General features: G+C 38.4%; 10 protein-coding genes and 1 non-coding gene across 13 annotated transcripts; 5 read left to right on the plus strand and 6 right to left on the minus strand.

Moving 5' to 3' along the window:
- The first annotated feature begins 15,194 nt into the window (after positions 1-15,194).
- On the plus strand, positions 15,195-18,374 carry LOC104222274 (protein AUXIN SIGNALING F-BOX 2-like). Its single transcript, XM_009773487.2, has 3 exons — positions 15,195-16,175; positions 16,902-17,397; positions 17,484-18,374. The coding sequence occupies exons 1-3, from the start codon at positions 15,703-15,705 to the stop codon at positions 18,252-18,254; spliced, it is 1,740 nt and encodes a 579-aa protein (XP_009771789.1). The 5' UTR covers positions 15,195-15,702; the 3' UTR covers positions 18,255-18,374.
- Positions 18,375-19,014: 640 nt separating this feature from the next.
- Positions 19,015-22,591, minus strand: LOC104222272 (uncharacterized). The gene is made up of 6 exons (XM_009773486.2): positions 22,437-22,591; positions 20,494-20,592; positions 20,294-20,402; positions 20,136-20,207; positions 19,993-19,998; positions 19,015-19,415 (listed from the first exon to the last, which is right to left on the minus strand). The coding sequence occupies exons 1-6, from the start codon at positions 22,589-22,591 to the stop codon at positions 19,296-19,298; spliced, it is 561 nt and encodes a 186-aa protein (XP_009771788.1). The 3' UTR covers positions 19,015-19,295.
- A 1,687-nt stretch (positions 22,592-24,278) lies between these two features.
- On the plus strand, positions 24,279-29,083 carry LOC104222271 (cation/H(+) antiporter 15-like). Its single transcript, XM_009773485.2, has 3 exons — positions 24,279-24,706; positions 26,150-27,151; positions 27,498-29,083. Exons 1-3 carry the CDS (start codon positions 24,446-24,448, stop codon positions 28,623-28,625), a joined length of 2,391 nt encoding a protein of 796 aa, XP_009771787.1. The 5' UTR covers positions 24,279-24,445; the 3' UTR covers positions 28,626-29,083.
- A 4,133-nt stretch (positions 29,084-33,216) lies between these two features.
- LOC104222269 (protein LAZY 1-like) lies at positions 33,217-35,453 on the plus strand. Of its 3 annotated transcripts, XM_009773484.2 has the most exons (5): positions 33,217-33,301; positions 33,381-33,447; positions 33,586-34,304; positions 34,812-35,064; positions 35,161-35,453. In XM_009773484.2, the coding sequence occupies exons 1-5, from the start codon at positions 33,296-33,298 to the stop codon at positions 35,178-35,180; spliced, it is 1,065 nt and encodes a 354-aa protein (XP_009771786.1). In that variant the 5' UTR covers positions 33,217-33,295; the 3' UTR covers positions 35,181-35,453. The 3 variants fall into 3 exon arrangements, with proteins under 3 accessions (XP_009771786.1, XP_009771785.1, XP_070012421.1); XM_009773483.2 differs by having other exon boundaries at positions 33,268-33,447; XM_070156320.1 differs by having other exon boundaries at positions 33,268-33,447; positions 33,610-34,304.
- Positions 35,454-38,110: 2,657 nt separating this feature from the next.
- On the minus strand, positions 38,111-40,188 carry LOC104222270 (uncharacterized). The gene is made up of 2 exons (XM_070156321.1): positions 39,918-40,188; positions 38,111-38,447 (listed from the first exon to the last, which is right to left on the minus strand). The coding sequence occupies exons 1-2, from the start codon at positions 40,067-40,069 to the stop codon at positions 38,381-38,383; spliced, it is 219 nt and encodes a 72-aa protein (XP_070012422.1). The 5' UTR covers positions 40,070-40,188; the 3' UTR covers positions 38,111-38,380.
- A 3,605-nt stretch (positions 40,189-43,793) lies between these two features.
- LOC104222275 (uncharacterized) lies at positions 43,794-45,536 on the plus strand. Its single transcript, XM_009773488.1, has one exon. The coding sequence runs from the start codon at positions 43,794-43,796 to the stop codon at positions 45,534-45,536; it is 1,743 nt and encodes a 580-aa protein (XP_009771790.1).
- On the minus strand, positions 44,304-44,408 carry LOC138878867 (small nucleolar RNA R71). The gene has a single exon (XR_011402639.1). It is a non-coding gene; the product is annotated as a small nucleolar RNA R71 (small nucleolar RNA).
- A 5,999-nt stretch (positions 45,537-51,535) lies between the features above and the next one.
- LOC104222267 (uncharacterized) lies at positions 51,536-51,972 on the minus strand. Its single transcript, XM_009773481.2, has one exon. The coding sequence runs from the start codon at positions 51,822-51,824 to the stop codon at positions 51,615-51,617; it is 210 nt and encodes a 69-aa protein (XP_009771783.1). The 5' UTR covers positions 51,825-51,972; the 3' UTR covers positions 51,536-51,614.
- A 699-nt stretch (positions 51,973-52,671) lies between these two features.
- Positions 52,672-53,188, plus strand: LOC104222268 (uncharacterized). The gene has a single exon (XM_009773482.2). It carries the CDS (start codon positions 52,784-52,786, stop codon positions 52,994-52,996), a length of 213 nt encoding a protein of 70 aa, XP_009771784.1. The 5' UTR covers positions 52,672-52,783; the 3' UTR covers positions 52,997-53,188.
- Positions 53,189-55,169: 1,981 nt separating this feature from the next.
- LOC104222265 (uncharacterized) lies at positions 55,170-55,687 on the minus strand. The gene has a single exon (XM_009773478.2). It carries the CDS (start codon positions 55,596-55,598, stop codon positions 55,386-55,388), a length of 213 nt encoding a protein of 70 aa, XP_009771780.1. The 5' UTR covers positions 55,599-55,687; the 3' UTR covers positions 55,170-55,385.
- An 875-nt stretch (positions 55,688-56,562) lies between these two features.
- On the minus strand, positions 56,563-59,946 carry LOC104222264 (nuclear transport factor 2A-like). Its single transcript, XM_009773477.2, has 2 exons — positions 59,539-59,946; positions 56,563-56,860 (listed from the first exon to the last, which is right to left on the minus strand). Exons 1-2 carry the CDS (start codon positions 59,833-59,835, stop codon positions 56,786-56,788), a joined length of 372 nt encoding a protein of 123 aa, XP_009771779.1. The 5' UTR covers positions 59,836-59,946; the 3' UTR covers positions 56,563-56,785.
- Positions 59,947-60,948: the final 1,002 nt, after the last annotated feature.

Consider the following 60,948-nt stretch of genomic DNA (forward strand, 5'->3'; position numbering starts at 1 on the left):
TTCACATGTAGCTGGATTGCTCATCCTCTACAACTATAAAATAAAGGGGTTACATAACTCTCAGGGAACATTCAAAGTTGAAGAAGAACACTCCGCAATTGGTGAAGGCATCCACAAACAGAGAGATTAATCATCAAGTGCATAGTTCTTCGACAAATGAGTGATCAACGGAGTTCTTCCCGGAGATCAACCCGTAACAACAAAGTGCTGCTCGATGTTCTTGGCTATTAAATATATCACAAGGAGGTCTGCATCATCCTACATTCGAGAAAGATGCTTTTCAAGCCCTCGAATCATGGAGAATTTTAGAGAGGAGAATCAAGGGATACATAGAATTGTACTCACAAATATTTATCAATAAAATCTCTTTTTCTTCATATTATTTTTGTTGCAGTTTATTTTTCGTCTTACGAAAATTTATTGCGAACAAATTTTGGCACGCCCAGTGGGACAAATTCTGCCCTTCATCTCTCCTTCTTGCAAGTTGAAATTACAAACTTTAGATCTACTACTACAATGGCCTTCCACATGTGTGATGTTCCATGCAAAGATGTTACTGTTGCTGCATCCACTGAGCTCAGTCATGTTGGCCCAATCACTCGAAGCAAGTTCAAGGCTAGTGGCTTGGATGGATCCGAATACTTCGCCTCCTTGGAGATGTCAAAGAAAAGCAGATCTCATATGACGTTCGCAACCGCAATCTCTGGGGGCAACACCCCATTCTCGATGTTTGACGAACTTTCTCAAACAACCTCAAACCTTGGCGGATTTGAGAATTTGGTGGATTCTTCAGTTTCAACGAAAGTCAATGCCTTGTGACTGACGCAACTAACGTGGACGAAAAGTTTGCCATGATGGAACAAACTATAGAGTCTTGAAGAAATCTGTTGAAGACAAAGACCTTCATATCGCTCAACTCATGAACAAATTGGAGGCCTATGCACCTGGAGAGTCGAGCCATGTCCCTCTTCGTTCACCTATCTTCAACTCCCAGAAAATGGTTGTTAAGGAATCACTTGCAAAGTTAAACATTCAAAAGGAAAATCAATCTACTTCAGTTGCGGCGTTATCTGTCCAACAATTGCAAGACATGATAACAAACACCATCAGAGCTCAATATGGCGGACCATCGCAAAGTTCGTTGTACTACTCCAAGCCTTATACTAAGAGTATTGATTATTTAACCATGCCACCAATTATCAACCACCAAAGCTGCATCAATTTGATGGTAAAGGGAACCTAAGGCAACATATTGCCCACTTTGTCGAGACTTGTAGAAATGCTGGAACGCATGGTGACCTTTTGGTAAAACAATTTGTTCGTTCTCTGAAAGGGAACGCATTTGACTGGTATTTTGACTTGGAGCCCGAGTCCATTGATAGTTGGGAGCAACTTGAGAAGGAATTCCTCAATCGTTTTACAGTACCGAGAAGAACTGTAAGCATAATAGATTTGACATGCGCCAAGCAAAGGAAGGACGAACCCGTGGTGGATTACATTAATCGTTGGAGGGTGTTAAGTTTGGACTGCAAAGATCGCCTTTGAGAGATATCTGTTATGGATATGTGCATTAAAGGAATGCACTGGGGCCTTTTGTACATTCTACACGGGATCAAACCGTGAACTTTTGAAGAACTTACAACACGAGCGCACGATATGGAGTTAAGAATCGCAAGTCATGGAAAGGCATCTCCATTTGCTGATCAAAAGGAGTTCAAGAAAAATGTTGCATCAAAGAACCAAACCAAAGAAGCAATGGCGGTGAAAGCAACTTCCGTGAAGGTCACTACTAAGCAAAAGTGAAGGAGGATAAGACCCCGAGTCAATATCCCAAAGAGGAGAAGCGTCGTCCCACCTTGAAGGAATTAGAGGAGAAGGTTTATCCATTTCTAGATTCAGACGTACCCACAATCATGCCAAAGATGGTGCTAAAAAAGCTTGGGATCTCTATCGATGAGCTATCCAAACGTAACCTAACAATCCAAGGTTTCAACCAAGGAGGACAACGAGCCATAGGTATGGCCCGCGTAGGATTATCCATTGGCGAGATGAATTCAAACACCCTGATTCACGTCATAGATGTTAAAACATCATACAACTTGTTGCTTGGACGTCCTTGGATTCATGAGAATGGGGTGGTATCATCTACTTTGCATCAATGTCTGAAGTACAAAAGAGATGGTGAGATAGTCAAAATTGATGCAGACATCAAGCCTTTCACTAAGGCGGAGTCATACTTTTTAGACGCAAAATTCTACCTAGATTCTTGTGAGCCGAAAATGGAGAAACCATCATCAGATGACGAAGCTGATGTTAAGTCAGAAGAGGAAAATGAGGCTCAATGGACTATCACCAAGCTACCTAAGAAGGGAACAGAAGAAGTCTCCATTAAGATATCATCATTTGAAGGTGACATACAGACAAAGACTGGGGAGCATCTGGTTTTTCGCTATGTTCCACGTGAGCGTCGAAATAAAGGGCAACCTTTGCTACATGAATGTAATCCAAAAAAGCAAATGAGTCACAAAGATATCCAACATTTGTAGGAGCATATGACTGCCCCAGTTGCACAAATCCCATCCGCGACTTGTGAGTCTGCTAAAGGCAATCTCTAAGCTGATAAAATAAAAGGGCACTATGATCCTAAGGCCTTCATACTACTGGAAAAGTCTGGTTATGACTTATCCAATCCATCATAACTAGGAGAATTCAAATACGAAGTCACTGGTGAAAATATACATGGGCTCAATGAGTCCCAAATGAAGTTAAGAAAGCAAGGGCACTACGTCGCCACTCTAAAGTTTGGGTTGGGGTTCAGTTTGGCAGAGCCTCTTCGAATTTCATCAAAGAGAAGCAAAGAGATAGCTTCATCACAATACACCTCGGTAGAGGAGAAGAAGGAAGTTAAGGGCAAGAAAATAAAACAACGGGCTTCAGTATTTGATAGCATTAGAGGCTCAACCCCTCCAGTCTTAGTGTTTGAAAGGCTAAGCCACAAAGGTGAATATGTAGCTTCCAAACATCTAAAAGAAGTTTTCACTACCTCAAATACCTCTATCTTTTGTCGCCCAGGGACCACAATGAAGTCTTTATCTAGAAAGATACTGTCAAAATACAAGGAGCAATCCATGAGGAGCGGGATCATTTTGAAGTTGTTGCTGACAAAGAAATTTGTAGTGCTTTCCCATCACACATGAAGAGGAAGTCTATTTTGTCAATAGCCACAGATGGTCCACTGAAGGTGCAAAAGAGAACCATTGTTTACACTTTCCAGCCTCATAAAAAAGCAAAGAAAGAGAAAGAAGCCATGCCGACCATCTAAGGAAGTCAAAGAGAAAAGTCAGACTTTGTGGAAACATCCTATCACATAACTATGGAAGATAGTCCATGCCTTAACGTCGGTGATGAAGCATATGAGGCTCCCCCTCAACTAGAAGATGGTGGGCAATCAACTGTGGATGACTTAAGGAACTCAATTTAGGTAATCCGAAAGATCCACGCCTCACCTTCATTAGTGCACTGCTTACGCCTCAAGAGGAGGAGGAATACTCCAAGTTGTTGACCGAGTACAAAGATGTCTTCGCTTGGTCATATAAAGAAATGCCTGGTCTTAGTCCTAAGGTAATTGTTCATCATTTAGGGATCAAACGTGGAGCACGCCCTGTGAAGCAGTCACAACTCATGTTTCGACCCGAGCTTGTATCACAAATTGAAGTCGAAGTCAAGAAGCTCATCGAGGCAGCATTTATTCAAGAGGTGAAGTACCCATCATGGATATCGAATATTGTACCTGTCAAGAAGAAGAATGGTCAAATACGTGTTTGTGTTGACTTTCGAGAGCTAAACAAGGCATGTCCAAAAGATGACTTCTTGCTACCAATTATTGAACTCATGGTTGATGCTACAACAGGGCATGAAGCTATGGCATTCATAGATGGGTCCTTCGGATACAATCAAATCAAAATGTCTCCAAAAGATGAAGAGTGTACTGCTTTCCAAACTCCAAAAGGGATATATTGCTACAAAGTGATGCCCTTTGGTCTGAAGAATGCTAGTGCCACCTACCAACGCGCGATGCAAAACATCTTTGACGACATGCTTTATAATAGGGTTGAATGCTACGTCGATGAATTAGTGGTGAATATGAAGAGTAGGCATTACCTCCTTGAAGACCTTCGAATTGTTTTTGAAAGGTTAAGAAAATTTGACCTGAAGATGAATCCACTCAAGTGTGCATTTGGAGTTACCTCAGGAAAGTTTCTTGGCTTCATTGTGCGTCATCGTAGAATTGAAGTTGATCCTGCAAAGATTGACGCCATTCAGAAAATGCCCGATCCAAAGAACTTGAGGGAGCTTCGAAGTCTCCAAGGAAACTTAGCATTCATCTGGAGGTTCATCTTTAATCTAGTTGGACGGTGTCAACCCTTCAATCATCTATTGAGGAAGGATATCCCTTTCATTGGGATCAATCATGTCAAAATGCTTTTGAAAGCATTAAAATATACCTACTGAATCCACCCGTGTTAGGGGCACCAATGCTTGGGAACCCATTGATACTCTACATCGTGGCACATGAACGTTCACTTAGAGCACTATTTGCTCAAGAGAATAAGGAAGGAAAGGAACAAACCTTGTACTACCTTAGTCGAACTATGATAGGAGATTAGTTGAATTATACGTCTGTTGAGAAATATGCTTAGCGTTACTTTATGCAATAAAGAAGCAAAGGCATTATTTTGAAGCATACACCATCAAATTCATCTCTCGAGCAGATCCCGTGAAGTTTGTGATGACTCGACCTGTTCTTTCTGAACGCCTAGCAAGATGGTCCATATTATTTAACCAATATGAGATCATATACACACCTCAAAAAGCTATGAAAGGACAATCACCAGCCAATTTTCTGGCTGATCACCCTCTTCCGGCAGAATGGGAGCTTTCGGATGAGTTTCCAGATGAAGACGTTTTGTTCATCGAAGAATTACCACCATGGACAATGTTCTTTGATGGATTTGCACATCGTAATAGTGTGGGGGCAAGTGTTGTGTTGATCTCTCCAGAAAGACAAGTCTTGTCATTCTCCTTTATTTTAGGTGAAACATGCTCCAACAATGCCGCAGAGTACCAAGCTTTGATCATCGGTCTCTAAATGGCATTAGAAATGAAGATTCTACAGTTGGAGATCTACGGAAACTCTAAGTTGATCATCAACCAACTTTTGGGGAGTTACGAGGTAAAGAAGGAAGATCTATTTCCATACCATCAATATGCTTCTGGTTTACTTGAAAAATTCGACCAAGCGTTCTTAAACCACGTCCCAAGAGAAGAAAATCGCAAGGCTGATGCTTTGGCTAACTTGGCTACGATGATGGCACTTGGAGAGAATGAGTTGACAAAGGTATACGTGTGTCATCAATGGGTTATTCCTAGACTTCTAGATCTTCAAATCAATGAAAGCCATCACACGTCTGTTCAAGTGATTGAAGAAGAAGATTGGAGGCAACCACTGATAGAGTACCTTGAACATGGAAAGTTACCTAAAGATCCGTGACAAAGAACAGACATCAAACAAAGAGCACCACGATTCATCTTCTATAAGGGGACATTGTTTCGCCGCTCTTTTGAAAGACTATTCTTGCGATGTCTTGACAAAGAAGAAGCCTGCCAAGTGATAGAGGAAGCACATTCTGGCTCATGTGTAGCACACCAATCTGGTCCCAAGCTCCATTTTTGCATCAAGATGATGGGCTACTATTGGGCGACAATAGTGAAGGATTGCATGGATCATGCCAAAAGATGTCAAGCGTGTCAATTTCATGCCAACTACATCCACCAACCTCCAAAGCCTCTTCACCCAACTGGAGCTTCATGACTTTTTGATGCATTGGGATTTGACGTTGTTGGACCACTTCCAAGGTCATCAAAGGGACAGATGTACATATTGGCCGCTACGGACTACTTCTCTAAATAGGCTGAGCTAATCCACTCAAAGAGGTGAAAAAGGAAACTATTGTCGATTTTGTCAAGTCATATATAATTTTTAGGTACGGCATACCAAGATACATAATCACTTATATTGGAACGCCATTTGACAACAAGCTCGTGAAGAGTCTATGCGAGAAGTTCAGTTTCAAACAACATAAGTCTTCAATTTATAATACACCCACCAACGGCCTTGCTGAAGCTTTTAACAAGACGCTTGGTAACCTTTTGAAGAAAGTTGTTGCAAAGAACAAGAGAGATTGGCATGAGAAAATTGGTGAAGCTTTTTGGGCAAACAGGACAACCTTCAGAACTACTACACAAGCAACTCCTTACTCTTTGGTATATGGCGTAAAAGCAGTCCGTCCGTTGGAGCAACAAATTCCATCATTGCGGATTGCAATCCAAGAAGGACTCACGTCTGAGGAGAATGCTCAACTTCGCGTAGCAGAGTTAGAGGCATTGGATGAGAAAAGATTGGAAGCGCAACAAAAATTGGAGTGCTATCAAGCTTGACTAGCTAGAGCTTTCAACAAGAAAGTGCGGCCACGATCATTCCAAGTGGGAGACTTAGTCCTAGCTATTCAATGACCCATAATCCTCAACAAATGCATAGGCGACAAGTTTACCTCAAAATGGGATGAGACATATGTTGTGAAGGAAGCCTTTCAAGTGGCACATACAAAATTGTCGATAAGGATGGTCTTAGAGTTGGTCCGATCAACGGAAAATTTCTGAAGCAGTACTTCCCATGAAAGTCACCAACACTCCTCGACGTACGAGCCTAAATTGTAAGTCATGATGCTCCTTGATGCATGAGCCTAAACTGCACGTTGCCACGCTCCTGGCCTGCATGAGTCTAAACTGTGTACGACAAAAAAATTGATAGGTTGAAAACCTTGAAAGAGGCGGCCTAGGCAAAAGTGACCAAAAAAAAAACTCATCCCTCTAAACTACGTTATGACTTGATCCTCTTTACCGAGGTAAGTAGGCATCTTAGACTTCCATTCTAAGTTCAGTAGCATGAGTTTTAAAAAAATAAAAGTTTGGCGTCATCAGATCATTACATTAATTCTTCCAAGTGTATAGACACATATCTATGAGGAAAAGAAGACGATTTGCATTGAAATATAAAAGATGTTTTATTGCTTCAATAGTACAAAAGTTGATACATTCAAAAATGTAGAGACAAAAGGAACAAGACATTTTTCTATATAAAAGCCTAAATCATGAAGAAGATCATAAACTAGGCTTTGTTGCTGACGCGTCTCAAATGCTTTTCCGTATGACGTCTCTACATTTGATGCCATTCCCGATGTATGTCTCTCGTGTTTAGTAGTTGTAATAATCTCTTGATCATATATCTTGTTGTTAGGCCTCGATCATGATAGTTTGCTTCTCTTGTGCAAGTGTTGGTTGAAGGTCCCATATATGAGAAGTCGTCTCTCTTGAAAAACCTTTAATCAGCATGGGAGCCGCCATTGATGAACTTCAAGACTATCAACAAATCAAGTGCAACAGATGTTGGAAGGTTGACTCTGTATCTTGTATGACACCTCAGTGTGACATCTGGACCCTTTGAGCTCCTTCGCGACTCTACAAAAGGAATAAACAAGAGATAAGATTTGTGAAGCATGGTACTTGAAGTTACTATATGCAATAATGTAGAGTCAATCTCAAAATAGGACAACTCAGAGAGAATGAAGCCTTGATCTTTGGCATGGTTATATTTCTTCACATCTAAATGTCGTAGAATCAAGATGTTTATGGTCCAGACACCCATAGCCCAAGCTAGGAATTTTTCCGCATGAGTGCGCAAAGTTGGAAATCGAGCTCAAATGACATATCAATCAAATTCGAAAAGTCACTGCAGTCCATCTAAAATCTGTTCTACCTCTAACTTTTCACATGTTGTAGCTGCGTATACCTAGTGTCAAACAACACAAACCATTTGTGATTTGGAGGCTCCTAGCTCAAAATATGATTTTATTTCTGCCGGAACTACACGAATCTGAAAGTTTACTGCTGCTAGATGGATTTGAGAATTTTTCTGTTTTCATATCGAAACGAGTTATTCCATGAAATTAACATGTTTGTAGGTATCTGCGTTTAACTTTTAACGGTTCAAACGGATCGCAATTTGGAGATTCGTAGCTCGAGATATGAATTTTTTTGACGAAAGTGCACAAAGCTACAAAGCAGCAAAACAAACATCAGGAGCGACTTCAAAGTAATATCGCGACCAATCTAAAAGGAGTTCTGCCACAATATTTTCAGGTGTTGTAGGTATCAAACTTATCTTTCCGATGGTGCAGATCTCGGGATTCCGACACCCGTAGCTTGATATATGAAGTTTTCTATAAAAGTGCGCAAAGCTGAATTGCAAGTGCAGCAAATGTTGGGAGCAATTTCAAACTACTGTTGCAGGCAATTCAAAAGGAGTTCGTCCATGATATCTTCAAGTATTAAAGACACTCTTGTTCATTCCAATGGAATAGATGGCTTGCAATTCTGACTCTGGTAGATCGAGATATGAATTTTTCAACGAGTGCGCACAAAGCTAAATAGCGAGTTCGGCAGACAGGTGGGTCGCTTTCAAAATATTGTTGAGGCTAATCTGCTAGGAATCCTTCCATAATATTTTGGGTATTTTCTTATTTCTGAGTCTTCTTTCCAATGGAATAGACGGATAGTGATTTGGACATTCCTAGCTTGAGATGTATGCATTCCAATGATAGCATGCAAGGCTGTGAAGCCGAAATGACAGACTTGTGCATCGCCTTCAAAAGTTCATTCGATTTGTCCTGATGGAATTTGGCCCTAAATTTTGGATATGTCGTTGTGGTGCAAGTTTTAATTCAGCAGAACCAAGCAGATTGCAGTTTGGACACTGCTAGGTCGAGATACGATTTTTTTTAATGCGAGCATGAAATTCTATGAAGTCAAAACAGCAGAGACGCGCCAAGTGCTTGCTCGCCGAAGTTGGAAAAGCCTACTCCAGTTGACTTCCTCGTCAACCTGCAATGGTGCGATGTGGTACATGTTGTCTTGCCAATAATGAAATATGGTATCATCGAACCTCAAAGAGTAGGTATTTCATCACCAAGTTTGGAAAGACACTTCATGCGTCTCTCTTGCCAGGCCGCAACAAAGAGACAAGTGTTTCACTGCAAATCATATAGGCATCTCGTGCATCTCCTTAGTGATATCAAAGACCGTTGGTACTCTTGCAAAAGCCTACAAAAGAAAAATATTTTGGAAATCCTCGATGCCAACAACACGAAATTCTGTGGATATGGTGCTAATAGCACGACGATTCAGCATCATGGCGCTTCAGTTTGACATAAAAAAGATATCGAAAGCAGCACAACAGTCTAGTTCAGAATGACAGATATCGGTGCCCATAGCACGAAGCTTTAAATTGCGGCAAATATTTTTTTTGGTCTTGAACAGTGATCTCCATTGCTCAGAGTTTGCAAATTTGGCTTCTCATGCTAGTGGAGTCCTTCAACATGGATTAATTTTGAATAAAGAAGTAATACGGGAAGCACAACTTCATCCCCAAATTATTGCATGGAGCGCGCTTGGTTGCTTCTAGTTCTCTTTTCTACCTATTTAAATTGAATGATCTGCTGCATAAAAAAGGGGAGAGAAAGCAAGTCATGATTCAACAAAAAAAATTAAGGAGATAACAAAAAAAAGAGGAATGAAAGAAAGGGAGAGTGCAAACAGTTCGTGAAAGCAATTGGTTAGATAGAAGAAGCTCTAATATCAGTTTTGGTGCTTCGACCTAGTTAGACAGAGGAGCTTGATATTCAATTGTGACGGAAAACTAGTTGGCTTGGTCCTCCTTTTATAGGTATTGCAAGAAGAGTTCGTCTTTTAAACAGAAAAGAAGAGAAAAGAAGAGAGTTATCCGATTGAAGTTAATTATCCCGTGGACAAATTGGACCGAAGTTGAATAAAAAAGATTCTATGTGCTAGTGAAACACAAATTGATTACTCGTCATGTGTAAATTGCAATTAATATCCAAACACAAATTGAGGTAAGTGAGTTATGTGGCTTTGCTTAATGTTTGGACTTAGCCATTCTTTCCAAAAAAGAATTAGATTAAAATAGTAATTCAAGCCAAAGATGGAATTACTTTGTTCTGCCGTCCTTAAGAAGATCTTAAATTGGACTGCTAACCGGAGAAGGAAAATATTAAAAGCAGCTCCTTCCTTAATTAAGCAGGCTTACTTAAGTGATTATTTTGGAAAATTTTACATGGAAGAAATTTCAGTTTTGATATTTCCGTGCTTCACTTTGAAGGAGATATGTGCAATTAAGTTTAAAAGAGGCTTTTGTTAAAAAAATAATAGTTGTCTCACGGGTACTTCAAGCCTCGTCATCAAATCTCGATAAGACACATTAGGACGAACCTTGAAGTAGGGGGCATCTGTAGACATATAAAATTTATTGGGTCTGATCCATGCAAAATTTGGATTAAATTCAATTGGGTTAAATAATTAATTTTGACTTTACAAGTTAAATTAGTCCATTTTATTATTTTCAAGCCCAAGGTCCATTTCATCTTAAGGCCCAGACTCATGCCAGGTGTCAAGTGACATGGCATATTCAGTCAAACTGCAAGCCAAAAATATGACGCCACGTGTTAAATGATGTGGCAATCCAAGTCAAAAAGCAAGAACCAACCACATGTCGCCAAGTGGCTAAAATAACATGGCCAATCAGAATCAAGTAAGAGAGTTCACATGTAGCTGGACTGCTCATCCTCTACAACTATAAATAGAGGGGTTACATAACTCTCATGGGACATTCAGAGTTGGAGAAGAACACTCCGCAATTGGTGAAGGCATCCACAAACAGAGAGATCAATCATCAAGTGCTTAGTTCTTCGACAAAGGAGTGATCAATGGAGTTCTTCCCGGGGATCAACCCGTAACAACAAAGTGTTGCTCGATGTTCTTGGCGATTAAATACATCACAAGGAGGTCTGCATCATCCTACATTCGAGAAAGGCGCTTCTCAAGCCCTCGAATCACGGAGAATTTTAGAGAGGAGAATCAAGGGATACATAGAATTGTACTCACAAATATTTATCAATAAAATCACCTTTTCTTCATATTATTTTTGTTGCAATTTATTTTTCATCTTACGAAAATTTGTTGCGAACACCTGGATAGCCTAAAATTTTATTGGACCATCAAAATCCACCTAAGGGCAATAGTCACCGCCTCGCCATGACTGTTCCTCATTTTTTGACGTTTTAGGGCCATAAAACTGAAATTTCACCTGATTCTCAGATTTTCGTGTCCTATAGCCCACGCCTTATTCATGGTCCTGGGCCACCGGACCCAGATCGTCTAAAATTTTTCGGACCATAAAAATGATCTAAAGAACAATATGCATTGGCTCTCTATGACCGTTCCTCATTTTTACTATTTTAAGGCTATAAAACTGAAATTCCGCATGATTCCTAAATTTTCATATCCTATAGCCCACGCCTTCTTCATGGGCCAGGGCCACCGAATCCATATCCTCTAAAAAAAATTTAGACCATAAAAAATGACCTAAGGAACAATAGCCAATGGCTCGCCATGATCGTTCCTCATTTTTTACCGTTTTAGGGCCATAAAACTTGAATTCCGTTTGATTATCTTATTTTTGTGTGCTATAATCTTTGCCTTCTGCATGTGCCCGGGCAGCCAGACACGTATCACCAAGAATTTTGCTGGATAATAAAAAACAACCTAAGGAACAAGAGTCATTACCTCGTCATGACTGTTACTCATTTTTTGGCGTTTTAGGGCCGTGAAACTGGAATTCCGCACAATTCCCAAATTTTCGTATCCTATAGCCCACACCTTTTGCATGGGCCAGCACCACTGGACCTGGATCGCCTAAAATTTTATCGAACCATCAAAAATGACCTAAGGAACAATAGTCATCGCCTCGCCATGACCATTCCTCATTTTTTGGCATTTTAGAGACATTAAGCTGGAATTCCGCCTAATTCTCAAATTTTCATACGCTATTGCCCACGCCCTCTGCATGGGCTCGGGCCACCGGACCCGGATCGCCTAATATTTTGTTGAACCATAAAAAATGACCTAAGGAACAATAGTCACCGCCTTAGCGTGATTGTTCCTCCTTTTTTGACGTTTTAGGGTCATAACACTAGAATTCCTTCCCGATTTCCTGAATTTCGTATACTATAGTCTATGCCTTCTTCATAGGCTAGGGACAACAGACTTGGATCGCTTATAATGTTTCTAGACCGTCAAAATGACCTAACGAACAATAGCCACTGGCTCGCCAAGATCGTTCCTCATTTTTTGTCATTTTAGAGCCATAAAATTGGAATTCCACCCGATTTCAAGATTTTCGTGTGTTATAGCCAACTCCTTCCGCATGGGCCCGGGTCACCGGACCCCAATCGATTAAAATTTTGCCGTTACCATGAAAATGACCTACGGAATAATAGTCAACGTCTCTCCATGACCGTTCATCATTTTTTGGCATTTTAGTGCCATAAAATTGGAATTTCGCCAATTCACAAATTTTTGTGTTCTATAGCCCACGTCTTCTGCATGAGCCCGCGCCATCGGACCTGAATCGCCTAAAATTTTGCCGGACTTGCAAAAATGACCTCAGAAACAATAAGCATTGCCTCTACATGATTGTTCCTCAATTTTTGGAGTTTTAGGGCACTAGAATTCGGATCAATTTCCAAATTTTCGTGTGCAATAGCCAACGCCTACTGCCCGGGCTCGGGCCACCGGACCTTGATCTCGTAAAATATTGCCGAACTACTAAAAAAAATCCAAGGAACAATAGTCACTATCGCGCCATGACCAATCCTCATTTTTGGCTTTTTAGGGACATAAAACTTGAATTCCGCCTAATTCCTAGATTTTCGTGTGCTATTGCCTATGCCTTCTGCATGGGCCCTGGCATTCTGAATCGAATCACCTAAATTTTTTTCAGTCTATCAAAAACGACCTAAGAAACAAGAGTCACTCCCTCGCCATGATAGTTCCTCATTTTTTGGCATTTTAGAGCCATAAAACTGAAATTTTACTTAATTCTCAGATTTTCGTGTGCTATTGCCCACGCCTTCTGCATGGGGCCTAACCACCGGACCCGTATTACTATAAATTTTTCCGGGCCATCAAAAAAGATCTAAGGAATAATAGTCATCGCCTTGCCGTGAAACTTTCTAGTTTTTTTGGCGTTTTAGGGCCATGGAACTGGAATTCCGCCATATTCCTAGATTTTCGTGTGCTATAGCCCACATCTTCTACATGGGACCGGGACACCGCACCAGGATCGCCTTAAAACATTTTGGACCATCAAAAACTACCTAAGGAACAATAGTAACTGCCTCGCCATGACCGTTTATCATTTTTTGGCGTTTTAGGGCCATAAAACTTGAATTCCGTCCGATTCCTAGATTTTCGTGTGCTATAGCTCATGCCTTCTGCATGGGCCCGGGTTACCAAACCCGGATCGCCTAAACTAATATCGCACCATAAAAAATAACTTAAGGAACAAGAGTCACCACCTCGTTATGACCGTTCTCGTTTTATGGGGTTTTAGGGCCACAAAACTGGAACTCCGCCCAATTCCTCGATTTTCGTGTGCTATAGCCATGCCTTCCGCATGGTCCCGGGCCACTAGACCTGGATCATCTAAAATTTTGCCGGACCATCAATAACAACCTAAGAAATAATAGTCACCGCCTCGTCGTGACCGTTACTCGTTTTTGGCGTTTTAGGGCCATAATACTGGAATTCCATCCGATTCCTAGATTTTCGTGTGCTATAGCCCACACCTTCTACATGATCCCAGATTACCGAGTTCGGATCGCCTAAAATTTTTTCGAACCATTGAAAACGATCTAAACCAGTCTCGCCATGACCGTTTCTTGTTTTTTGGCGTTTTAGTGCCATAAATCTTGAATTCCGCTCGGTTCCTAGATTTTCGTATGCCGTAGCCCACGCCTTTTGCATGGGCCCGGGCCACCGGACTCGAATCGCCTAAAATTTTGTTGGTCCATAAAAAATGAGCTAAGGAGCAATGGTCATCGTCCAAAATCTCGATTACTCTCGGAGTGCTCTAAATCACTTAGTATAGTGTTCATGTCCCATTCTTTGTTTAAGAGTCCATATACGTATACCACCCATCTTCGTGTAATATGTACTTCTTCCACCGGTACTTTTTCTTTCTCATCTTTGATATACTTTACTTGGTACATGTCAAATATCTTCCTTTTTTCTCATATTGGCTAGTCTGTATAACTTTTTGTCCCTTTGGCCCCAAGTTCTTTATATAAACATTCGATGTTGCAGTCTTAGCCGCCGTAACCATTCACTTCGTCTCCTTCCTGGTATTCTTATACCAGTCCTTACTCGTCCTTTTCTCCTTTGTCTTTACTCTCCACTAGCTTTAATGCACTGCTTTCTTTGCTTTAATTTTATCTTGGACCTCTCTATTCCACCACCGGTCCTCTTTGTGTCCATCTAAGTAGCTCTTCAAGACCCTTAACACCTTTCACGTTGCTTCCCTAATGCAATTCCCAGTCGTGATCCACACACTTCTTGCGTCGTCACTACTCCCTCATGCCCCCACTGCTAGCAACTTCTTCTCCGCTCCTGCGCTCTATCCCTAGTCAAGGCTCCCCACTTAATCTTTGGTTGACTATACACAACTCTCTATTTCCTTTTCCTTTTAATCTTTAGTAGCTTGTTTGACCGAGCTTCTAAAATCAACTTCTTTTGAGAAATGTTTTTTAAAAAAATACTTTTGGTACAAAACAGTTTGTGTTTGACTACTTAATTTAAAAAATACTTTCGAAGAGCAATTAGTGTTTGACTAAGTCTTTAAAAAGTACTTCTAAGTATATTTTTCTCAAAATTATTTTCTAAAAAGACACTTGGAAAAACTACTTTTTCTGTATTTAAGTCCATTACCAAGAACAACAAACATGTGGTAAGAGAAGCTTATCAACAAAATGGCATTTCGTGTAAATAGATGGTGAAAGGAATGGCCAATTTTGTGAAACTGGCATTGCTTTTGAGATAAAGACACATGCATGTTACTCTGCTCTCAAGGACATATATCTACCGTCCGATCATTACTTTTAACTCAACCAGAGTCAAGATTTAGCTTACTACTTTGGTTAGTCAATAGAAGATGAGGAGAGAAACACTTCTCTCTCTTTCTTCCTTTTTTTCCTGAAGACTGATGAGTGGTGATGATGTGAAACACTTTGCTTAGATATCTTATCATCATATTGAGATGGGTAGAGAGAGAGAGAGAGAGAAGAACAGTTTCGTCTCTGATGAATGAGTGATAATAATAATAATAATAATAATAAGAGATTTACTGCCCACGGAGGGAGCTCTGTCTCTCTGTCTGAATAGGTTCTTCACTTCAGATCTGCTCATCTTCATAAAGTTGTTCTCTAATCATCGTTTCTTGATATTATTATTATTTTATATATGATGGTGATGATGACTATATTCCTTATCTGATTAATTAATATCGTATTTCTTGAATTTCATTGTTTTTTCCTTTCAGATCTATCTAAATGTTCTACTTGTAGTACCATAAAGGTCAAGTCTTTAGATCTATTCTCTCTCTGTTGTTAGATCTAGTTTTTGTTCAAAAATGTGAAGTTGTTGTATTTAGTAGGGTAGTTGTACCATCAAATAATGTGTTTGTGTCAGTGTATGATGAATTACTTCCCAGAGGAAGTGTTGGAGCATGTCTTCAATTTCTTGACTTCCCACAGGGACCGAAATGCGGTCTCTTTGGTCTGTAATTCTTGGTATAGAGTTGAGAGGTTCAGTAGAGAGAAGGTGTTTGTAGGGAATTGTTACGCGGTAAGCCCCGAGAGAGTGATTGCTAGGTTTCCGAGGCTTAGGTCGCTTACCTTGAAAGGGAAACCCCATTTTGCGGATTTCAATTTGGTCCCTCATGATTGGGGAGGTTATGTTGACCCTTGGATTGAGGCGATGGCTGCGAGTGGTGTGAACTTGGAGGAGCTTCGTTTGAAGAGGATGGTGGTTTCGGATGAGAGCCTTGAACTACTCTCGCGATCCTTTCCTAATTTCAAGTCTTTGATTTTGGTTAGCTGTGAAGGTTTCTCCACTGATGGTCTTGCTGCTATTGCTTCCAATTGCAGGTATATATTCCTTTGCTGCAGCGAATCTTTCAGCCTAATATAATATATATGCATTATTATTTCTTGTCTAATCGTTGGTTATGTGTGTTTGCTTTTCGTGAGTTGCATTAATGTAGTAGTAGTGCTTTCCTACATTGATGCAGTTCTTCATCCTTGTGGCTTCTCTGGGTATTCATTCTTAACCAAGCAATATACAAAATTGTGCTGTTGGGATATTTCTCTGTTTTGCAATGTTAGTTTAGTTCTGCACGTTTGTTTAGTATTGGGTGTTAAACTCAGTCTACAGTTTACACAAGTTCTGTTCGTCGGTCTACTTTAATAAGTTCTAATAGAATAAATCTTTCTCTTTTTGGTGGCTCATGGTAGTTCATGTTGAAATGTCATGTTCTTTCGCAATCAAACTGTCTCTTAAAGATGCAAGCTTCTTTATAGCTCACTCTGCGTATGAAGTAAGATATGTCAGGTTCTCTACAAATTTTCATACCCGTGATGTCTCGGTGAAGAACATCTGTCTCTTAAAGATGCAAGCTTCTTTATAGCTCACTCTGCGTATGAAGTAAGATATGTCAGGTTCTCTACAAATTTTCATACCCGTGATGTCTCGGTGAAGAACATCTGTGAGGAGCTGCAAGGATGGTTTGAGCTTGTGTAAAGGCAAATCTATGATGCATTTGAATGATACATAGGGCAGATAATTAACTGAAATTGGTCGTCTGATTCTTGCAGGTTTTTAAGGGAGTTGGACTTGCAGGAAAACGAAGTCGAAGATCGCAGAGGACAGTGGCTTAGTTGTTTTTCAGACAACTGCACTACTCTTGTCTCTTTGAATTTTGCTTGCCTCAAAGGAGAAGTTAACTTGGCAGCTCTTGAGAGGCTAGTGGCTAGATGTCCAAACCTAAGAAGTCTGAGATTAAATCATACTGTGCCTCTTGATGCTCTTCAAAGGATTTTAATTAAAGCTCCTCACTTAGTGGACTTGGGGACAGGGAGTTTTATCAGTGATCCAGTTTCTGAGACTTACAACAAACTAAAGAATGCTCTGAAGAGGTGTACTTCTATTAGGAGCTTGTCGGGGTTCTTGGAGATTGCTCCTCGCTGCCTGCCTGCTATTTATCCAATTTGCCTGAATTTGTCGTCCCTGAACTTGAGCTATGCACCTGGAATCTACAGTGCTGAACTTATAAAGCTGATTCGTTTCTGCGGAAAACTAGAGCGCCTATGGGTTGATATTTTTGCCCCCCTTTTAATTATTTCCTTGTTGCTTTATTTTCCTACAATTGTTTGACGCGTTAAATATTGATTTCACAGATTCTGGATACTATTGGAGATAAAGGGCTAGGTGTTGTGGCTTCTACTTGTAAAGAATTGCAGGAATTAAGGGTCTTCCCATCTGACCTTCATGGATTTGGCCATGCTGCTGTAACTGAAGAGGGCTTGGTTGCAATATCAGCCGGTTGTCCAAAGCTCAACTCATTGTTGTATTTCTGCCAGCAGATGACTAATGCTGCACTTATAACTGTTGCCAAAAACTGCCCAAACTTTATTCGTTTCAGATTGTGCACTCTTAACCCAACTGTGCCAGATGCAGTTACCATGCAGCCACTAGACGAAGGTTTTGGGGCAATTGTACAGTCGTGCAAAGGCCTCAAGCGGCTGTCAGTCTCTGGTCTTCTAACTGATCAGGTTTTCCTTTACATAGGAATGTATGCTGAGCAGCTTGAGATGCTCTCCATAGCCTTTGCTGGAGATAGTGACAAGGGGATGCTATATGTGTTGAACGGGTGCAAGAAAATGAAAAAGCTTGAGATCAGGGATAGCCCTTTTGGTAATGTGGCACTTCTGGCGGACGTGGGGAAGTATGAGACAATGCGATCCCTTTGGATGTCGTCCTGCCAAGTGACTCTTGGAGCATGCAAGGCTGTTGCTCAGAAGATGCCGAGGCTCAATGTGGAGATCATCAGCGAGAACGATCAGATAGACACTTGCTCTGATGACAGGCAAAAGGTCGAGAAGATTTACTTGTATCGAACATTGGTTGGTCCCAGGAAGGACTCCCCAGATTTCGTCCGGACGTTGTAGAGGACATGTGTGCATCTGCTTCCCTCTGCCTCTTGTAACTTTAATTTGTTCAAATGAACTGTTATGTATTCTTAGTTCAACTACCTACTTATTGGAATGGAGACTATTCACTTTTCTGAATCTGGTGATCCACAATTTAAGGGGCATTTCGTATCTTGCTGTATGGATCTCTGTGTGTATTTCCCGGCTTCTTTCACTCCAAAGCCAGGAAAATGAGGATGGATTTATGCGTTTTATATTTAACTTTCTACACAATTCTCTCATCCCGACTATATGATTTATAATCATTTTCAGATTGACTACTCTTTTAACTTGATAAGACTAGGATATGAATTATATAAATGAGATTCTGAGGCACAAAAGTTTTAACTTTTCTACGTTGACTTAAAGGTACTTTTTAATTAGAGAAAGGTTCTGTAACACATCTACATTAGATCTTTAAGTAGAGCAATCAAATGCAATAAGCATATGAATAAGCTCGCATCTCCTGCGATTACCTTGCAGGTCAAAAAAGACTAACCTTACTTAAACCTAATCTGCTCTATCAGATAAATGATTTTTAAAGAACCCACCATTTGGGAAAGCAAAACTCTTTGCACCTCAACGACAACGGCAACCTAGTGAAATCCCACAAGTGGGTAAGTGGGTTTGGGGAGGGCAGTGTGTACGCAGACCTTATCCCTACCCTGATGGGGCAGAGAGACTGTTTTCGATAGACCCTCGGCTCAAGAAGACGGAAAAGATGAGAAGACAAGAGCACTGGAAGAAACCATAAAAAAATTAATCGTTGTGGCTCAAGAAACAAGCGACTGATCTATTGTTCAAGGACTAAGACCATGTTCCATATTCTCTTACAGTGAATCTGAAACCTAGAAATCTGCGGAGGAAAACAATTCAGTTTACTGATCAGTTCCTCAGACGTTACAGTGTAAATCTAAACTGGTAACCTGTGATACCTACGACGCGAAAGAACTAAAACTGAAGGTGTCCAACTTGATATGCATCCTTGCTTGAATAAAGGCCAAGTTGTGGAACCAACATTCAACGTTTCTTTTTGTTTCCCTTTGCAACATTGGATTTTGATGGGGTTGCCACCAGGTATACAAACATAACCACAATTGAGACCACAGATATCAAGGATCCATATTTTGCCAATAAACTCTGCAAAAAAGAAAAGAAAAGACAGATAAAAGTTAGGACCTAATTCTTAAAACTTTCCATCGAAGCCATCACAAGTTCAAGAGAAACCCCACATTACTTTTGGGGAGGGCTAGGGGATATCAAATGAGACTCTGTACTCCATATCTCACATTGTCCTCAAATTTTCTACACCATGTAGTTTACTTTTAACATTTGCAGTCAAATACATTGGCTGTCTCAAACTTGGCTCCAATTTTCATCTTATCTTAGGATTCGACCTATTCAACACCTAAAGTTGGCAGATATGAACCTATTAAACCCTTCACTAGCAAATTGTAAATGAAACAAAATGCATGGAGTTGAGTCGTGGTGACTAGTCGAAAAAAAAATATGACATGTGGTTTTGGAGCCAAAAAATGCAACAAAAGAAGGAAAATAAAAAGTCTTTGATGCCCAAAAATGGAAAAAACTTTGTTTCCAGATAAGTATTTCTTCTCCCCGCTCCCTCTCGTCTTCTTCATCTTCTTTCTTTCTTGCCCAAATCGATGTCTAGTTTTACATGATTGTAATCATTCTCAAAACCAATAAGAAATCATACCTTAGCCTGTGAATTTTCACCAGCAGTGTAAGACATCCATGCAAGAAAAATAAAATAAATTAAAGGAAGTCATTATAAGAAACAACGACCAGTTAACCATATTTAGGTGGCCGTGTGCAGCTGCAACTAGTATCTAAGCTTACCCGATCAAATTTTTTTTCAGGAGGTCTATCAGCTAGTATGTCAAGAGGAAGGATTGGAGTTGAGTATGCCTCCTAGAACAAAAACATTTAAGATCCAACACCATCCATATAAACCAAACAGGTAGAAGCATGTCAAGAAACAGATGAGAATGTCAAACCTGCAGAGCAGCCTTTGTGGGGATGCGGAATTTTATAACTGCTGGTGCACCATAAAACACTGTTTTGGTCTTAGCCTCCAACTCAAAGGAATGCGAGAGAACAGTTCCTCTGACATCAGATAAACAAGTATGATAAAGAGATAAATTTAAAGATACTTAATTGTCAATACCATCATACCACAAATAATATGAGAACTCACGCATCCAGCCTTTCCCATGACATGGATGTGTTGCCAGCGACAATGTCAAACACATTTTGAGACCAGCTATCATCATTAAGGTTTAAATCATATGCCGTCCTGAAAAAATAAGAGCTATTCGTGTCAAAAGATCAGCAACACATTGTTTTTTTACAAAAAAGAAAGAAAGAACACAAAGAATCCATTTCATTGAAATAGCATCACCAAATCTCCGAGATCTAATGGTGGATAGACAGAAGAAAGCGAAGATTCAGAAAATCGACTGCCCTAAAGCAGTATTAAATTCTAAGGCAGGTAAAAGCATGCACACACAAGTTTGAGATAAGGAATGTTAACAAGGTAGGAAAGATTTAATTGACCAAATATCATTATTGGTTAATTTTCAGAGAATTAACAATGTTTTCACTAATAAAAGATCTTATGCTTGCAACTACTCAAGGGGCTTAAACAGCTGGCTTGGATCCCTCAACTCCTCCTTTCCTCATCTACCTCTTACAAACGGCAAAAAAAAAAACCCTTTCCTCTGCAATCAGTTTCCTTTATCCTCCTATGTTATGTCAATTTGGCTATAGTGATTAGGTTGAGGAATACTATTCGAAAAAAATTTAGACAGTTTTTTTGGATGGGCCGTGGACTTGTCTCGTGCCACTATTTTCATGTACGTTCTTGGAGGTTTCATTGACACATTGCGGGAGGTTTAGCTATGTACTTGAGAATTCTCATTTTACTTCTCATGTATATGTCTTGAGTTATGATTTCTGCACTATGATTATGAGTCTTCGGTGAAGTTATGATTTTGATATATGATGGATATGCGAGCCAAATGCTTTATGTTAAAGATTTAAGTTTGTTTAAAGAGTTCATATGCACGTATGTCATGATTATGATTAAAGAGTTCACAGCATCAGGTGCCAGTCATGCTCCGCCTAATTTGGGGCGTGATACTCGCAGGAAAGCACAGAAACCACAACTAATGACATTTGACTGATCAAAAGAAGGAAAACGGCGATGAGTAGGGAGCAAATAAACCAATTCTATTAGAAATAAGAGGAAAAAAAGAAAATGATAGAAAGCATGATATGGATAGGGCTGAGATCTTTTACAATAAATTATACTTGATCCAACAAATGAAGACATACACAAGCGACAGGGAACCATTTAAAATTGTAATATCATGTCAGGAAAGGGAGGAAAAAGGAAAAAGTACGAAAAGAAAGAAAAATTTCAATTAATCACATTAGCCACCCATCGGAACAGATGGATTAGATGAAGTATTAAATGAGACAAAAAAAAAAGCACTAACAATGCTTCCATGTAGTAACACTCACGCGACTAATAAGTAGTAGTAATAATAGCAACACACGGATTAAAAGCAATTAATGCTAATTACTTCAACTACACACGAACTAACAGGGGCAGAGCTAGACTGCCAGGAACATGTTCGACCAGTAGTAGTAATAATAGCAAGCAATTAATGCTAATTACTTCAACTACACACAAACTAACAGGGGCGGAGCTAGACTGCCTGGAACAGGTTCGACCAGTAGTAGTAATAATAGCAAGCGATTAATGCTAATTACTTCAACTACACACGAACTAACAGGGGCGGAGCTATATTGCCAGGAACAAGTTTGGCCGAACCCAGTAGTTTTGATTCAAACTCTATATCTATCTTTTAAAAGATCATTGAATATGTACAAACTATCAATTTAGAATCTAGTAGCTAAAATGATTAGAATCCCAAACCGATAAGCTTGAAATCCTAGCCTTTTGCAACTACTACTTTCATATCCTTCACCGTAACAAAATGAAAACAAAGAAGCACAATAACTGCATATCATGCATAAATTACAAAGCAAAGCACCGCGAGATACCAGTAGTAATAAAAGTAGTAACCAGCGGAGAAACAAGTGGGATCTGGGGGAAAAGAGATGAAAACGTACGCAGATCCTTGATTATAGATGTCAATGGAGACAGAGAGTCGTTCGGCACCAGATTTGAGGCGGGTAAGAGTGGCCTTCTTGTGTGCTACGATGAATGGTCCCTCCGAGCTGGCGATCGTCGATAATAGAGCTAAAACTACAGCTATGAGGATCATGTAGTAATAATCATGTAAAAATAGCATCGGTATAGCCAGTTTTCGGACTGTCATTCAAAAATAGCCGGCGTTTACGAAGTCAATGAAAAATAACCACTATTTTGCTGCAACAAAGAACGGTCCAACATAATATACTGGAGTTCGGTGCACCTGTGTATGAACTCCAACATATTATGCTGGACCGGTATACTTTGCTGACTCCAGTATAATATACTGGAAACTGGAGCACCGGTGCTCCAAAATTCATTATATTATACTGGACAATTATATTTGCTGGAACTCCCGTATATTATGCTGGAGTTCTAGTGTATTTATGCTGGAACTCCATCATATTATGCTGGAGTTCCAACATAGTTATCCTGGAACTCCAATATAATATGCTGGAGTTCAAGCATACTTATGCCGTGCTTGAACTCCAGTATAATATACTGACGTATTTTTCGGGTTTTGAACAGCGTTTTCGCTCAAATTTATCTTTACATGAAAAGTGGCTAAATTTCGATTACTTTTGAAACTGAGCTATTTTTAAACGACCAGTTGTAATTCTGACTAATTTTGAATTTCTCCCAATAATCATGGATGGATGAACAGTTTGGACGCCAATTTCATCTCAACTCACTACTTATAAATTTATATATAAAAAATTATTAAAATTACAACAAATGGTAAATCTGAATCTATAACTTTAAAAATATAACGAGTTCAATGTTAAATATCTTAAAAATTGTCTCTAAAGATGAAAATGTATAAAAGCTCTATTTGTCTCTAAAGAAGAGAAATAGAGAATGCAGCAAACAACGGTTATTTAATCCCAGAATAATTAGGAGTAGTTCGTATATTGCTTATTGATATTTTGCTAGAAAAATGATATCTTTTGCTTAATTTATAAAGATAATTAAAGCTTTTGTAAACTACAATTATGTAAGAATAACATTGTTAGAGACTAATTATACGATGAGGTGTCATGCAAAACTATTAGTAAAACATAAATTTCTCGTTCAAGCATACATTTTGGGTGTGTTCGGTGAAAATACTTTTTAATTTTTTTTATGTTTGTTTGGTTTAAATATTTTGAAAAATATTTTCTTCGTAAATTCAATTGGAGAAAAATGATTATAAAAAAAAAGAGAAAATATTTTTCAAAATTCTTTCTCGATCTTCCTCGTCCTATTCTCCACCCCACCTCTCCCCTCACGTCCCACTGTCCCACCCCCCGTGCCCCATCCCCGCCACCCACCCTCTTAACATATCCATTGCCACTCCGACCCCAGACCTAGACCTACTACCCTCCCCTCAGAGACGGACCCAGGATTTGAAGATCGTGAGTGCATTTTTGGAATCAACCAAAATCTGTTTTGTATATAGGGTGTCCACTACTAATATGTATCTATTTTATAAAGACATATTCGTGTATATATGAAATTTTTGCTGAACTTTACGGGTGCCAGTGACCCCTCTTTGTATAGAATAGGTCCGCTTCTATTCCTCCTTACCCATTTCGTCTCATATAGTATTTGCCTTAATTATATATTTTCAAAAATATTTATGCTATCTAACCAAACACACACACACAAAAAACCCACTTTTTTTCCAAAAAAAATTATTTTCCTTAGTACCAAACACACCCTTTATATATTTAATTTTCGTCTATCTTTTTACAAGTCTTTAATTTGGCGAAAAAATAGGAACCGTATTGGATTTTGACCATAGCTTTAAACTGTCAAAAACTTGCTATTCTTGGTCATCAACATTTGTTGTTCCTCTCCTTCGTTCAAATTGCTGTCAAGGATGATGCAGAAGGGGAGGCCACCGTAAAGAAGACAATTCAATTACACATAATTTGGGGTATTTGAAATGGGTTCGCACGTAATGGAGCCGGATGACATAGCGACGTATGCTGAAATATTTAAAGCTGGTGGAGAAAATCATTCCTCCATTTGCATGTCAATCGGCAAGATTCAATCCAAAGGTTCAATCTTTTCCCATCATGCAAACCCATTAGATTACTCAGTTCCTCTCCTTCTGGCTCAGCTTTCCCTGGCCTCCCTTTTCGTTCTTTTGACTTCTACCCTCCTCAAACCCCTTGGCCAACCTACCAATGTCATCCAAATATTTGTAAGTTCTTTTTTTCTTTTCTATTATTTGACCTTTTCATATTCTTTGAGAGTCTGTGTACAAAATAAGCTGTGTATGTGCAAGTGCTCTGTAGTATAGTTGTATTACTGCTATAAATTGTTTGCTGGTTCAAGTCATGACGAAGCCAGAAAATTCAATAAGGTTGTTCAATAAGGGACTAGGACTAGTGGGCTATATAAGGGTATCAATAACAAGTATTTACCTTGTACATAGTACTCCCTCCGTTTCAATTTATGTGAACCTATTTCCTTTTTGGTCCGTTCCAAAAAGAATGATTCCTTTCTAAATTTGACAACAATTTAGCTTAAACTTACAATTCAACTCTTAATGAGTAGCTTTTATAACCACACAAATACTCTGGCCCCCTTTTGACTTGTTTAAGACCACAAATTCCAAAAGTCTTCATTTTTTCTTAAACTCCGTGCCAGTCAAACAAGTTTACATAAATTGAAATGGAGGAAGTACAAGTTGTCGACGAAGGGTGTTCAGTTGACCACAATTCTTTTTCTTATGAATTTTCAAACTTTGAATGATGCCATTTGCCATTTGACCAGTTGGAGAAGGCCTTCAACTTGCTTACATAGTTGGTAAAGTCGATGGGCTGACAGTAAGCATGGCTGAGAGAAGCTAGTTTATCTGACACTTTGTTAGTCTCTCTATAGCAATATTGCTTGACAACTACTACTTGTGCGATTCTACTAATTAATTTGTCTAATAGTTTTCAGTAGTGGCGGAAGCAGGATTTTAACCAAGGGGATTTTAAAATAAAAAAAGGTAAACACGCAAAGAAGTTAAGGGGTTTGGCTAAACCCCTTCCGCCCACCTAGCTCCGCCCTTGGCTTCCAGTGTACTCATCATCCCATTATAGTCCCTTATCATACTAGCTACCCTGCCCTCATCAGTATTCAATTTAATCACCAGAGAGTGGTTTAAGCCATTCTTTATCAAGATAAGCTTGTATTGATTGGGAATATCTAGGATCCCAAGTATGGTTTCTCATGCATTTGATGTCTCCATTACGCTGCCCTTGAACTATCTGTAATATAGTGGAAACTATGTTGCTTGGACTCTCCTAAAAAAACATCGGGTGCGTGTCGGATCCTCCAGAAGTAATGCATTTTTGGAGGATCCAACACGAGTGCGGCAGCATTTTGGAGAGTCCATGCAACATAGGCGAAAACAATAACACATGTAGACCTGATATATGGCATATGGTTTCTCAGTTCCATAGCACATTTTGATACTATGGGAGGTAGAACCAGATTTATTAGCTCCTATTTCTTGCAAAAGTATTCTAAGTCCGGCCATTTTGATATTTAATTATCATCTTGTAACTTAGCCTGAGCAATCACATGCATGCATATCCTAGGCTTAAATGTCTAACATTAGTTAACAAGAAGAAGATGCTTGCTTTCCCTGCAGGGTGGTATAGCACTAGGTCCGTCGTTTGTCGGACGGATTGGTGGATTCATAGAGCTTTTTTATCCTTACAGAAGTCTGGTACTCATCGATGCGGTTGCTCTATTTGGCTATATGTTCTACTTCTTCTTGATTGGAGTACAAATAGATCCTTGGATTCTGAAGAGAGTTGAAAAGAAGGCATTCATCATTGGTGTATCAACTGTAGCGGCTGCCATTGTACTAAGTATCACCACCTCTTTCATTCTGCTCAGCATTGAAATAAATGTTGAGCCATTAGTGTCGGACTCACTCCCCGTAGTAGCAACCATGTCATCGGTGCTTGGCTTCCCAGTCATCGCCCACTATCTCACCGAGCTTAGGATGGTCAATTCAGATTTTGGAAGGATGGCAATGTCTTGTTCCCTTGTCAGCAATATGTTTGGATTTTTAATCATAACTATCACCAGCCTGTCAAGTCAACCCTCAGTCGAGAAATTCATCATTCTCCAAAACATCACAGCTGGTATTGGCTTTACTATGGTTATATTTTTTGGTGTGAGACCCCTAATAATATGGGGCACGCGAAGAAATCCTCCTGGGGAGCCATTAAAGCAAGGTTTCATTTGTTTGATATTTATAGGCGTCTTGCTGTCTGGATTTTGCAGCAAGGCTCTAGGCCTACACATCTTCTACGGGCCACTAATTTATGGTCTAGCCATACCAGCTGGACCTCCCCTAGGTTCTGCCCTGATGGAGAAGCTTCAATTCATCGTTTCTTGGCTGTTTATGCCCATCTACTTCGTCAAAACTGGTTTGGTTACTGATATATTTTCTGTGAAACTCAGGAATTATTTGCTTCTGCAATCAGTTATTCTCGTTGCTTGTTTGGGAAAATTCCTTGGCGCACTTATCTCTTCAATTTGCAACCAAGTTTCACTCCGAGATGCAATCTCAATTGGCCTCGTAGCCAACGTCCAAGGTGTTCTGGAGCTAGGCATGTTTAAAATGATGAAGCAAAATGAGGTAAACTATATATAGTTGCAAAAATATCCTTTTTTCCTAAGAACGTAATACTTACAGGGGTTGTTTGGTACAATGGTGGGATATACCATGGGTAGGATATTCCATGGGATTAGTTATCCCACCTTCTATATGGGATAACTAATCCCACCATTTTAGTGTAAAAGTTATCACCGGATTAGCTAATACCCCAAACTAAACATAGAATAAAGTTAATCCCAAACTTTATCCTGGGATTATTATCCTTATCCCATGTATCAAACGACCCAACATAGTACTATATTTGACTCGCTCATGCATGAATTCATATTTTGATGTATACGTGCGAATTGGTTTTCGTCGAATACAGGCAATAGCAGATGAAGCTTTTGTTGTCTTGTGCATAAACCTGTTCATTGCAACTGCCATCGTTACTCCAATACTGAAATCCCTGTATGATCCACATAAAAGATATGCAGCACACAAAAATAGGAATATCCAGCATATGAAGGTGTACTCTGAACTTCGGGTGCTTGCATGTATACATGATCAAGAAAATGTCCCGGCTACAATAAACTTGCTGGAAGCACTTCACCCCTCAAACCAAAGCCGTATGGATATTGCCATGCTACATTTAATAGAGCTTGTTGGTCGTGCTCATCCGCTTCTCATAAACCACAAACTCCCAATGATGAAGCACATAAACGAGGCCTCAGCTTCGAAAAGAATCATCAATGCCTTCAAAGTGTTTGAGCAGAACTTCCGCGAGACAGTAGCCATGCATCCCTTTACGGCTATATCTCCTTATGTTATGATGCATGACGAAGTCTGCAATATGGCACTTGAAAGGAGGGCATCTCTCATAATGATTCCTTTCCACAAAAGGTTTAGTTCCAGCAGGAAGACAGTATCCAAGGTAGGTATTAAAATTATGAATGAAAAAATCCTGCAGACAGCACCTTGTTCCGTTGCAGTAGTTGTAGACCGGTCACTTGTCAACACCTCAAGGCCCATACTAGATGCTTGGTCTTCGTATCGTGTTGCTGTCCTTTTCTTGGGAGGACCAGATGATAGGGAAGCACTCGCCCTGGGAGAACGCATGGCTGGAAAAAGAAACATCAGCCTCACAATAGTCCGATTACTCCTTAAGCAAGAGGAAGGCGGTAAAATAGCAACGACTGATTATGACACAATACAGAAGACTCTGGATAATGAAATGGTAAGTGAAGCAAGGAGTGGTATGGCAGGAAATTATCGGGTCAAGTATGTAGAAAAGATGATCCGGGATGGAACAGGGACAGCTGCTGTTATGCGATCAATGGAGGATGAATACGAACTAATCATTGTTGGAAGACGACATGACACACAATCTCCATTACTACTTGGGCTTTCTGACTGGGTTGAAGAGTCTGAGTTAGGGCCAGTAGGAGACATGTTTGCTTTAGCAGATTCTGAAAGTATTTCCACAATATTAGTTGTGCAACAACACACCGATTGAAGACCTGAATAACTGAACAAAGAACAAGACATTTCTAACTTACAAAAACCTGTCAAAATCTACAAGAAAATTATACAGTTTAAGGACAACTAATCTGGAAGTATTTCCTTCCAACACATAAAGGAGAACCTCTACACAAGTTACGTTGATCATTCATCGAATGATATGGAGTTACTTTAAAGATTACATTATAGATTTTATTTGTGATGTAATCGGCCACAATTTCTTCCTTTAGTACAGAGAGTGTACAAAATTTGTTTTCTCTAAGCTCAGGGATGGGTGTACACAAGTATATCAGTGGAGTGAAAAAAATTATATCCCTGCAATTAGTTGCAGATAAAATTGGCTGCCAAATGATATTCCAGTTGCAGATATCTTTCTTTATCTTCTCTTGTGACTTCCTACATATGAATATGAATGGAAAACAGGCTCTTGACCTTAAAGTTAAATTTTGTAAATGGTGTTGCAGCTAGATTCATATTCTTCAAGAAGAAAATGAGATTATTTTAGATAGACAAAATACATAGTTTACCCATCAACCATGCAGCGATATACCTATTACACACCTTTCTTTCACAGGAAACTTTTTACACACTAACCTTTTAAAAGTGTATCTAAGACACACCACTTTTGTGCTTGACCAACTTTTTAGATAACTGGAAAGTCAGGCCCTACTAGGGTCGTGACACATGCCATTGACTTTAAAAAGGGAAAAAAAAAATTAGAAAATATAATTAAAACCCATCTTCTTCATCTTTTCATTTTCTATCTTAAGTACCATGACCAAAATTCAACCATACTATCTAAACAACTAGCCGAAAATAATCGAGCAACAAATTGAGTTCAATAACCCAATAATCAACAAGACCCAATTGAATTTTCAAGCTTTTTTCGATACCCCAACAATGGGGGATTCTAGATTTTTTTACCAAACCTTCAATACTACTGTTAAAGCTTTTCAAATTTATCAAAAATAAATAGTTTTCACAATATTTGGACAATAAACCAACAAAATCCTCTCAATTTTAGATCTAAAATTGATATGTTCTTTCAAAAATTCTATTTGGGGAAAAATGAGGGGGAGGGTGGTGAGGAAGAAGACCAGAGGGAGGCGGAGGGGAGACAAAAAATGGGATTTTTTATCGGGCGTCACACGCTTTTTTGCGTGTAAACACGCAAGTGCTATCTGGTCATTAATAACAGATAATACGTATCTGTACATTTTGCTATCTAGGTTCATTCCTCCGATGTCTTTTCAAATTACCAAGAGATTCGAGTAACTGTTCCTTCTTGTTTTCTTGTATCTTTGCCCGTATCTATTAAGGCTCGTCTCTCTTTGAATACTCTTTGCTAGTTGTCATTTTTTCATTGATCCACATGTCTTGACATGTCAGCACATAATTAATTCCAAATGTTAACTTGATTTTTCCCAATACAGCTGGGCACATGAGCGGATTGCTCAACCAATGCCCTAATTTGACTTTTGATATTTAGGGTTTCAAGCAAACTATATGATCGTTTTTAACATATATATATTCAAAAAATTTGCCGAGGTTAACAAGGTCTAATGACCCCAGAGGCGAAGCCAGGATTTCAAGTTTATGGATTCAGAATTCTAATCGTTTTAAGTTACTCGGTTCTAAATTAATAATTTATACATATTCAATACATTTTTAAGACAAATACAGAGTTCGAAACAAAACTACTGGATTCGACCGAACCCGCTTCCGGCACTCTAGCTCCGCCCCTGAATGACCCCTCTGCTCAATACATAGGTCCACCCCTTGACTATGGTCGTTGCATCCGTACTGATAAACAGTGGGTGCCAGGGGCGGAACTAAAGTGACGGGAGCGGGTTTGGTCGAATCCAGTAGCTTTGTTTCGAACTCTGTATGTGTCTTAAAAAAATGTATTGAATATGTATAAATTATTAATTTAGAACCGAGTAACTTAAAACGATTAGAATTCCGAACCCATAAACTTGAAATCCTGGCTTCGCTTCTGGTGGGTGCAGTGTCATTTGTAGTACTTAAGAAGATTGCAATGTTCACATACCAACTTGCCACTTCCGCTAGGTACTTTGATCAAACACTTTTCCCTATAGAATGCAACAACTGTCTTTTATGTTTCGTTTTCATGCTCGGAGCTCTCTTCTTCCTTTCGACCTAAAGAAGGGAATTCTCATGTTGTTTAGCGCCTCGCACTTTAGCTGAAAGTAGAATCCTTCCCTCAACTGGATTCCACGTTGTTTCCTCACATGGCCCCATCGCCCACCTCTGTTGTCTTGACTGCTTTGGCCCAACGTTACGTTGTTTCACCAATTATTATAGTTAGAATTATTGACTCCCACAGCATGGAAATAGCTTTATTTGACAAAACTCAGGAGTTGCTTTTTTCGGCCTGGTTCTTCACTGTTTGTCGGCTGATGAGGAAGAATGATGTTACACGTTAAATTAACATCTCTTATAATCCTTTTGATTACACTCATATCCTCTCTTCTCAATAAGTCTAGCAATTAAAACAATCCAATAATGTTAAATGCTAACGATATATAATCAAAGTAGCTCTAGACATGATTAAACAACATCTTAACCACCCTAAACATTACGTATTTTTCTTCTTCTCCATATCTGATTACGCATAATAGTCCAAACGCAAGCAACAGAATTTCATAAAACCACTTTATGAGTCACGATATGTAAAACAAATATACATACATACATATATACATACATACATACATACATACATACATACATACATACATATTTGGGTGTGGCTAAGGGTGGCAAACGGGTGGGTCAGGTCAGATATGGGACGGGTCGAAAATGGGTGATGAAAAAACGGATAAATTATCCGACCCAACCCATATTTGGTACGGATAAAATATGGGTTAACCGGTAGATAATATGGGTAACCATATTATCCATGACTTCTTGAATATGATCACTTTTGAGAGAATTCATAACTTGAGGAATCTCCAATTTCAGGTTTTACAAGTGTAAAAGTTAAACCCATTAGTTATCAATTGGTTATCCATTTTCTAAATGAATAATATGGTTCTTATCCATATTTGACCCGTTTTTAAAAAGTTCATTATTCAACTCATTTTTTAGTGGATAATATGGGTGGTTAACTGGGTTTTTTTAACCATTTTGCCAGCCCTATGTGTGCCTAATAATGTGCTTTAAGCATTTGGCAATCACCATTAATCGTACATTTTCAACAATATACCAGTATAATCCCACGAGTAGAGTCTGGGGAGGGTAGTATGTATGCAAACCTTATCCCTAACTGGAGAGGTAGAGAGAAAATCGTACATTTGATTATTAACATTCTACTGTTCAAATAGGAAGACACTTTAACTTTAAATTATTGTTTTCCACAACAAATACCATAACATGTTTAGATTAGAAGTTCAAAAAATCTTACTTTCTTGCTTAAACTCATCAGTCAGGCTTTACAGAAAATGAAATGGAGGGAGTACTTAGTACTAAAATTTACTGCTATCAATATACACAAGTAGCACATGGAATGGCAGAAAGGGGTTGTTTACATAGCAACAATTAGATGGGTTTCAGTGATAAAATAAACTAGAAGAAGGTTGAAGCACCACTCTAGCTGTTTAAGCACTTTTTCAAATTTTAGTTATTAATTTTGACAAGATGATAAAAACTGTATTTAACAACTAAAACCCTTTTAGCGAAGGCAAATAAAATGTTACATCAACAGTTCAAACTAAACCAAAATTTTCACTTTAATCTATAATCAACAGAGTGACATGCAGCCTTCTCAATGAGCCCTCGGCATATGATAAAAACTGTGATCACTCGCAATTGCAATAATCAAATATTAAACGTACACTTTCGGAAGCCAATTCAGAAGGCAACACAGATATATTTCACCACTCAATACTGTAACGAACCTGAAGGGATACTTGGAATAACGCTAAAGTTGTCTCCATATGACCTATAGGTCACTGGTTCGACCCGTGGAAACAGCTACTAATGCTTGCATTAGGGTATGTTGTCTATATCACACACTTTAAGATGCGACCCTTCTCCGAACCTTGCGTGAACGCGGGATACCTTGTGCACCGGGCTACCCAATACTGCAACGAACCTCAGGCATTTCTTCGCCGCTTCTCTTAGGGTGGTTAGTAGGATGTGTCTTATGATTCCATGTAGTCAAGCCCATTAATAAGAATGCAAGTAAAGTTAGACAATACTCAATTACTCATGCATTCTGTTCTGGAAATTATCAGATGCCAGGCCAACATGACAGACATATGTATTAGGAATCTATATGCAACGATATAGTGCAAACTAGCACACACGTGTGCCCATATCACACTCTAGCACCTTCGACCTGTGGGTGTCAAAACCACTTGATTTCAACTTGTCTAATCAATGCAATATTGACAAGAAAATAGCCAACCATTATCTTGTAATTTTCTCGATGTACTTTCTCTTGCTACAGATGCTGGCTTACTATCCAGGAGGAAATAATGATGAAACATTGCTTTATTCTTCCTCCTAAAATTTTCCTTTATCTAGTCTTGAATTTCTTCCTCCAACTACCAAGTAAATATCTTTCTTCTAACACAGGTTTCTCCAAAAACTCTCCAACGAGCCACCCGGTTTCATCTGCACTTCTCCAGATAGTTCAAAATGAAGGTGAGTCCAAAATTAAAGTTTCATATATATATATATATGCTCAATCAAATCAAACTTCCTAACTTCATCTATGTTGCAGTTACTAGGTTGGATGCACCGTAAAGCAAAGCAAAACAGCAATGAGTCCGCAAAGAATATCATACTAGGTATGTAATTATTTCACACTGCATATATCTGCTTTCAGTTCTTTCCATTTGGAATGAACTCTTTTACACTATCCATTTCCTTTCAATTGTTACATATTATCTTATTTTTCTCACTATTATGATCATCATTATTTTCAGAAAACTCTGCTACTTCCTTCTCAGCTGGCACATTATTTGAAGAACAAGAATACTATGGAGAAGCAAACTACAGCTTCACAATCTCAAAGCAACCTGCTTGCAAGGAAGTTAAAAGCACCGAAACAGAAATGGCTTTGGAAAAACTTTTTCATGGCTTTCTTTCAATTGGTACTCTTGGTTCTCAAACAATAAAAAGTGACCCTCCAACTCCTACATTTCCTATGCATCTTGAGCATGTAATTCATGGTGAAGTAAAGCTAGACATAAAAGAGAATGAATTGAAGCGTATAAATGATGAGCTAGAGAAGTTTGTAGAAGCTGAAGTTGCTCATGAATCATCAGAGAGAAGCAGCCATGCAAGCATTATTACACTCAGTGGCGGAAAACAATTAATTGAGGAGGTTGAATTACCAGAAACCTATGGTAATTCTGTTCAATTCCCACTCCAGAAATATCTATTTGGCTCTTCAGTTGAACTTTCAGAGACAGAAGTTGAGGGAAAGAAACCAAAAGGAGAGCTCCTTATTAAGAGGAACAACATAGCGGGAGAGCATCATATAGGAAAAGATGGAAAAGAGAAGAAACAAACCAAGGGAAGACGTGCAATGCATTTTATGAAGAAAATGCTGAAGAATCTCCACTCCAAGTCAAAGAGCTCTACAGATCCTTCTTCTGGAGATGTCAATGAATATGTCTCAAGAAAGAGGAAACTCCCTCAGGTTGGTACTATCTCGACCTATCAAAGATTAACTCTTAAATATTTACTACTTCATTTGAAAGGCTTGCTCATATTATTTATAATCAAAGGTGACTAGCTAGATACCAAAATTGAGAAGATTACAAGATAATGGTTAAACTAAGATAGATTAATTTGGCAGGCTTCCAGAAATGGCAGGACAAACATGAATTCACTGATTAAGACAGTGCAGACAATAGATTCTTGTCCATGAAAAAGACTTCTCCTTTGAAGGCCTAATATGTTCTCAAGCCACTTTAGGCATTGGAAAAGGCTCCCCACAAAGAAATTCTTGAAAACGTGGTTCTATTTTAAATCATCAGCATGAAAAATGTCAAAAATAACCTGACTGCTGGATACCTAACTGTCACACATTTTAGTTGACTTCCCATGTGCTTAAGAACAAGATATTTTGAAAGTACTCCAAACAATGAGTTAAATCATCAGCATATATCACCAAATACCTAAGCTATTCATCTATAATGTACAGGTCCTAAAAATGTTAAAAAGGAAAGTTCATCCAGCTGAGGGATTAACAGATAAGAACAAGCCACTAAAGGATGAGATCAGAAAGATTTCCTGCGAAGCTGGTAAACTGGGAGCAAATGGTGAACTGAACAAAATGTTTTCTAACACTTCTGTTCCCACTAAGATATTACATGCTTCGGAAGTATATCCAAGTGACATGGAATATGATGTGTCAGCAGTAAACAGGGAGCATTGGATTAAAACAGATGCTGACTGTAAGTAAACAGCTTACGCTAAAATTCATGACTTCTTGTCAAGTAAACACACAAATAGACTATTATCTGACTCTTTTTCCTCATTGTGTAATGTAGATTTGGTGCTGGAGCTCTAGATGGGAAAATTTAGAAAAAAGAATGTAATGCCGATCCTCTGCATTTCTACTCCAGGAGCACAATATGCGTGCAGTATTGAGCTGTCAATTGTGAACAAAATAAATGAATCTCTCCTTCGCTCTACGTGTGTTGCTAAGTTGTGTGAGAAATGGGTTGTTATCATCAAGTTTGATCTATTGTTGATGTGCTAAGAATTGTTGAGAAAGTATTCTCATGCTCTGATGTTTTCACTATCACGGAACATTTCCAATGATACGTGAAGATCCCCATTGATTATCTGTGTTAAAGTTAAAACTTTGATTGTTATGATTAAAACTGTAGTGCAGCAGATATATCATTCTACCACCAGTAAATATGAATACTTTTATATAGTTAGATCAAGTCCGGAAGGCATACCCCTTGAACTTTCACAAGAAGGCTGTCATGGACTTTGTCAAGTCACTTGAACCACTAAAATGAAAATATATAGTTTACTTAACCACTAAAAAGATGTATTTCCTAATTACCATAGGAGCTACATTTCTAAGGCTAACTTTGTAACTTCCGCACAGAATGAGCATCAGTAAAGCTGAATAAAGATGAGAGCACGCAAAAGAGGCTTCATAGTTGTACTCACACAGTCACATCTCATTCATCACTTGAGAAAATTGATCAAGGAATATATATATATATTTTTTTTTTTGATAAGGAATCAAGGATTATATAATAAGTCCTGACTATTAAATGGTTAGCATCCTATTTAAGTACTGCCCCTTTTTTTGTTCTCCAATATTAATCCACCAGAAACTACTATCCTTGCACCATATATGTAGCTGTACGAGGAAGAACCAAACTTGACACAATAAAAATACAAGGTACATGGACTGTCCATTTTCACAAGCAGACATTAAATACTGAATACAAATCATGAAGCATGAATCTTGACATAATCAGGTTGATACTATTTTCAATAAAATCTCGCCTTATAAAAAAAAATATGAAGCATGAAGATGGATCACTAGTAACACATAGCAGCAGACGAGAAATTTTTTGAAAGCGCCCAACAGAATACAATCAGTTTCAACAATGAATTTAGTCTTTCCAAATTCCCTGTTTAGAAACTTAATGATAGAGTTGAACACATTCTGTATCATCTATGAGAAGGAATATGGGCCACCACTAGCTTTTTGTAACTTTAGGCACATGAGTGAAAATGTAAGCAAAGATATTAATGATTACAGTTCTATTATTACTATACAATTATTGTAGCAACAGTGACATTCACATGCATGCAATCTTGTGATTCACTAGCCGACTATTTGGGAACTGCTTTATTCAATATGATCTGCAGAAACAATGTCATTCACATGCAGCAAAGCAGTGTGTAATTTAAATGTGTTACCTGAAGCTTCGTCCGTTTGTGTGTATCTTTATGCTTATAATTGGTTGCTATTCTATACCAGCACAGCAGTTTTCTCTGGGATAGGCAGTCTTGTACAAATCAGTATCCCTGTTGCATTACGAGTGACATAAAAAACAATTTCTACATGTAGAATATGACTACTACTTTCCTTAAAGTTTAGCTTTCTTTGCTGTTCTGTTTGCTCTTCAAATAGTTTCACTCTTGGTTTCTGGGTAGGTGAAAATTGCTCTGCATTTTGATGGTCCACAACAACATGCAACATTCATACCACATGTTACCTTTCCTGGCCTTGTCCAATCGAAAAGAGAATCATGTTTGTGTTACTGTAGAACAAAATACATCTTCAGATCTCGTCATTATCATGAACGAATGAATGCAAATCTCATTCCTTTTAGTTCTGCCTGATAGTCAGTTAGTCATAAAGACATCAATGCATTTCCCAACCTCACAATGATGAACCAACAGGGATGATAGTATTCAAGTGTGCCTTGCTCAACAGGGATGATAGTATTCTCCTTTAACACCTTACTAGCTTTACTCTCTACTTTGGCAACTCAGCGCAGCACATGTAATTCGAATTCAGTCCGAATATAATAACATGCACTTGGTTGACCTAGCTTGGCATCCAGAGTAAGACAGCTTTTAGAACAAGGTAATGAGTCCCCCAGTGCCACCAATACGATAGCCAGAGAGAACTTGATATCTGCAGCTATCAGAGGTTGAAAAATAGGTTTCCCGGACAGAGTCATTCTAGAGTAACTAACAAGCATACTAAGCTTGTCATAGTGAATAAACAGGTCATCTATCTATTCCAACAAGCCGATCAAATAAAGGATGTCAAACATGACAAGGCCACTAACTAGTTTCAATGGGTATGCGGTAGACTTGAAATTGCTACCATAAGTGCTATTTTAAGTAAATCACCGTGCAAGAGTTGAGTTCATTGTGCTTATGCATTTAATGTAACTGGTTCAAAAGTTTTAATCATTAAGGAGTTGTGCTGAGCTCTAATGACAAATTAGATATGACCACCTACAAACTCAACAATTTTTGCAATTGCATTTGCTTTTCTTTTGTGAAGGATAAATTTCAGATCTTAACATGTCAATTTACTCCACATTTGTCGTCCACAACTTCAATTCATAAAAGCTCATGATTCCTGAATAAAAGAGTAAAGCAGAGTTCACTATCCTTCAAATATTCATCTCCCTGACATGGTTTTGCATCAGTTATATCTCTGGGCAATAGTAAAATGAAGAATTTCCTTTATGAATCAATACAGAACGTGAAATAAATGATCATTTCTCACCATAAGTGCATTAACGACCATATCCAGCCTATTTATTCAAATTTCATGAGCTTATGCCAAGGATCTATTTTTTTTTTATAAGGTGAGGTTTTATTGGAAACAGTATCAAGCTGATACTGTGACAGTACAAAGATAAGTCTGGACTTGATTACATCAAAATCCTAAGCAGTCTAGCAAGTGCAGCAAGTTATGTTAAACGATGACTTCCAACAAACAGCTAAAATTAAGTGAACATATTGATATTCATAGGGACACATGTACCAAGCAGTTGAGTAGCTAAGAAAATAGAATAATAATCCACTATCAGAAATCAAACTATGAAGAATTTTATACAGAATAGAAGGTAAAGCACAGGTGAGAAAATGCAAATTATGAAACTATCAAGATTCCTGAGGCATGTCTCATTCTTGTTCTGCTAGTGAATGTCTTCTAGGTATCTCCTTTGGTTCTGCCCTCTCTATTTCATTATAAAGATTCCTGAGATTCGTCTAATGCTTATCCTCCTTAGGAATGTCTTTGTGAGGTATCTCCTTTGGTTTTGCCTTCTCCAATTCCCTATAGAAACATCAATGGAATTTCATAACATCATGACAACGATATATACACTACAGCTACAGGATTTCAAAATCAAAAAGCTAACAGAAGAAGCTACAATGAGAAACCAATTTAAAATCTGACGTGGATGGATGTCCCTTGTTCAGAGAAAACTAAGGAACGAGAAGGGAAAGGAAACAAAGCTAGCTATCTTTATTTTGATAAAGCCAAAGCTAAAGATCCTAAACCTACAATTAAATGATAAACTTCAAATATTATTCATCATAAATTACATATTAAAAAATTGACTATAAAAGCATGAGCCTCAACTGAAACTGTAATGCCAAACTACCAGTCTTTGCAGCACAGGAGCAGATTCCCCAAAACATCCTCGGGAACAATGTAAAAAGAGAAGATATCTCGATAACAAAAACTATAAGGGGCTGCCCAAAAGAAAAACCACCTGAAGTTTACTTGACTTGACTTGCCTAGAACTCTAATTTTTATATTACTCTTTAGACTTTACCAAGCGAGAAACAAAACAAACTTCAGAAGCAAACTGTTGCTTTTGAAATCACCAAGAACATTCAATACCACTGGCATCTAGATAACCTATTAAAAAACCCAAAAGTTATTATTTTGCCCAGGAACAAAAGAAAAAAAATGCACTTTTTTCTTAGTTGGAAAGAACGATACAGATTAAGAGACATAACATGTAGGAGTAGTGTGTTACATACATCGAATAAGCGGTGGTTATAGACTTTTGGCATTATTTACGTGCTTCATTGACAGAACTTCAGTCCGTTCATTACATGGATACTTTATTTGTACGTCTCCAAAAACACAAATTTGCAAATTAGTTTCGTAATAACTGTTTTCAAGCTACCAGTATATTGCATAGTGTGATGATGCCAATGGGCCAGCAAGGGAGGGATAATGATGCAGGAGGCAGAGGTGAAGCTAGCCCATTGGGTGCGGGTTCGGCTGAACCCAATCACTTTTGCTTAAACACTATATTTGTACTTAGAAATCCATCAAATATGTAAAAATATTTAATTGCGGACCAAGAAACTAAGACGAGCTATGGGTTCCGTGGCAAATTCAGAACTCATACACTTCAAACACTGGCTCTATCTCTAGAGGAGTTACTGAATCAGCTCAATGTAGCTAAGTTGAGCCCAATTCCAGCACAGTCTAGCTGCAGTGGTATTTGCAAGAGAAGGATCAAGGAGTAATAAAAGATAGAGCAGCTGGAGAAGAAGCTCGAAGATGCCACGTCAGCATTAGGTAGTTAAAGCAGTTAGTTAGCGGTTGATTCAATTTGGAAGGAAATTTGTTTACTGGGAATCAAAGTTAGTTACGGGAATGTAAACTGATTCTTTGCGATTCCATTGTATAAAGGTCTCGTTTTTATCAATCAATGAGAATTATAGCACAGGACTTTCGATAAGCAAAAAATATTGAAGGGAAAAGGGAAGTGGAAGGGCATACTTGGCGGCGGAGGAAGACTCTTCCTCGAGCCAATGGCGAATTTGACGAACGTTACGCTTGAAGATGGAAGCAGACTGTTTGACATCGCTCCTCAGCAATAATATCGCCGCGCTCACTCCGACCACCGTTAGTATAAAGTTCGTTAACGCCATTGAAGGATAGAGTATTTCAGTCTCAGAGCTCTTAATCTAGGGAATATGATGATAATGATGCTAATATTCGATCTATAGGGTTTTTGGCTGTATAGAACAGGAGGAAGGGTTACTTGGAGAAGACGAAATTTGTCAAGTCGCTGAATTGAAAAAGGGATTTTGTTAACTGGGCCTGGGTAGTTCGAATTAGGCCCAGGCCCACTGAAAAACTGACAAGGAGAGATTGGGCTGCAGGGTGAAGCCCACATACCACCTAGTGGTACCGCCGTAGAAATGACACCAAGTAGCAACAAAAACTCGAGTTCATTCGTATCAAAAACACCAAAATTCAATCACAAATGACCCCTCAAATCCCTAATTTTAGATACCCAATTACAAGCCTTAGTTCTTCAATATTTAAGCTTAAATTCTATAAATTACATGATTAATTAGGAAGAATGAATGCTCGTTCACCTACCACGATACCATCTAAAGAAATTTAAAAATACGGGAAAGGGTTCAAAATATCTCTAAACTATTGAAAAAGGTTTAAAAATATCTTCATCCATCTATTGGACTAAAAATATCCCTCCAACCACTTTTTTGGTTCACTTATGCCCTTTGACTGTTAGGTCAATACTAAATTAAAATAATAATTATTCTTTTTGTAAAACTTAAAAAAAATATTTTGCAATTTTTTTTTAAAGTAATGCATCAATAATCCACTAATTTAGTAAAGTCTTCTTATTTTTTTCCAATTTTTACAAAAAACAATTCAGTTTTTATGAAAAAAATATTTTTTTCATTTTTTTTAAAGATTTTTTTTTTGTAAAAACAGAAAAAAAAAAGTTTTTTAATACAATATTTTCGTTTTTTAAAAACTGAAAAAAAATATTTTCAACAAAATATTTTCGTTTTTGAAAAATATTTTATTTTCATTTTTTTCAGTTCTTTTAAAGAATTTCGTTTTATTTTTATTTTAAAAACTGAAAAAATGAAAAAATATTTTGTGCAGTTTTTTAAAAAACAAAAATATTTTATTAAATTTTTTTTTCCTGTTTTTACAAAAAAATGTTTTATAAAAACTGAAAAAAATGATAAAAAATATTTTTTTGTAAAAACTGAATTGTTTTTTGTAAAAACTTGAAAAAGGAAGAAGTAGACTTTACTAAATAGTGGACTACCGGTGTATTAGTTTAAAAAAACGAAAATATTTTGTAATTTTTTTTTAAGTTTTACAAAATGAATAATAATTAGTTTTAATTCTGCATTGACCTAACGGTCAAAGGGCATAAGTAAATCAAAAAGGTGGATGGAAGGGTATTTTAGGCCCAATAGGTGGATGAAGGGTATTTTTAAACCTTTTCCAATAGTTTAGGGCCATTTTGAATCCTTTTCCGTTAAAAATAACCAGATTTATAAGTGGTCAGTTTCAAACGTAATCGAAATTTAGCCACTTTTCATGTAAAGATAAATCTGAACGAAAACACTGGTCAAAATCCGAAAAATACTCCAGCATAATATGCTGGAGTTTGGAGCACCGGTGCTTCAGTCTCCAGTATATTATACTAGAGCCAGCAAAGTATAGGTGCACCGAACTCCAGTATATTACGCTGGACCGGTCTCTGTTGCAGCAAAATAGTGGTTATTTTTCATTGACTTGGTAAACGCTAACTATTTTTAAATGACCAGAAAACTGGCTAGACCGTGCTATTTTAACGATACCATGGGGGGCTTCATTTGCTAATCACCACATAATTAAGCCCAAAAAGAGGGGTTAATACATTTGAGATGACGATTCATTTGAATTTCTGCAATGAGGTTTTTTAATACAATATGGTATATATATTCTAAGTAATGGCACTTGCTTCTGTAGAAAATTTTTAAGACTAAAGTGATCCCAAGTAAAAAGTTACAACATTGTAGCACAGACTGATAGTAGTCATAGTGGCTGAGTTAGATTTATTAAGCTGATTATTGAGAAGCATCACATGACAGCAGATTTGGTAATGTAGTTTGATGTATTAATGTTACAAAATTTCCTTAAACAGTATGAATATTGGCAACGTGGCATCTTTATTGGATTCTTTTTTCATATGTTGTAGTTATAGTGGAAGAATGATGATTATAGGCTATAATTATGTATTTTAATCGATTATTACACTCTAATTTACTGCACTTTAGTTGAGTTTGCGCTTTAATCGCTAATGTTTTGCACTAACGATGTGTTTTATACCTTGTAGAAGTGATTAGGAGCTATATAGATGTTATGGAATGAATTCAAGTGATTTGGAGCTTTGAAGTCTGAGTAAAAGCCCAAGGAATTAAGTCGGGATCTTGTCAGGGGTCAACTTTGATAGTTAAGAATAAACGAAGACTCAAGAGGGCATATTGCGCACTGTCTAGTAAAATACACATAACCTTTTGCTCAGAATTCCATTTTAGCTCCACAATATATGGTTGAAAACCTAACTCAAATGGCTACAACTTTCATGTTTTATGTTTTTCCAAATTCTAAACGGAACAGGGCGAAACACGTGAGATTTGAGCCAACACGAACGAAATCGGGAAAAGGGCCAGTTGGGCGCCACAGGCAGTGCCTGGCGCCACCTGCGGCGCCAAAAACAGTATGCACAAATAATGGGGCGTCGTGGAGGGCGCCTGGCACCGGGCTGGGCGCTGGTGACGTGAAATGTGTCCTATTTTGCCCGGGACAAGTTTATTTCGGCCATAGACCTACCCAACTGATATAAAAGCAAGACTAAACCTATTTTTGAGGAGGCAGACGCCACTTTGGAGTAGAGATACACACGGGATCGTGAGGAAGCGAAGAATTCTCAGTTTTCTTCATCTTTTTCTAGTATTTCCAATTGATTCAACACTTATGCAATTGTTTGATTACATCATGAGTGGCTAAACACCCATTGTTCTGGGGTTGTGATTTAGCCATGAATATTGTTGTTTGATATTAGCTTGACCTTGATTATAATTCACTCATATATGGTTGTTTCTTTAATTCTGTGTTGAATTGCTTAATTGTCTGGCCAGCAGTTAGGTTCTATTTACTATCTATGCTATGCTTGGGAAAGCCGTGTTTAGATTACAGAAGAATTGAAGAGAGCATGAGCCTTAATCCTTAGGGGGAGCGGATTTGTGGTTAGGATAGGAATATACCTAGTCACCATGCTTAATTAAATATCTGATCTTAATGCGTTCTTAATAGATTGATTTCATAGGATATAGGCGTTAATCTATTGAGAATAGGTGAATAGTACTTCGGGAGAAGGCTATGAGAGCATTTATCGATTAATTAGCAACCATGAGTGAATTATATGAAAGGGAGAGTTAATTAGAATACAATACGATTGGTGAATAGATCACAACTCTGGAATATTTGTCTCTACTGAATACACAACAATCATCTCATTACTTGATAATTTAGTTATTATTTAGAATCATAGTATCATATAATCATATTATTGGACTTTGTTTTTAGCTGGATTGAATAACAATTTTAGCGAATTAGTGAGTAGTTTACACAAGTCTCTGTGGGTTCGACATTCAACATATCATTATATCACTTGTACGACCACGTATACTTGCGTGTGCGTTTGGGAGCAACAAGTTTTTGGCGCAGTTGTCGGGGACTTGAATATTAAGTACTTGCTAGTTTTTGCTTTAATTGTTTATTTAGTCTAGTCTAACTTTACTTGATTGTTGCTCAGATCTCAGGAACTTTGATTGAATGCGTAGGGTCAGAAGCCAGGACCGACTTCAAGGCTTTGATCCTGAACCTGAGAGAACATTTCACAGGAGGTTGAGGGAAGCAAGGGACATGAATAATATTCAGGCACTTGTTCAATTTCCTGTGGACATGGCAGAGGAGCAACTCATGGTTGTTCAGGAGGTGGCAATGCCCAGCATTTCTAATGTCACCTCCAGTATAGTGAAGCCCAGGATCACTGGGCACTTTGAGCTGAAACAGAGCATGATCCAGTTACTTCATGCAAACGGGCAATTTATGGGTCTTCCACACGAGGATCCACAACAGCATATTCTGAACTTCTTGGAGATTAGTGATACTTACATCACTAACGGGGTCACTCCAGATTATGTGAGGTTTACACTTTTTCCATTCTCTCTGTTGGGCGAGGCTAAGCGATGGCTAAAGGCAGAACCAGCTAATTCAATTACAACATGGAATGATTTGGCAAAAAAATTTCTGGCAAGGTTCTTCCCTTCAGGAAAAACTGCAAAGATCAGAAGTGAGATAGTTGCCTTCAAACAGAAAGCGGGAGAATCTTTATACTCAACTTGGGAAAGGTTCAAGGGGCTACTCAGAGACTGTCCTCATCACAATCAGACGAATGAAGTGTTAGCTCACACTTTCATAGAAGGGCTACATTTTGAAACAAAGATCGTGGTAGATGTTGCAACTGGGGGTCAAGTGTTGGAGAAAAGCTTTGACGAGATATATGCATTATTGAATAAATTCTCCAAGAGCAATCCGGATTGGCAAGGAGATATGGGCAGACACACAGTGCAAAAGTCTGCAGGGGTTCTTGAGTTAGATGTCGTCTCAGCATTATCAGCGCAGATCTCTACGCTGACCAACCAAGTCAATCAGATGACTATGATCATTAACAAGCAACAAGCCCAATCAGTGAAACAAGTTCAAATATTTTCTGAAGTATGTGGAGAGGGTCACGTGAGCAATCTATGCCCATCAAATCCAGAGTCGGTATATTTTGTGGGTAATGCAAATCGAGGCCAAACAAATCAGTATGGGGACACTTACAATCTCAACTGGAGGAACCACCCAAACTTCTCTTGGGGTGGAAACCAGGGTACTCAGAATCAATACAGGCCTCAAGCACCTCAACAGCAATATAGACCACCTCAGGTTGAACAACAAGTGAGTCCTACAAGTCACCTTGAAGAAATATTGAAAAAAGTGATGGTTGAACAACAAGCCCTATCTCAGAAAGTGATGGCTGGACAACAAGCCCTCGCCACAACAGTGAGAAATTTGGAGTTTCAAATGGGACAGCTTGCTAGTGCTCAAAACACTAGGCCAGCTGAAACTCTTCCAAGTGATACTGAGCCCAATCCTAAAGCTCAAGTCAATGCGGTTACCTTGAGAAATGGAAGAGCACTAGAAGAAGTTCCAAATAAAAAGAAGAATACAGATCATCCTGAAGGAGAATTAGCTCCCAAGCCAGTTAAGGGGAATGATAAAGATGATAAAGGACCCAAGCCAGTAAGTGAGACTAGGCTACCACCTCCGTTTTCACAAAGACTGCAGAAGCAAAAAGATGATGCTAAGTACAAGAAATTCCTAGATATTTTGAGCCAAGTGAGTGTGAATCTGCCTTTGGTGGAAATTTTGCAGGAAGTGCCTAAGTATGCAAAGTATCTCAGAGATACTGTGGCAAACAAACGAAGACATGCAGAGTTTGAAACAGTTGAACTTACTGAAAAAGTGTAGTGTCAGAGTTCAGAGTAAACTTCCTCCTAAGTTGAAGGATCCTGAGATTTTCACAATTCCTTTGTCTCTTGGAAAATAAGAAGTTGGTAGAGCCTTGTGTGATTTAGGGGCCAGTATAAATTTGATGCCATCCTCTTTGTTCCAGCAACTCGGATTGGGGGCGCTTAGACCTACTACAATCACTTTACAGCTAGCAGATAGGTCACTAGTCATGCCCGAAGGAATTATTGAGGATGTGTTAGTTCGAGTGGGAAAGTTTATTCTTCCTCTTGATTTTATTGTTCTTGATTACGAGGCAGATGAGGAAGTGCCCATTATTTTGGGGCGACCATTCTTAGCTACTGGTGGAGCAATTATTGATGTGAGAGCAGGGAAGTTAAAAATGAGAGTTGACGATGAGGAGGTCACTTTTAATGTGTACAAGGCACTTAAGCTTCCTAAGCATTATGAGGACTTGTGCATGATTACTGTGGTAGAATCGAAGGGGATAAAGCAAAGTCCTTATGTGAATTATAGTGATCCAGATGGGACAACTGAGTTAAAGGAGGTGGTATTTCCAGCTGAGCGTGTTAAGATGATTGAGAAAAGAGCCAGAGATGAAAGAGGAGACCTTCTGAGAGCGCGCAAGAAGGCTAGAATTCATGGGAGAAAGAAGAGGAGAAAGCGCCCAACCTGAGCAGAGTAGCATAGTCGTGCCACGACTATAAATAAGGCGCTTGTTGGGAGGCAACCCAACCTGTGTATCTTTTATCTATTGATTATTTCTTTTTACTGTGTTTTGTGTTTTTTTTTATTTTTGCAGAGTAGGGGAAAGTCTGAGTACCCAAAGTTGAAGCTGAGGAGCATGTTTGAGCTTAAGTATGGGGTCGTCCCGACCCTTAATATTGAGGATCATGTCTGAGCTAGGCCTGAGAGGGTCTCAGGGAGTATTTCTCACCCTTGTTTTAATATTTCTCTATGATCATGCATCGAGGACTATGCATAATATAAGTGTGGGGTGGGAAAACTACTTTCTGGAGTATAATTGTTTTTCTTTTATAACTCGTAGTAGACATAGTCTATGTTAAAAAAATGTTGAAAAAGCTCATACTTTTCCCGACGATGGATCTTTTGGACAATTTTCTTGAGGGGTTAAAGTTCGATTTAAAAACACCAAAAAGATTTTTTTTTTTTTGAATAGCTAGGTAGTATTCCTTGATTTTTCTTTGGGCACCGGTTCTTTTCCAAGGATGTAGCTCAAATCGGACACGTTAATTTCTTTTTAGGAGTAGTTTAGGAAGGAACTGAGTCGTTCTGAGATACTCATTGACATGGTTGATGCTGACACATTAGGCTATGACATACATTCTATTTTTCCGTGTATTTGGTTTGATTTGTGAAGCCTAAGTAAAGTAAATAGCCTATTTTGTGACGCCTTTTCTCAGTTGTTTGACTTGTATGCTGCATAGTGCAATGTTGCTTAAATTTCTCAATTAATTGTGCTTGCTTGAATTGAGAGTTGAACAGAACCGTCTTGATTGAGTCATGTGCAACGTGTGTATGAGGATTTGTGATTTTCTATGCTATCCTGTGTAGTCTAGAACTTGCCCCGTGTGTTAATTGAAGCGAAATTGTAAGTTGTGCTATATCTAGGAGATGACGTAGGCCTTTTTCTTGCTTGATCATAGATGTGCTTGTCACATAAAAACAAAATTTTCCGTTGCTAGCCTCTTTGAGCCTATAGACCTTTATTTTGGCACCTACATACAAGTCATACCCCTATTTTGTTCTTAATTTGATATTGATTGAACCTTTACCTCCTAAGGCACTTAGTCGCTAAAAGAAGTAAGGTGAGATATTGAGGAGTAGTTTTCGAGTGGAAACATGAAAGGGCTCGTTGGTGCACTAAAGTGGAAATCAAAAGTCACTAGCCGATGAACTTTAATGTATGGAGTGTGTGAAGAAAAAAAAGAGAGAAAGGAAAAGAAAAATTGCAAGAAAAGAGAAAAAAAAAATATGATAGTTCAAATAATGTAGAAAAATACACACCTCCAATTCTTATTGATTTGTGACAAAATAGAGAAGTGCTTAAGTGAAAAAAGGGCTATGTAGTATATGGCAAGTGATGTGGTTGAGAAGAATATGTGCTTGAAGTGTAAATGTATTGTATTAAAGTGCTTAGGAGGGTGAGTCACTATTTCTAAATATATCCTATTCGTCCCTTAGCCTACATTACAACCTAAAAGTCCTAATTGATCCTAGATTTGGCTAGCTTAAATTAGTGGAGATATACACTACGGGCAAACTTATGGAATGACCACGTGATGCATATGAATTCTTTGTGAGAGTGAACGAATTTTGTTTAATTGTGTGATGTCCTTAAATTATGTTCAAAAGCATATTTGAATGTGTGGACCAATTTATATTCACTCTCGGTTTGTTGGTGAGGGCACATGATCTCATGAATGATTGGTAATGTTGTAAACTTTTTTGTTGGATAAGTGCATAAATTGAGGGTACTTAGTGGTTGCAAGTCGGCTTGTGAGGTTGGGTGGTGACAATTAGGTTATTGGAAATTATTGAATTGAAATATTATACTTGGGCTTGCTTAAACGGGAAGAATGTGAATTTTTGTGTGTTCATACTTGTGTGCCGGTATTGATCATAGTCAAGGGTATAGTGTGTGGTTAAAAGTTAAAGTGCTCCTCTATAATTGATACTTGTACGTAGTTGGGAGGGTTTATTAGATAGTTCCATTACTCGAGGACGAGCAAAGTTTAAGTGTGGGGTGTTGATTATAAGCTATAATTACGTATTTTAGTCGATTATTACACTCTAATTTACTGCACTTTAGTTGAGTTTGCGCTTTAATCGCTAATGTTTTGCACTAACGATGTGTTTTATGCCTTGTAGGAGTGATTCCGATCTATATAGATGTTGTGGAATGAATTCAAGTGATTTGGAGCTTTGAAGTCTGAGAAAAAGCCCAAGGAATTAAGTCGGGATCGTGTCAGGGGTCAACTTTGATAGTTAAGAATAAACGAAGACTCGAGAGGGCATATTGTGCACTGTCTAGTAAAATACACATAACCTTTTTCTCAGAACTCCATTTTGGCTTCACAATATATGGTTGGACACCTAACTCAAAGAGCTACAACTTTCATGTTTTATGTTTTTCCAATTCTAAACGTAATATGGCGAAACGCGCGAGCTTTGAGCCAACACGAACGAAATCGGGAAAAAGGGCCAGTTGGGCGCCACAGGCAGTGCCTGGCGCCACCTGTGGCTCCAAAAACAGTATGCACAAATAATGGGGCACCGTGAAGGGCGCCTGGCGCCGGGCTGGGCGCTGGTGACGTGAAATGTGTCCTATTTTGCCCGGGACAAGTTTATTTCGGCCCTAGACCTACCCAACTGATATAAAAGCAAGACTAAACCTATTTTTGAGGAGGGAGACGCCACTTTGGAGTAGAGATACACACGGGATCATGAGGAAGCGAAGAATTCTCAGTTTTCTTCATCTTTTTCTAGTATTTCCAATTGATTCAACACTTATGCAATTGTTTGATTACATCATGAGTGGCTAAACACCCATTGTTCTGGGGTTGTGATTTAGCCATGAATATTGTTGTTTGATATTAGCTTGACCTTGATTATAATTCACTCATATATGGTTGTTTCTTCAATTCTGTGTTGAATTGCTTAATTATCTGGCCAACAGTTAGGTTCTATTTACTATCTATGCTATGCTTGGGAAAGCCGTGTTTAGATTACAGAAGAATTGAAGAGAGCATGATCTTAATCCTTAGGGGGAGCGGATTTGTGGTTAGGATAGGAATATACCTAGTCACCATGTTTAATTAAATATCGTGATCTTCATGCGTTCTTAATAGATTGATTTCATAGGAATATAGGTGTTAATCTATTGAGAATAGGTGAGTAGTACTTCGGGAGAAGGCTATGAGAGCATTTATCGATTAATTAGCAACCATGAGTGAATTATATGAAAGGGAGAGTTAATTAGAACGCAATACGATTGGTGAATCGATCACAACTCTGGAATATTTGTCTCTACTGAATACACAACAATCATCTCATTACTTGATAATTTAGTTATTATTTAGAATCGTAGTATCATATAATCATATTATTGGACTTTGTTTTTAGCTGGGTTGAATAACAATTTTAGCGAATTAGTGAGTAGTTTACACAAGTCTTTGTGGGTTCGACACTCAAGTTATCATTATATCACTTGTACGACCACGTATACTTGCGTGTGCGTTTGGGAGCAACAAATGACTTGTTGCAATTGCTCAAATTCTGTATGGGAAATGGAAAACTAGTAAAAGATTACAGCTTTGTGCCTGTTTGTATAGGTGCAGCTGAGAACTCTAGCTGCAAGAACATATAGAGTCTGAAAGATGATCAGTTTTTCAGTTAAAAGAGTGGGCAAGAAGACAGCCTATTCACACGCCACGTAAACTTCACTATATCTTTAGTCTTGTGAATGATGGCCTGATGATTTTGTGTTGAAGTTCCTCAAGTGTTTGTCTTGATGATCAGCACCTCTTACTCTTAGGCTTTGTCATTCTTATTATTTGTGATGTAATAAATCATTAGAATTACTCACAAGTATCGGTACATCTGACTATAGCGTCTTAATCCAAAAATTACTATCCAGACAGATAGGCAGTTCCTTTTTTGCATGGTATGATATGTGAGACGACACTAAATATTGGATATTTAAGTTCTGTACTTAGCACAATAAAAGACAGTTATCATTTGGAACTAAATGTTGAGTGCAGCAAGTGCATCTCGAATGGATATTATTCATAATTTTACGGAGATTTCAGTAAGATATGATGCTTGTATATATACCATGCTGACGAGTATGTTAAGTTTTCGCAAACCAGTTGAGCAAATTGCATTAGATGTGGATGTGGTAATATGTGTTGTTCCTTCTGTACTTGTAAATAATGATTCTGGAAATTAGAACGTTAACTTATAAACGTAAATATAAATAAAACAGAAATTAATTCGAGCTCACTGAATTCACAGTGTTTCCTTAAGGAATTTAATCCCCTCCTAGTACCCAAGGTTATAGATTATTTCCTCCCAGGATAGAACGAATTACACACTGGTGTAGCGGTACTTCAAACCCCAGTGTTTCAGCGAACACAAAGTTCGGCAGCAAATCACACTTATGGATGCTTTGTTTGTAGTTAAAAACAATGCAGAATAAGGAGGACAAATCAGAAGTCGAATGGAAATTCTGAGAGGAAGGAATGCAAAGTATAGCCAATGTTGAATTCTTACTGAAGAGAATATCAGATTGCAATTCGTTTTTTCAGTGCATACGCAGTGTATACAGAGTGTATATCCAGTATATGCAGAGTGTATATCCAGTATATGCAGATTGTATATCCAGTGTATACAGACTGTATATCAAGTGTATACAGAGTGTTTCAAGTGTTTTTTCCGATGTGTTCTTCTTTCTCTCCAACTTATGCTCTATTTATAGCAGTTATTTGAGAGAAATCCGCCCCTTCCATGGTGCAACAAGCACTAGATCATGGAGAAAGCACTTACATGGTGGTATATACACTTGCTTGGTGGGAGGAACACTTGCACCATTGTGGGAGGTGCACTAGGCTGCATTGTTGCTTAGTGTTGCAACACAATACACGGATTGGAAAACATCCGTTACAAACACGGATTATATCACGTTAATATTCACTATTAACAAATAAATTTGGTCCAAAAAATTAATCAATCGATCGATCATTTGACCAAATCCGAATCCAAATCCCATTTCCCATTCACTCTAATTTTAAGACTATTTCATCTTAAACAAAAACTCAACAATCCCCCACATGAATGGGGAATGGCTATATCATGGAAGTATGCATGAAAAACTTGTGTGATTTGCAAACAAGAATTAATTGCATCTGGATAAGTAGGTTTCCCTTTGAACTTTCCGTAGTGAACTTATGTCGGATATACTCGGTCAATCGTGTGGTTGTTGGAGGATAGAACTAACAAATGAGATGAAGCTTGCCTTTAGGAGAAGATGGAACTGTTGATGGAGTATATTAGGCGTCAGGCGAAGTAAATGTGGACTCCAACGGCGATAAGGAACATAGATACTAAGGCAAAGTAGAGAACAGTATGGATGAAGATGGAGATTACACTTGTCTGAAAATTGGCAAACTCTATTGACCTGCTGTTTCCTGGAAGTTGGAACAGAAGTCCAGGAGTCAACAGCACAAACAACACCACTGCTATTAACACCGGTCCCCAATCAGCCATGTCTATTTGTCTGTCTACTGTCTGATGAGCAGTGTGGGGAAGTTTCAGTGACTCGCGGAGGAAGTTTCAGCACCACTGCTATTGTCTCTTCTGGATTGCACGGACGATGGCTACTCCAGGTAGGATGAATTTGACAATTACATTTGCATATTTGGTGTCCCTACTAGCTTTGTGCATGATCAAAAGAGAATTAGATGAACAACAAATTAATGTGAAAGAGGCAAAAGCATTACCAAATAGAAAGCAAAGCAGTTGCATCATTCAAGTAGGTTTGCCTTATCCACAGCTTTGATTATTTACTTTCTTATCTGATTTGATCATCAAAGCCTTTTATGAATGTGCATTGTTAGCTCATCTTGAATATGTAAGCCAAAAATAAAGCATTCAACAACCTATTAAGCTTCAGCATTATCTGCCTTTCCACCCACACCACCTGCTTCTTTTCTCTAAAGTCAGATCTCTCTATAACAACATTCCTATATAATAGTCATTCACTATATAAAAGCTAAGTTTAACTCGGAACCCATTATTATGTTATGTTATGTTATATTATATGTACTCTATAACAGCATTTTACTATAGCAGCCAAAAAATATCAGAACAAACGAGACTGTTATAGAGAGGTTTGACTGTTCTACTTTGACGAAAATAAAATGTTTAAAGTAAAGGTAAAAAGAAACCTTAAATTGTTCAATTATTGAAAAACATATACACAAAGTCAGTATTTTCTGTCAACTTCCATAAAGCAAAATCTCCACTACCACACAATACCTCACACTGCCTGCTTTTTCACCCTCAAGTTTAGTACCTCTTCTCCTTCTTCACTAAGCAAAATCGCTACATTTGCCTTAAATCTCTTGCTACTCATTTGCAAACACCAGAACTAAATACTACCAGAGAGAGAACTAAGGCTAACTACTCTGAGAGAGAAAATATTGAGAAGGAGATAGAAAATAGAAATGGTAGTAGATTGGGGACCAGTGGTGGTGGCGGTGGTGATGTTCATCTTATTGTCACCCGGACTCCTATGCCAGCTGCCAGCAAGAACGAGAGTCATCGAGTTTGGGAACATGTACACCAGCGGAATTGCCATCCTAGTTCATGCTATCTTATACTTCTGTATATACACCATCTTGATAGTCGCCGTTGGTGTCCATATACGATCTGGTTGATACCTTTCCTCCATCTACTTCATGTATATTATCCCATAGTTGAAAGTGAAAACAACGGCAGCTACAGACCTTCCTTGTGTTTCATATATCTTTGTACTTTTCATCATTCCTAGAGTACTCTGATAAATGCGCTTGACATTAATGTTTATCGAATTCATGAAAATGAAATGAACAAATCTTCTGGCCACTCTATCAGACATGCTCATACTGGAGTATATTTGAGGTTGTTCATAATGCAGAAGTTCTTTTGATTTCGTCAATACAAGGAATAATTATCGTGTGTATGTTTTTAACATAGAGCTAGTGCATCCGTCTTTTTCCTTGACCCGAATGTCTATTGAAAACGGGCTCTGTATAAGGTAGCGGTAAGGTCTGCGTACACACTATCCTCTCCAGACCCCACTTACGAGATATACTAGTTTTGTTGTTGTTGTTGTGCATCCATCTTTTTCTTGCATAAGCCGGAAACCTTAGCAAAGTCTCGTGGAGAGATTGCCACTGTACTAGTAATCAGATTTTGATAACAAGGGGAAATAGTAGGCAGTTCAGATCCCAATTAAAAGTGGAAAAGGAAGAATTCTTTTATATTAAACAATCAGTAACAGAAACGAAACATAAAATCTTTCTTCTTTCTCAAGAAAATCAAATACAGATCTTCAACAGATGTTATTGCTTCAATGAAAATGGTAAGTAAAGACGCGACACCTTTAGCTTTAGGTTGTGAGTACTCAGCCAGTATAGATATGAACATGAACAGCAAGAACGAGGATAGCATAAAGAGTAAAGAAAATAAGAGTATGAACAGCAATGGCCTTGCCATTGGTCTTCATGCCCCCGACCTCCAGAGATCGGCCATTTCCAGGTATCTGAAACAGAAGCCCCGGCTGCAGCAGTATGAAGAGTACCACCCCAATGACCACTGGTCCCCAGTCCGCCATTCAACCAGCTCGATGAAAAGATGCGCTAACTACCTATTTCCAGTAGGATGAAAATTGGAAAAAACAGTTTCAAGAACTAGTAGTAGCCACAGCTAATCTAATAGTGATAGCTTATGAAGAACGCTGCCAAGAAAGAGTTAGGAATATTCTTCTACTTTAGTTTGAAGGAATACTGTATTAGAATCTAGACAAGCATATTGGTTAGGAGTTTGGAACCAGTTTGAATCAGAGGGAATTTATTAAAGGACAAGCTACCTACAGTTTTCAAGTTAAAAAGTTACGTAGAATAGACAACTGAATATAAAATGCTTTTCATAAAGGAACCACTTTGGCTTTATACTTTTCTTTCTAAAATAATGTTGAACGCTTTTTGCCATGAAAGGTGTTGAGGTTTAACTGTTATAATACGTCAATATTATTTTATCAGAAGATCCACGTGTACATGCCGATCCAAATTTTAGAAATTCTCATTGCTTGCGTATACTTGTTATCTCTAGTTTTAACTCATCTAGAGGTCTTGATAGACTCATCAAACACTGCCTTCAAAGTGCTGTCTGATCAAATTAGTCAGTGGCAAGCACCAACTTGGTGCTTAAGCTATTCAAACTTCTAACTTATAAATATATATAGAAAAAGTGTTATGAAAATATTATTGTGTATGTCCATTTATTACTCCGATGTAGATAATTTTCTTGAAGATTATCCATTTAGTACAACATTGAAGTTTATCTTCAAGCAGCTCAATGAAATAACTTGCAGCAGCTTTTTATTAAACAACTAAGTTGCGAGCAGCTCATGCAGACAGCTTAACAGCTTAAGAAAAACCTCTCAACGGCTTCCTGAAAGCATCGCAGCGGCTTCAATTCTTCTATAAATAGAAGAGATTTCAATTCAGTATCTACATCAGTTTGAAGTTGAATAATATATTAGTCTCTCACTGTACTTGTCTTTGATCATTTACTTTATAATCTTTATTTTATAACAAAAACTTTTTTATCTTGATAAATCTAGGGACCCGCTAATATTCATTTGGCCATCACTATTAGCAGATTTCCGGAAACTTTCAAATTTTGTCGTTTTAAATCCTTAACCAATCCCCTTTTTTCCTCCCTTTTTCCTCTGCTTGGTTGGCTGAAAAGTCATAGTTCGGTCATCACGACCACAAACAGATGAATAGCTATTTCATTTTGCACTGTTTCTATTACAAGAAAAAAAAAGAAGAAGAGGGAAGCACATAGTGAATATTATTATGTCTTAATTCTCATCAGATCATACATCTCACACGAGTAAAAAGAGAGCAATTACGTAAAAACAAGAGCTCTCAAAATAGATTATACATCAGATCACATCATAAGTTGTTATGGAAGCACAAGCCAAAACCAACGTAACGACACAAGACAAATGACAACCACCCATGACACAACCAGAAAAGCATAAAAGGAAATGGCTTACTAGGAACCCATATATAAGTGGACTCCAATGGCTAATAGGAAGATACACATGAGGGCGAAGTAGACAACAGAGTGAACCAGTATGGACACACCACTTGTTTGAAAGTTGCTGAACTCAACGAATCGGTTGCGACCAGGTGCCTGAATTAGCAAACCTGGTGTTAACAGCACGAACAGCACCACCGCTACAAACACCGGACCCCAATCCGACATCTTCCCTCTTCTTCCTCTGTATAAATGTTACCAACCTATACAGCAACACTCTCTTTCTCTGTCTATATGAATTCTTTGCTTCTGTACAGTGCAAAAGAAATGGTACGTAGAGAACAGAATTTATAAAGGGAGATTAATTCAGCAACAAGAGAGTAGAGCGGGAGTGAATCATAAATGGAATGGCTACGAAGAAACAGAAGGCTGCCAAATGAAGCTATTCTGTTTCATACTTTATCGTTTGCTTGTATCACAAACTTTCTCTGATAGCTGAGGTGCTGCTTTATAAGGTTACAAGCACTTTCAAGGTGGATTGCTTATGAAATCAAAATTCTGATTCTCTTGAACCAGGCCAACCATGCCCCCCCCCCCTTCCACACCAACAACCAACAAACACCTATTAAAGATAAAAATATAGTCCACTAATTTTACTGTGTTCTTGATTGAGTTAAAAAAATATTGTTGCCAAAGGAGACAGCTTTCCTCCGACAGAAAATCAACGTAGCTACGACACATTTGAAGATAAACTAGCACTGAACGGTCTCCTATAAACCGTAGCAAGGAGCATGGATCAGAGTATAAGTAACCATGTTCTAAAATGCTGTGTCACTTAACACTTCAATTAAATAAAAACTATAGCCATAAGTTGTATTACAACTGAAGTGCAATACTTTCAATAAAAAAACTCATATGCTAACTCTTCAATCGTCATTATTTTAGTCGTGACCGACCACCAAATTTAGGGCATCAAAAGTTCTAATACCACTTCTCATGTTTCAAAATCTACGAATCATCCAGCTCCACAGGTTAAAGTATCAATAAGAATAAGGGAGAAAAGCAAGATCCAATCAAAAAGTGTGGGAGAAAAGCAACATCTAATAAAAAATTGTAAGAGAAAGGGGTAGAGCGGTGTGTGCAAGTGTTAGAGAGAGAGAGAGAGAGGAGCTGAATAATGTGAATGACATAATGCAACAAGGTAGAGCTCATGAAATTCCATAAAACTCAAAAGCATAACCGAGTCCATTAATCAACTTGCCCCACAACACAGAAGAACTAGTCTTTTACAGGTTGATATATCCAATGGAAGCAATGTCTTTCAACTTCTAGAATATGATATTCTGTAAACTTGTTCAGTTTCAGACAAATCAATCATGAAAACATGACCAAGAGACAATTCAACCCAGCACCCTTCATGCATAATTCAAACGAAATATGTCATTTAACACATAATAACTTCCTTGCGGTGTTGGCATCAAATGAAACATCTGCAGGCCAAGAAAGAAGAAAATAGTCATATTAGAAATTTGAGATGCAAAGAAGTTCAGAAGTCTAATGTTCATGAAGTATGAAGGGATCAAAAACGTGCAGTTGCATAGAATTAAACTTCAAAGCCCAGAACCCATATGAGCCTTTAATGGCCATATCCTCCCACATAACCCCGCCAAATGCAGCATTATCACTATTGAGAAGCAAAAACTTTCACAATGATAAAAAAAGACTGGACATGAAGAAGGAAGGAAGAGAAGAAAATAAACAATCAAATATCCTTTGTTTTCTTATCTCCTTAAGTGTGTAGGTGATAAAATGCAAGATAAACGCACATGAGGGTGCTCTAAAATGAGACCAGAAGAAAATAAACAGACTTCTCTCTGAAAAGAGAGTTCAAAAAAACCCTCTGCTACAAGATGGTTCATTCAATAAAATAGAAGTCAGAAAAGAAGAAGAGAGAGCTAACGTCAGATCTGAGTGCACGAGAATAACTCCAAAAACCAGCCAAATCACGTCTGCCAATTATAGCCACTGAAGGTATTCAACAAAGAAAGAATGCTAATAGTTGAAGGTAGTCTAAAACTTTAATTTCTCCCTACCATCTATCAAATTAAAGATGATAAAACAAAACCGTGCCCATAACATCACATCTGCTCAGGCTCCTTAAAAAACCCAGTAGGTTGACAGTCAGCAAAGCTACAAAACCCACCTCACTCCGCACCAGACTTAGGAAGGCAAGTGCAACTAACCCATTTGACTAGCGAATTAAGGTAATACTTCCAAAGCTCTGCCAAACCACTCTTTACCCTCGCTTTCTTTTTTTCTCTCCACGCGTGTATAACTGTTGTATAAATGAGGTATAACACCACATGACCTCAACAAGTTTCACCTACAACGGTCATAATGCCCATAAGCTTCCCAAGGGCGAAATCTATATGGGCTTGAATGTTCTAACACACTAGTCTCACCAATCCCAGAGGTATCTAGATACTCGTGAAGCTGATGCATGATGCTATGGGGTGCTCATTCCTAAATATAACATGTACAAGAGACTCTTGATCAGTTTTATAACTAACTTCAAGTAAAATACATGTTTAGAAGATGAGGTAGCAGGCATCCCGTGAAATTAATCGAGGTGCTCGCAAGCTGACCTGGACACCAAGGTTATCAAAAATGCATGTTTAAAAGATTGTGTTTGAGCATTCTTTCATCTGGCATAATGGAACTTATATTTTTTTTTTTTCCTAATAGACTCTGGGTTGCTCAAAGAGGCTGTAAACTTAAACCAAAACAAAAAAGTGCAAAAGAAAGATGATCGAGGTATTCACAATGTCGAGAGCCAAGATTTTGTAGTTTTTCTCTTTCTCTTGCAGGAATATATTAGCAATTCTTTCAAGTTGCATCGTTCCAACTGTTTGTTCAGATTTTGATGCCCCAGCCCCCAGGCTCCAACGAGCAAAATCAAATCTTGTGGAGTCATATAACTAAATTACCTTTTCAAAGAGACACGTTTAGCAGCCTAGTTGAAGAAAGTGACAAAGAAAACTATAGGGAGAAAGAGCATTAAATGTATGGATTAGATTTGTGTGCCGATACAGCATAACTCACGTGTAATTGCGTATCTAACAAGCTATCTTGTTGACTGTTGTCTCCTTCTAGTAAGCAACTTGTACACTTCAAAACAAAATGGTCCGAAAGATAAGAGATGATTGGTGACATCTCGGGCATTTCTAATCAAAATACAAACAAAATCTACGCCTGATTTCTATAATATCATTGGTTAACATCCCAAATGAATGAATAATACAAACCAAGAGCCAAAGGACAAACCTTGAGTGCACGAGATGATATAGGTGAATATCTAAGTAGGTTAGTATATCATAATTCCAAAAACAACTAGTGATGTCAAAAGACTATTTTTTAGGCTCCTTAAGCTTTTAATATCACCCTAAAACCATTGTCACCATAGCCATTCTAGCAACTATTTAAAACTATAGAATGATCAAGGCAATATTTCAGGTTATAAAAAATCACTACAGGTATTTGCATCATATGTTCACATTAAGCCACGTTTCTTCTCACTTAGCATCTCAACTGCTAAGCTGAAATGCCTGATCTCATATAGGCTCACCTCTCCTCCATATACAACAACCAAACAGAAATCAAAACAAACTTAAACCAAATCACGTCTGACACACAAAAGCAACTTTTAATCCAAATCACATGGCAGACGATGTAACTGAGTAAACTACTTAAAACATGCCGAAGATAACATCTAATAGAAACGGTAAAACAAGCGCATCACACACGAATTTTTTCTTTAATGATAATGATGTCCAGGCTAGCTTGTGTGCACCTGACTATTGCACATGTGCGGGGTAACTCTACTCACCAATGCTTGGACATATGGAGAGACATAACCTACTGTTTTTAGACTTGGATTTGAACCTAGGACCTCATGGTCCCCTCCCCCTCCCAAGTTCATTCACCACTAGGCCACATCCTTGGATGCAACAACCAACCAAAATAAGAATAGACAAACTTAAACCCAAATGACATTCTGGAACAGAAAAGCAACTTTTGATACAAATCGCACGACAGAAAGTGAACCGAGAAAGCAAACGCATTGCACACTACAGTACAGAAAGTGTAGGAGAAGTGTTTGTCAAAATACCTGACTGAACTTAAGAGGATGCTGTTCGCCGGGGAGTTGGAGATTACCGCTGACAAAGACAAGCATGGCGCCGCCGGGACCAGAGGGCTGGGAATCGACGGTGCTGATATTGTGTTTGCACTGCTGAAAAGGGAGACCGGTCAGCTTGTTGACGATGTTCTGAGAGCCCTGATGCTTCTCCCCTTCGAAGGTTAACATGGAGCCTTCTTGGTAGAGGTTAGAAAGCCCGACCCGATTGGAGTCGAAGGTGGAGTAGTAGTGCTTCACGAATGCCGTCGCCACATCATCTGGATCCATTTGGTTTTCGCGAATTCACACTACGCCTCTACCTTTTCTATTCTCCTCCTTTTTATAAACTCGGGAAAATTCGAATATTACCCTCTGGTGTCGCTGCGATATTACGCTAAAGTGTTTTGGATCGGAAGAGACTATAAGTCGCAATTTTAATACGATTATAAGTCGCATTCTGCCAGCTATGTATAAGTCGCAAACACCTAATGCCAAGTCGTAATATCTATAAGTACCAACCAGCTAATTTGCAATTTATATGTGAGAGATTTATAAGTGGCATTCATGTATACCGATTATAAGTTACATTTTATGGGTTCCATTTAAGGCTGTATTGTGGCCCGGGACCGGCCCAGGACCGCGGGCCAAACGGGCCGGTTCAACCGGGCTTGGGCTCTAGTGGTGCAAAAGCTCGTGGTGGGCCGGGTCAAGACAATTAGCCCGTGAGTCCGGGACCGTTAAGCCCGGGACCGATAGGCGGGCCTGAGCCGGTTCAACCGGGCCCAACGGGACTAACGGGCTCCAATGGCTAATTTTTTTTTAAAAAAGACCAACGATCAGATTTTTAAAATCTAGCCATTGGCCTTCAAAATTTATCCGTTGGTCACTTTAAAAAATAGTCATTTGGCCCCCAAACTTTGCTTTAACCCCAAACTTTTTATAATTATACTTTTTTCCAATTCTCAACTATAAATACCCCCCCACCCCCCATTCTTTCATTTTTACTCACAAATTCATCAATCTCTCTCTAATTTTCTTCTATAATTGCTTACTTTATTATTGCAATTTCGTGAAAAATTGTGAAGTTGGTGAATTGAAGTATTCAAGTCTTCAACGATATTCAATTTTCAAGAAGTTGTTCGTCAATTCGGTAAACTCGTTCCAACTCTTAAGTTTTAATATTATAGTTTTGTTAGTTTTATTTAGTACAATTATAATTAATATGGTATTTTCTTTGAAAAATATTTTTGGTGGTAAGGGTAAGGAAAAATCTAAAATTGGTGAATCTAGTAGCCAAGCTACTACTCTTCCCCCGGCTCCCCGACACAGACCTGTTACCCGTCCTCCTCCACCTATTATTCTTGATAGTGATAACCCTTGTTTTCAATTTTCCAATAGTCA

This window comes from Nicotiana sylvestris, chromosome 9 (assembly GCF_000393655.2).
Source record: "Nicotiana sylvestris chromosome 9, ASM39365v2, whole genome shotgun sequence".
Lineage (NCBI taxonomy): Eukaryota > Viridiplantae > Streptophyta > Magnoliopsida > Solanales > Solanaceae > Nicotiana > Nicotiana sylvestris.

What these genes read in the sequence shown, in the direction of transcription:
- LOC104222274 (XM_009773487.2), top strand. Translation starts at nt 15,703, where the DNA reads ATGTGTTTGTGTCAGTGTATGATGAATTACTTCCCAGAGGAAGTGTTG. An exon ending in GCTATTGCTTCCAATTGCAG is followed by an intron (nt 16,176 to 16,901) that starts GTATATATTCCT and finishes TGATTCTTGCAG; the next exon opens with GTTTTTAAGGGAGTTGGACT. An exon ending in GAAAACTAGAGCGCCTATGG is followed by an intron (nt 17,398 to 17,483) that starts GTTGATATTTTT and finishes TTGATTTCACAG; the next exon opens with ATTCTGGATACTATTGGAGA.
- LOC104222272 (XM_009773486.2), bottom strand. Translation starts at nt 22,591, where the DNA reads ATGATCCTCATAGCTGTAGTTTTAGCTCTATTATCGACGATCGCCAGC. An exon ending in TCATGGGAAAGGCTGGATGC is followed by an intron (nt 20,403 to 20,493) that starts GTGAGTTCTCAT and finishes ATCTGATGTCAG; the next exon opens with AGGAACTGTTCTCTCGCATT. An exon ending in CCACAAAGGCTGCTCTGCAG is followed by an intron (nt 20,208 to 20,293) that starts GTTTGACATTCT and finishes TTTTTGTTCTAG; the next exon opens with GAGGCATACTCAACTCCAAT.
- LOC104222271 (XM_009773485.2), top strand. Translation starts at nt 24,446, where the DNA reads ATGGGTTCGCACGTAATGGAGCCGGATGACATAGCGACGTATGCTGAA. An exon ending in CCAATGTCATCCAAATATTT is followed by an intron (nt 24,707 to 26,149) that starts GTAAGTTCTTTT and finishes CTTTCCCTGCAG; the next exon opens with GGTGGTATAGCACTAGGTCC. An exon ending in AAATGATGAAGCAAAATGAG is followed by an intron (nt 27,152 to 27,497) that starts GTAAACTATATA and finishes CGTCGAATACAG; the next exon opens with GCAATAGCAGATGAAGCTTT.
- LOC104222269 (XM_009773483.2), top strand. Translation starts at nt 33,372, where the DNA reads ATGTTGCAGTTACTAGGTTGGATGCACCGTAAAGCAAAGCAAAACAGC. An exon ending in GAAAGAGGAAACTCCCTCAG is followed by an intron (nt 34,305 to 34,811) that starts GTTGGTACTATC and finishes TATAATGTACAG; the next exon opens with GTCCTAAAAATGTTAAAAAG. An exon ending in GATTAAAACAGATGCTGACT is followed by an intron (nt 35,065 to 35,160) that starts GTAAGTAAACAG and finishes TGTGTAATGTAG; the next exon opens with ATTTGGTGCTGGAGCTCTAG.
- LOC104222270 (XM_070156321.1), bottom strand. Translation starts at nt 40,069, where the DNA reads ATGGCGTTAACGAACTTTATACTAACGGTGGTCGGAGTGAGCGCGGCG. An exon ending in GAGTCTTCCTCCGCCGCCAA is followed by an intron (nt 38,448 to 39,917) that starts GTATGCCCTTCC and finishes ATGTTTCTATAG; the next exon opens with GGAATTGGAGAAGGCAAAAC.
- LOC104222275 (XM_009773488.1), top strand. Translation starts at nt 43,794, where the DNA reads ATGCGTAGGGTCAGAAGCCAGGACCGACTTCAAGGCTTTGATCCTGAA.
- LOC104222267 (XM_009773481.2), bottom strand. Translation starts at nt 51,824, where the DNA reads ATGGCTGATTGGGGACCGGTGTTAATAGCAGTGGTGTTGTTTGTGCTG.
- LOC104222268 (XM_009773482.2), top strand. Translation starts at nt 52,784, where the DNA reads ATGGTAGTAGATTGGGGACCAGTGGTGGTGGCGGTGGTGATGTTCATC.
- LOC104222265 (XM_009773478.2), bottom strand. Translation starts at nt 55,598, where the DNA reads ATGTCGGATTGGGGTCCGGTGTTTGTAGCGGTGGTGCTGTTCGTGCTG.
- LOC104222264 (XM_009773477.2), bottom strand. Translation starts at nt 59,835, where the DNA reads ATGGATCCAGATGATGTGGCGACGGCATTCGTGAAGCACTACTACTCC. An exon ending in ATCCTCTTAAGTTCAGTCAG is followed by an intron (nt 56,861 to 59,538) that starts GTATTTTGACAA and finishes CTTGGCCTGCAG; the next exon opens with ATGTTTCATTTGATGCCAAC.